The sequence below is a fragment of the Silene latifolia genome, chromosome 6, assembly GCF_048544455.1.
Source record: "Silene latifolia isolate original U9 population chromosome 6, ASM4854445v1, whole genome shotgun sequence".
Taxonomy (NCBI): domain Eukaryota; kingdom Viridiplantae; phylum Streptophyta; class Magnoliopsida; order Caryophyllales; family Caryophyllaceae; genus Silene; species Silene latifolia.
Window position 1 is genome coordinate 119348028 of NC_133531.1, and position 72089 is coordinate 119420116.

General features: G+C 38.9%; 4 protein-coding genes across 4 annotated transcripts; 2 read left to right on the forward strand and 2 right to left on the reverse strand.

Annotated features, from left to right (window-relative positions):
• Positions 1–37913: 37913 nt before the first annotated feature.
• Positions 37914–38819, reverse strand: LOC141588568 (uncharacterized). The gene has a single exon (XM_074410001.1). The coding sequence runs from the start codon at positions 38817–38819 to the stop codon at positions 37914–37916; it is 906 nt and encodes a 301-aa protein (XP_074266102.1).
• Positions 38820–40738: 1919 nt separating this feature from the next.
• Positions 40739–44872, forward strand: LOC141588569 (monothiol glutaredoxin-S15, mitochondrial-like). Its single transcript, XM_074410003.1, has 7 exons — positions 40739–40780; positions 41102–41197; positions 42507–42641; positions 42781–42880; positions 44294–44360; positions 44535–44613; positions 44693–44872. Exons 1-7 carry the CDS (start codon positions 40739–40741, stop codon positions 44747–44749), a joined length of 576 nt encoding a protein of 191 aa, XP_074266104.1. The 3' UTR covers positions 44750–44872.
• Positions 44873–44961: 89 nt separating this feature from the next.
• Positions 44962–46074, reverse strand: LOC141658937 (jasmonate-induced protein homolog). Its single transcript, XM_074465660.1, has 3 exons — positions 45934–46074; positions 45402–45718; positions 44962–45319 (listed from the first exon to the last, which is right to left on the reverse strand). The coding sequence occupies exons 2-3, from the start codon at positions 45714–45716 to the stop codon at positions 45125–45127; spliced, it is 510 nt and encodes a 169-aa protein (XP_074321761.1). The 5' UTR covers positions 45717–45718; positions 45934–46074; the 3' UTR covers positions 44962–45124.
• Positions 46075–58927: 12853 nt separating this feature from the next.
• On the forward strand, positions 58928–60475 carry LOC141588570 (uncharacterized). Its single transcript, XM_074410004.1, has one exon. It carries the CDS (start codon positions 58928–58930, stop codon positions 60473–60475), a length of 1548 nt encoding a protein of 515 aa, XP_074266105.1.
• Positions 60476–72089: the final 11614 nt, after the last annotated feature.

Sequence of the window (72089 nt, forward strand, 5' to 3'; positions counted from 1 at the left end):
TTTAGCATAAAATTGAGCATGTTCTTACATATTATAATGCTGCATTTTCTTTATGATTGTCATAATTTCAATTTATGTAATTTTGAATTATGTAATTTTACTTAGTATGGCCTTAGATTTTAATTGGTATTTCCCGAAATGTATGGGAATATCGATTCGGTTGTAATTTTTATTGTGATCTCGTATCACCGTTTTGTAATTTAATAGATTTATTTTATTTTAGTTACAAATGTATAATAGGAAATTATGTAATTTATTATGTAATTTTATTCATTCGGAGTTCCAAAAGACGATTTCTTCAAGAATGGCGATCTGAGAAAGACGGTGTTACCTCGAGATGCGTGCCACAACCGAAGTTCAAGGGACCAATGGAGTTGGTTTCCGAATATGTAATAGTTAAATAGTTTTCTATTTTAGGAAGGCCATACTAGGATTTATTTATCTTTATGCTTGCATTTTATTTTATGTCACATGCATCGCTAAATCGCCATAACTAAACATGCATCCTTTTTATCGAGTTTATCGACCGTGTCAAATATAATTATCGTAGTTCACCGCTTTAGTTCACTTAAAACGTGATAGATAATAATTTGACATGACCTCTCGCTAAAACAATCAATTGAGACATAGCCTTACCAAATAGTAGAAACCATGAAAACCTATTTCGCGAGGGAGTGCACTCGGCCACACCGAGGTACAAACCTTGTTACGTAGGGGAAGTGGGTGATGAATGTTTATCCACCGAGTTCATGTTAATGAGGGGTATTTCGGCACACCGTGCCCTAAATTGATATGGGTTTGGATTATGGACACATTTATTCGAAATTTGGGTTGTACTCAACGAAAGTATTCACGGCGATTTCCGGATGTGTTTCGGGCTAGAGATGAATATTAATGTAAACATCATCGACCAAGAATTCTAAAAGTAGAATCGATTAAAAGGTTAATCCACCGAGTTATGTTAATAAAGGATAATTCGGCACACCGTGCCCTAAGTTAATATGAATTTGGGTCTTGGAATCATTTATTATAGTTGGGTAGAGGTCACTATATAAATGTTCATATCTTGTTTATTTGCAAGTATGATTTAAAAAGACAAATGTTAATATTTCCTTTCCTCCATATTTGTAGTTTTTACAATGAATCCAACAAATGCTACCGCACCAATAACTATTGAGTCATATCACCATGTTCTTGACGACGTATGCTCCAACAATAATTTCGATACAACTAGAGAACTTCATTTCGGGATAGGTTCGGATGGAAACCTTAATTTCATCACCACTTCTAAACCACCCACTACTACTAGACCTCGTGTGAGTCCGTCTCAGGAAGACTACCTCATACGATCTATAGGATCTTTGTCTCTGGAAGATAAAGATGCCAAAGCTAGTGGGAGCTCTAGCAATCAAGTTCTTGCATCAAAGGGTAAGAGGTTCAAGAAGAAAGGAAAGAAAGTCAAAAACATCAAGCAAGTTAATGATGAGTGCCATTATTGCTATGGCATGGGACATTGGCTTAGGAATTGCCCTATGTATTTGCGAAATATAAGGGAAGGACTCATTACTCCAAAAGGTACAATTCCTAAAGAAATTTATGTTATTGATATAAATTATACTTCCACTACGACATGGGTACTAGATACCGGTTGTGGTTCTCACCTTTGTAATCATTTACAGGGTTTAAGAGATGTGGAGAGGCTTAGCAAGGGAGATGTGGATCTACGCCTTGGAAATGGAGCTCGGGTAGCGGCTGAATCCAAGGGAACTTATGTTTTAGCTTTGCCGAACGGATTTGAGTTGTATTTGCATAATTGTTTTTATGTACCTACACTCTCTAAAAACATTATTTCAATCGCCATGCTAGACGTGAACGGTTTTTGTTTTGTCATTAAGAACAATCGTTGCTCTATTTCTAGGAATGATTTGGTTATTGGCCAAGCTACTTCCATCAATGGCATTTACATTTTAGAGACCTCAAATCCAATTAATGATATTTATAACATACAATCAAAGAAACTCAAAACAAGTGACCCAAGTGAAGCGTTCATTTGGCATTGTCGATTAGGTCACATAAACGAGAATCGCATCAAAAGATTAATTTCGACTAATGTGATTACACCATTTGATTATCAATCATATGGTACATGCGAATATTGCCTACTTGGCAAGATGACTCGTAATCCTTTTAGTGGTAAAGGGACACGAGCTAGTGAACTATTGGGACTCATACACACCGATGTATGTGGACCAATGAGTATCACCGCTCGTGGTAATTATGACTACTTTATAACCTTCACCGATGACTTAAGTAGATATGGGTATATCTATTTAATGAAACATAAGAGTGAAGCATTTGAGAAATTCAAGGAATTTCAAAACGAAGTAGAGAACCAATTGAACAAAAGGATTAAGGCACTACGATCCGATCGTGGTGGAGAATACCTTAGCCTTGAATTTGATTCACACTTGAAAGGTTGTGGGATTATATCACAACTTACTCCACCCGGAACACCACAACTCAATGGTGTTGCCGAAAGGAGGAATCGAACCTTACTTGATATGGTTCGATCCATGATGAGTCAAACCGAGTTACCGAACTCGTTTTGGGGATTTGCAATTCAAACCGCAATAAAATCTTTGAACGTGAGTCCAACCAAAGCAACTGAAAAGACTCCATATGAGATATGGAAAGAAAAGGTTCCAAATCTATCCCACATGAAGATTTGGGGATGTGATGCTTACGTCAAAACTAAGAACGACAACAAGCTTGCCCCAAGATCCGAAAAATGCATTTTTGTAGGATATCCCATGGCCTCACGAGGCTATTACTTCTATAAGCCTCAAGAGAACAAAGTATTTGTGTCTCGCGATGCTGTCTTCCTAGAAAGTGATTTTATTTCTAGGAGATAGAGTGGGAGAAATTTTGAACTTGATGAAGTTCAAGAGCCACAAACCGAAATAGAGGCGCAAGAAGAAGTTCCTTCGTCATCTAACATGAACTCATACTCCTCTTAGAAGAACGGGCCGAGTTATTCGCCATCCTGATCGATATGTGGGACTTATCGAAGAAGATGGAACGCTCGATGTGTTGCTTATGGAAAGTGACGAGCCCGCCACCTACAAGGCCGCAATCTCTAGTCCTAATTCCACCTTATGGCTTGAAGCCATGAAGTCCGAAATGGATTCTATGCTTGAAAACCAAGTTTGGGACTTGGTAGATTTGCCTAAAGGGGCAAGACCCCTCCAATGCAAATGGATATTCAAGGTCAAAAATGGCATAGAAGGACATGACGATGTCTACAAAGCTAGGCTAGTGGCAAAAGGATTTACCCAAGTCCAAGGTCTCCATTATGATGAGACCTTCGCCCCCGTAGCCATGCTAAGATCCATACGGATTTTGTTAGCGATCGCCGCATTTCATGATTATGAAATTTGGCAAATGGATGTCAAAACCGCTTTTCTAAATGGGCATTTAGAAGAGGAGGTGTACATGATACAACCCGAAGGTTTTGTTGATTCTAAAAATCCTAACAAAGTGTGCAAGCTTAAGAGATCCATTTATGGTCTTAAGCAAGCATCAAGAAGTTGGAATCATCGATTCAATGATGTGATAAAGGAAAATGGTTTCACTCGAAATGTTGAGGAACCATGTTTATACATGAAATTTAGTGGGAGCAATGTTGTGTTCCTAATCTTGTATGTCGATGACATACTACTCATTGGAAATGATATTCCAATGTTGTCTTCTGTTAAGAAGTGGTTAGGTAACCACTTCCAAATGAAGGATTTAGGGGAGGCACAACGCATATTAGGTATCCGGATCTATAGAGATAGATCCAAGAGGATATTGGCACTAAGTCAAGAGTCTTATGTTGATAAGATTCTTGACGATTCAAAGCATGGACAAATCCAAAAGGGGTTTGGTACCTATGGTAACCGGAACGATATTGAGCAAGACTCAATGTCCCTCCGAACCCCATGATGTTGAACGCATGAAGTTGATCCCTTACGCTTCATTTGTTGGATCAATCATGTATGCCATGATATGCACACGTCTCGATGTCTCGTATGCCTTGAGCATGACGAGTAGATATCAAGGAAATCCAGGTGAGAGTCACTGGATTCTTTGTCAAGAACATCCTTAAGTACTTGAGAAGAACTAAGGACTCTATCCTTGTGTTTGGAGGAGACACTGAGTTGCGTGTTACAGGATACACGGACTCAAGTTTTCAAACAGATAGAGATGACATGAAATCACAAGTTGGTTTTGTTTTCATGCTCAATGGTGGTGCCGAGTGGAGAAGCTTCAAGGAAGTCAGAATCATGATTCGACAACGGAGGTGAGTACATAGCAAAGATCGAAGGCGCCAAGGAAGCTATGTGGATCAAGCAATTCACGGAAGGACTAAAAGTAGTACCTACCGCTAATGATCCCATCACTCTCTATTGTGATAATAGTGGGACGATCTTCCAAGCTAAGGAGCCGAAGTCTAGTAATAGATCTAGACATGTACTTAGAAAATATCATGTAATAAGAGATTTCATTGAAAGAAAGGAAATTGCGATTTGTAAGGTTGGGACGGATGACAACATAGCCGATCCGCTCACCAAGCCTTTATCGCAGGCTAAGCATGATGGGCATGTTACGTCCATGGGACTTAAACGTGTACCAAATTTCTGTTAGATTTTGAAATGAAATAAAAGTGTTGTTTTTGTTCATGTTCATAATCACATTTGTCTTTTATCTTTAAAATTATACTTTGTTACATCCATACGGGTTGTAGAGACAATTGAACCCCGTTAAAGTGAACACGGATTAACATAGTATTTGCCCATACTCACTTGTATGAGGTGACGTCTCGAAGTGACTAGAGTGTGAGGCGATTGATGGCAAGTTCAAGTGCCATAGAGTCATGTGAGATGACTAGTCGATCACATAGGCAGACTGTTAGGAACATTTTGTCGGGCCTAATGACCGCTTATAGAGTTCTGGCAAATTTTATAGCCTGGTCGTGGCGAGAGCTACTATAGTATTCGAATGAGTCGATTCTTTTGACTAAAGACTATTCTCCTAAGATGGCACGATTTGGATTAACTTTGATTTGTGTTACTACGACCTTCGTAAATGGGGTCAAATGGGCATATTTTGGGTTATGATGGCTGTGGCTAGTCGAAGGGAATGAGTGCAATAGGAATTGTCCACCCCTAGTCAGGGTTATAACAATATCTCAGGGCCACTCGAGGAGTAATGAACTGGAAATGCGTGGCCACGCTCGGAAAGTATCTATGATAGATAAGTCCGGTCAATCAGTTATTCTCCAGATCGAGGAAACCACTCTCGATATGATCACTTGCAAGTACGACCTGAAAGACACCTTGCATTGAGTGGGAGATAGTAATAGGACAAGAGAATTGGTGACGCACACTTGTCGAGGACAAGTGGGAGATTGTTGGGAAATGTGTCCTCAACAATAGTGCGATCACATGATTTAAATATCATTATTAAATCTCATTTTAAAGAATACAATTGGGAAGTAATTTTGTTATCATCAACTGGTCAACATATATCGGTAATGATTGGTGACTAGAGTTTGACATTACTGTCGTGTGACGGTGGTGATCAGTTGACCCCTAGGTCATACCTATAGGGCGATACTCTTAATTGATCATTTAATTAATCGTATAATGTTACGAGTTAATTAAATTACTTGAAAAAAATTGACGGACGATTTTGGAAGTAAAATTTACGTATCAAATTGAAATATGATTAAATGAGATACGGTCTGAGTAATCAAATTATTACTCGGATGAAATTATTGTTTAAAGAAACAATTGGATTTGAATGAATTATTATAAATGCGATTTATAAACGGTAAAATATTTTGGTACGAGTAATTATGAATTACTAAGTCAATTTTGTATATGACGTATTTTTATTAATACGTTGATTTTTAATATGTTAAAAATACATAAACAATTTATGTTACATATGACATGTGACATATTGACATTTGACAAAAAATAATATGGAATCCATAATACAATGTGGACCGAAATATTGGGAATTATTAACATATTATGTTAATTTAGATTAGTGGGATTAATCATCATTTATCTAATGTAGGCATGCATACCTAGTGCCTTTTGTGTAAGAGCACAAAGGCCATGCATAGGCCAATTCCCTCACCCTACCCGGTTCTCCCTTGGAAAGAACAAGGGTTCTTTTTCATTTTTATTTTATCTTTCACTATATGCATAGTGTGGGTAAGATAATTATTCATTCACTCAACATAATTATTTTTAGAGAGATAAAAATAATTTCTCTTCTTCTCCTATTCTCTCAACCGGTTTTGAGAGCTAAAATACCAAATATTTTGGTTCAATTTTTCATAAGATTAATATTATACTAGATCAAATAATATTAATTAGATTAAGAGTTAGCCTTGGGTATAAAGCTTAGGGAGAGATCTTATACTTAGATCTTGTTCATCCATAAGGAAAAGCTCAAGATCAAAAGAGAAAGGTGATCTCTTTTGTGCCCTTAAATCCGAAATCAACAATGTAAGGACATTATTTCTCTTCCTTTATATTATTGTTTGCATGCATAAAATCCGTTTTAATTTTATGACAAATTATTTTAGACATATATGAGTATGTTAATATGTATATGAATCTACATTTCCTTCAGGTGGCACGTGACGTCCTTCACGGGGTTGTCCGCTTCGGTTGCTAGTCCTCGCTCTTTGATGGTGGTGGGTTTGAAGGTTGCTTCCTTCATTTATCCCGAAAGGCTCATGAGACAAATGGGGCGTCAACAAAAGGTGCCCGCTCAAGATACTCTCGTCCAAGAGAGTGTTTTTCGAAACTCCAAGCTTGTGGAGGTCTTCGAGAGATGGTGGGCCACTCGGCCGCTTTGGGAGGTACAAAACCCCGTTGCCACGACATGGGTGACTCCCGCTTATGTCAAGTGGTCAAGAGCTCAAACCTTGGAGGAGAGGTCCAAATCTCGTAAGGACGAGGTTGTTAATTTGAAGTATAGAGAGGTTGGCAAGGCCAGCCGTGCCTTCTTTGACGACTTTGTTGACGGAGCTAGCCCGGATGTGATGAGGCCACCAAAGAGGAGAAGCTCGGGTCCCAAAGATGTAGTGGGCCGTGTATGGGCTTGTCTTGGGCCGAGTATGGGGTCATGCAAGAGACCGGAGGCCGTCGCCGTTGTAGATTCGTTGCGGATCTGTTCCGAAGAAGAAGTTCATGCTAGGCGAGCCAACAAGAAGAACAAGGGGAAGATGTACCCCGAGGGGGCAGGCAAAGGTAGAATGGAAGAATGAAGATCTCCATTACCTACTTTATTATTATGTTGTATTAGTGTTATGATATTTATTATGTTGTACTAGCTATGTATTGTGTGTTTTGTGCTAGTTTTACTATGTGAGGTGTCTTAGTCGATACCTTAGCTTTGACTTGACAAGTTGTAGACTCGTCGAGCTTTATTTGTTGTTTAATTTGTAATCCTTCTCATTATTAATCAAATAAGAGGATTGCTTGTGTTTAAAAGAGTCATGAACGCTTGTTTCTTCCATCCATTTTGTAAAGGCAATTCGGCTTGAATTGTCCTAAACATTGCACTTGGGAAATGGGATTTTTGTGGGAAGGGAGAAAGGCTTCTTCTTTGTGTTTTGTGGGAAAGGGAATGTTTTTCCCTTTCTTTTTTGAAAGCTGATATGGGTGATGTTTTGTATGTGGGGATGTTTTTTTTTTATTATGGGGATGTTGTTTTTTTTTTATTATTATGGGGATGTTGTTTTTTTATTATGAGGATGGTTGTATCCTTCTTGTGTAAGAAAGAACTGCCTACGTATCCACCTGAAAAGGTGAAATCAAACCATGATCGTAGTTCGAAATGTTTTGTAGATTTATTTGGGTTTTGTGGTTATATCCCTCTTGTGTAAGAAAGGATTGCCTACGTATCCACCTGAAAAAGGTGAAATCAAACCATGCTCGTAGTTCAAGTGTTTTGTTTGAGTGCAAATGGATGTTGCCTTTGACAGATCAAAGGACATTTGAAACGGGCAAGGTGCCGCAACTTAGACTCGATAAAACATGCAATTTCAAATCAGAACGCGATGAGGAACTTGACTTGAAAGGGATATGGTGGTCGCTAGTTGTAAAACTAGGGTGAGGTTGTTGGTTGCTAAAGTTCAAGGGTAGTATTTCTTGAGTTGGTTTAGGTTGGTCGGGTTTGTAAAATCCTCCCCGTCTAGGTCACTCAGTCTCACTGTGCCCCCCCGAAAGTATTTTCTTGACCAGGTATGGCCCGGCCCAATTGGGTTTTAATTTCCCCCTCGGATCGACGGGTAATGGTGCTCGAACCGACTTGAGGACCAAGTCGCCTTCCTTGATGTTCCTGGGTTTAACCTTCTTGTTGAATGCCCGTTGTATACGTCGTTGGTATTGCTGGACGTTCCGCAAGGTGTCGAGTCTCCGCTCGTCTAGAAGCGTGAGTTGTTCGAACCTTTAACGGGTCCATTCCACCTCAGGAACTTGACTCTCGAGTAGAATGCGTAGAGATGGAACCTCCAACTCTACCTGCTGAACCGCCTCCATACCGTATGCTAGGTAGAAGGGTGTGGCTCCTGTCGGCGTTCGAATGGAGGTTCGGTATCCCCAAAGTGCGAATGGGAGTTTGCTCGGCCAATCGCGGTAATTATCTTTCATCTTCTTGATAATGATGACAAGAGTTTTGTTTGCTGCCTCCACTGCTCCGTTGGTTTGGGGATGGTAGGGGGAGGATCGATGTCGTTTGATCTTGTATTTGTCCATCAAGGCTTGTGTTTCCTCCCGGAAGTGAGAGACTTGATCGCTGATAATCACGTGGGGTACCCCATATCTGCAGATGTTGTTGTCTTGGATGAATCTGGCCACTTGTTTGGTGGTCAAGACTGCATAGGACTGTGCTTTCACCCATTTGGTGAAATAGTCGATGGCGACGAGGACAAAGCAATGCCTTTTGGTGCCTATCGGGTTGACTTTCCCGATGATGTCGATGCCCGAGGTCGAGAAAGGCCAGGGTGATGTCTTTGTGTATAAAAGGGATGGTGGTATGTGTTGTATGTTGGCGAAGATTTGGCAATTGTGGCAATGTTTGACGTAGTTGCGCAATCGGCTTCCATGGTGGTCCAGTAGTAGCCTAACCGCATGATTTTTCGGGTCAGCATCATTGCGCTCATGTGAGGGCCACATTCTCCGTCGTGGACCTCTCCCATGATCTTTTTGGCTTTGTGGTGGTCGATGCAAAGGAGGAGAATCCCCTGGGGTGTTCTTTTGTATAATTGTTCTTGGTTTATCACGAATTGTGACGGTAGTAAACGGATGGCTCTTTGTCCTCTTCTATCAGAGTTGGGAGGGAATTCGTTTTTGGTTTTGTAGTTGAGGATGGCTTGGTACCAGCGTTCGACATGGTTTTCCTCGTCGTTGTTGATGGCGCAAATGTGAGTTGTCTCACTCCTCCTCTCGACATATAGGGGCATCGATGTCATGTCGTCAGGTCTGTTGACGAGCGCAGCAAGTTTTGCCAGGGCATCCGCAAATTGATTTTCCTCTCGTGGTAAGTGGAAGTGGTCGACTTGGTCGAAGAACTCGGCCTCTTGATTGATTTTTGCTCGGTAGGGTGCCAAGCTATCGCTTCGGATTTTCCATGATCCGGACACCTCATTGATGATGAGTGAGGAATCGCCGTGGACCCTTAGTCTCTTGATGCCAAGTGTTATGGCTGCTTGTAGACCGATGAGGCATGCTTCATATTCGGCGACATTGTTGGTGACGACGAAGTCTAGTTTGACCGAGATCGGAACATGTTCTCCCTCTGGTGATATTAGATAGATTCCTTCCCTGAAACCTCTCAGATTAAACGCACCATCGAATTATAGGTTCCATGCGTCGGCGTCGGCACAACGGATGTCTTCGTCAGGAAGTGACCATGTGTCGGTCGTTGGATCCTCGTTGACGGGATTCTCTGCTAGGAAATCGGCGACTGCCCTTCCCTTGATAACCTTGAGGGCCAGGATCTTGAGATCAAATTCGGATAGCATGAGCGTCCATCTAGACAGCCTTTCGTTTAGTACGGCTTTTTCGAAGATGTATTTGACCGGGTCTATCTTGGAGTAGATGTAAACCGCGTAGCTGAGCATGTAGTGCCGCAGCTTCTTTGTTGACCATACTAGGGCAAGGCATGTCTTTTCCAGTTGGGTGTACCTTGTCTCATACTCGATGAACTTTTTGCTGATGTAGTAGATGGCTCATTCTTCGCCGTCGACTGTTTGTGCTAGCATTGCTCCCATGGCTGTTTTGGTGACACTCGGGTATAGGGATAAGGGAATTCCTTGTTGAGGTGGCATGAGGACAGGAGGTTTGGATAGGATTTCCTTTATCTTGTCAAAGGCCTTTTGACAGTCGTCGTCCCATTCGGTGTGATCGGAGGCGCAGAGCTTCTTGAAGATTGGTTCACAAATCATGGTGAGCTTGGCTATGAAGCGGCTGATGTATTGAACCTGACCGAGAAATCCCCGAATCTCCTTCTCGTTCTTAGGTCGAGGCATTTCTTGAAGGGCTTTGATTTTGGTTGGATCAATCTCAATGCCTCTCTTGCTGACGACGTGTCCCAGGAGTTTTCCGGAGGTGACCCCGAATGCACACTTCTGAGGATTCAGTCTCATGTTGTATTTCCGCAGACGAGCGAAGAATTTTTGAAGGGCGCCGATGTGGCCATCCCGTTCTTTTGATTTGACGATCATGTCATCGACATATACCTCTACCTCCTTGTGCATCATATCATGTAGGAGAGTGGTAGCGGTTCTTTGATAGGTTGCTCCGGCGTTGATGAGGCCAAAAAGCATGACCGTGTAGCAGTATGTAACCCACTGTGTAGTGAATGCAGTTTTGTGCATGTCTTCCTCAGCCATTTTGATCTGGTTGTACCCATCATATCCATCCATGAATGATAGGAGAGTGTGCCCGGCGGTATTGTCCACCAGGATGTCAACATGTGGCAAAGAGAAGTCGTGTTTTGGACTTGCTTTGTTCAGATCCCTGAAGTCAACGCAAACCCGATTTCGTCCGTCTTTCTTGGGCACGGGAACAATGTTGGCCACCCAGTCAGCGTATTCAAACAATTTGATGAACCCGGCCTTGAACTGTTTATCCACCTCTTCTTTTATTTTCAAGGCCCACTCAGGGCGCATTCGGCGCAACTTTTGCTTTACGGGTTTAGCTCCGGGTTTAATGGGTATCCTGTGCTCCGCAATCTCCCTGCCGATCCCAGGCATGTCTTTGATAGGACCAGGCGAATACGTCCTTGTATTCGTGTAGGAGGTCAAATTCCTCATAGTCGTTCAGAATTTCATTGCAGTTAAACTGACATGAGTCAGAAGCAAACTTAGCGTTCATTAAGTCGACTTGAGCGAAAAGCTCAGATAGGACAAACATATCATGGGCAGTAGGTGGCAACACAGCAGAGGAGGTGGCCCCTGGAACAAGCTCCAGGTTGCCACCTTCCATGGGAGTGTGGATGACCCTAGTTGACTCAGCCTTTAAAGCAGCCACAAGTTTGTGATAAAACAGTGGGAAGGGGACTCTGACTGGGACATTCGGAGTGTCAGAAGCTAAGACAGACTCTGACTCCGACTCAGACTCAGACTCTTCTTCGCTTCCCTCTTTGAACATAGGGCCTTCTCCATTTGTGATCTTGAGAATGCGGCCTTGACGATCAGTCCATTTTTTTTTCCACCTCGTGTAGCTTTCTCGGGTCGATCGAGATTAAGGCGGTGGGGTCAAACTGGTTGTCCTTTAGAGCGATGTTGATGATGTCCTCATAGCCAAGGTGCTTGATGTTGTCTTCTCCGAAGAGGAGAGTGACAGCTTGTCCGTCGAGGCATGGGGTCGACTCAGATTTGGTTGATGCAGCTTTGGTGTTGTCGGGGATGAAATAGCAGTCTTGAAAGACTTCTACACCCGGGTGTCTGACCTTGGCTACGGAATCATAGATCGGCTCAGGAAAGCCGTGGTAGAGCTCGAACTCTCCCTCGGGGACGAAGTATCCATTGAGGGTCAAATGATAGGGACGGAGAATAACTCCATGCTTCTTGCGCTTCCGTATTAGGAGGTTCATCACCTGGATGTCTTCATCGGTAGGCTCATAACCTAGCCCGAAGGGGATGTTAGGGGACCTTAGCCTGTTTCAAGGGAGGTAAGGTGTTCTTCAGCGGATTGAGGGGTAGACCCGGGAAATAACTCTGGCGCATCAGAATGAGGTTGACTGTGAGGTTGGCAAATGGGTCACAATCAAAAGGTGCTGATTCATCGGTTAGGGCATTCACAGCCTGGAATCCCCAAATTTTGCTGTCGTCCACTTCAATGGCTTGGGAGGCTATTCCCTTTTGTTGGGGTATGTGTCCTCAACAATAGTGCGATCACATTATTAAATCTCATAATAAGAATACATAAGGGATGATTCAATTATATAGTCAACTGATCAACATTAATCGGTAATGATTGGCTAACTAGAGTTTGACATTACTGTCGTTTGACGGTGGTAATCAGTTGATCCCTTAAGGTCACACCTATAGGACGATTCCCAAACAAGAAAGTTAATTAATTGTATATCGATACAAATTAATTAAATCCTTAAATTGAAAAAATTTATTTAAAAGTGAGAATTATATATCTTATTGTAATGTGATTAAATAAGATTCAATTTAGTAATTAATTTGTTATATTACTAAAATTGATTAATGTTTATGAAACATTTGATATAAGAATGATTAGTTAATTATAATTACAAGATGTTGTAGATTATATTAACTAGACTTAATATGACCCATTTTGTATACATGTAATTGTGAATTACTTGTTGAATGTAATTATTTGATTTAATATGATATTTAATTAGTTAAATATGCATTTAAATTTCTAATGACATGTTACTTGTCACATGTCACACATTACACTTGACAAAATACAAATTGTAAAATGGAAGTCCATATTAGCTTAAGGGAACCGGTTTTATGGGTGGTTTTAGGGTAATAATGGTTGTTCTTTTTCATGTAAAAAGACTACATAATTTATCTTACACACCTAAGCTAGTCTATTGTCTTTGATAAGACAAAAAGAAAAGCAATTACCCTTCCCCATGGAGTCCAAAAACCGGTGCCCCCCTCTTATACTCTAGTGTAGAGTTTCATTTATCATTCATTCATATTCTTATGAAAAATGCTCTTCATCTCTCTATCATCTCACATAAAAATAGTTTTTATGCATCATTTTGTTCATAGATCTAATATAGAATATTACTAAATGTGTAGTAATTTTATTAGATTAAAATTTAAGGTAACTAATATTATTATCTAGTTAGTAATAATATTAGTATTGTGGGAAAGTCTTGGGTGCAACTAAGAGGAGTGTCTCTATACTTGAGACTTGAAGATCTTGGAGGATCATTCCAAATGTATTGAGCTCAAGAACAAGTGAAGGTAGGAGAACTTACTTGTGCCCCAAAATTCGAACCACTAACAATGTAAGAAATGTGATTTTTTTCCTTCTTATTTATAAAATGATTAGATGAGTCTAATAATAGGGGTATATGAACCTAACAATTGGCATCAAGAGCTTTGGTGTTGCATGCATAATCGGTTTGGTTTTTCCGAGTTAAATGTAACTTAATTAAAACTAGATATTTTGTGATTTATGAGGATAAAGCCACGAAAATTTTTGCATGTTATACATCCTGGTTCTAAAATGTTTTTAGGTCATATTGATGATTTATGGATGATTATTGCTTATTTTAATGATTTTTAGTGAAATAATTACATTTTATTGAGTAAAATGAACTTTTATTTACTAAAAATAATTAAACTTCACTACTGGCCATGATTTTTTAGTATGACTTCACATGTATATTTTATGTATTATATGTAAAATTTCGTATTAATGTGATTAATATTGCATGATTTATGATTTTTATGAGATAAAAATGGATTAAATGGAGGTAAAATGACTAAAAATAGTTAAACTTTGAAATAGGCCATGAAATTTTAATATAATGTCACATGCATGTTTTACATATTGTATGTAAAATTTTAGATAAATGTGATTTATTATGCATGATTTATAATTTTAATGGTTAAAATGATATAAATAGTGACTATTTTTAGCAAAAATAGCTAAAATATATTTGATTTCATGAAAGTTTTTACTAATGTTGTATATATGATATGAACATCAGATCTAAAGTTGCATGTTAAATTTTGATTGATTTTATATGTTTATTGATTTTTATGTGATAAAATCGATAAAAGGGCAACTTTATTAGTTATAAAAATTAATTCAAAACTTTTGGTTGAAATTTTGCCGTTTCTAGGTTCTGGAAATTATTTAAGAATGTTCAAAATTTTGATTTTGATTTTTCCGTAATTTTTATGTTTAATTTGGAATTAAATGGTAAAAGTTATGTTTTATATGATTTATTAATGAAATAAATTATAAATATTTTTTGGGAAAATTTTATTGAGTTTTGGAATCTTGGTAATATTCCAGTATTTACAAAATATGATTTCGAATTTTTCCAAATTTTTATGATTTATTGGGAATTATTTCATAATTAGTAGGATTATAAGAAGTTTAAATAAGCAATAATACAAAACCAAGTTGAATTATTGTCAAATATTTAGTGAAGACTAATTTTTGAGTCCTAAAAAGGTTAGGATAATTAACTTGGGCTTAAATTTGATTTAAGTATTGATTTGTGATTTTAATAAGTTATTATCACGCATTTCCATAAAACCGGATTATATACGATATAAGGTTTACGTCAGGAAATTTGGCAATTAATTTGGCATGTTAATCACATATTATAATGCTGCATATTTCATTGTTGAATGTCATTTTTATTTATATAATTTTAAATTATGTAATTTTGTCTTAGTATGGCCTTAGTTTTTAATTGGTATTACCCGTAATGAAAGGGAATATCGATTTGGTTGAAATTTTAATGTGATTTCGCATCCTGTTTTATAATTTAATAGATTTAAATTTTATTACAAATGTATAATAGGAATAGTCATGTATTTTTATTATTATTTTGTAATTCCGAAGTTTCCTAAAGACGGAGCCATTCAGAAAGCAGTTTCGGTCAAGAGGGTATTTTCCTTGGGAGGCGTGTCACTGAAGTTCAAGGGACCAAAGGAGTTGGTTTCCGAATATGTAATAGATTATTTGATTTTCTATTTTAGGAAGGTCATACTAGGAAATTATTCTTTGCTTTGCATTTCTTTTAATATGTTGCATGCATTGCCAAATCGCCATAAACAACACATGCATATCATATCGAGTAATCGACCGTGTCAATTATAATTATCGATAATTCAACTTTTAGCTCACTTTAATTTGAAAGATAATAAATTAACAAGACCTTTACTTCTAAAAGATTGAGACTTAGCCTTACCAAATAGTAGGAGCCCATGAATCTAAATTTCATATAAGTACAATACCGTATTGAAATGTTATATCGGGGTGCTTGCTTTGACGTTGGGTGAGTGGGGTAATAAATAGTTATTACACTTCGAAAGTTTGGTTGATCTCAACGTAGGTATTTTGCGACCGTAGCCGCAAAAGGTTCGGGCTAACGATGGATTTAATGTAAAATCATCGACCGAGAGTTCTAATTGTAGAATCGGTTAAGAGGGTTAACCCACCAAGTTGTATTAGTAAAAGTTGTAGAGGGGCCGTTGTCCCACAATCGAGCTAATATGGATTTGGATCTCGGAATTATTTATATAATTGGGTGGAGGTCATTATATAAATGCTAGAACATGCTAAAATGTTTTAGATATAACGATGAATGTTTAATTTTCCCACTATTTCGTTGTTTTATAATGTTGTTCAATTTCATTACTCCTACTAATATGCAATATCATTCGATTGTAACACAAGTCTCCGCTAAACCACCATTGCTATCGACAAAGAATCTCTTTCTAAAAATGAACCGTATCATAGATTGTGGACTAGCTCCATAGGAATCGTTCTATTCCATAGAACTCCATAGAAGTTGTCCTATGTCATATAAGATTAGCATCTTAAAATTCCTAACATACCTATGTATGATTTCTTGTGAAGAAATATGACTAGAGGTAATGATTAGTCAAAATCTGTTTTGATTAAATCATCTATGCATCCATGTTTCATAAGTCTTATTGCTCAACCTAAACACTTGTCATCAAGCACATAAGTTGTTAAGAACATGACAATGTTAAATTGGTAAATTAATTTGTTAGAAATTTTGATTTACCAAATACCACAATGAAGTTCATCCTTGTGAAGGATTAACTAGGAATTTATATGAAAATAAGTCTTCATCAAGTAGAAATTCTTAAAGTGAGTGGGAACAATATGAATTAAAGTTCCTATCTTAATTGTTAAGGATAGAACTAGGATCAAAAAAGAAGGTGTTAGACACTAAAATAGAGACAACCCCCAATAAGTAAAGATCAAGGAAGTTCGTCGTGTGACTCCAACATATTCCTTCCTTAATATCTATGACATTGACATTGCATTATTGCCAAATATCATATCATGAGTATTTGATACAAACTTATGGATTTCATCATATTTGGCATTATCGTGTGACGACAAGCAAGAATAAGTTCTGAAATTTGCATGAATTGAACTAGGGTAGTTATCATTTCATCCATGAACATTTGAATGTTGTAGTGTACTCATTTTAATTTTGTATTTAGAAATGTGCCTCAATGATTATTATGATGTACAATATGTCTAAATAAGAATATAATTTGAGTTTTTGCACAAAGGGTAAAGGGTTTTACCATTATGCAATTAAAACAAGAGTTTTAATCTTACATACCACGATTAAGTTTATGGTGAGACCATACAAATCAAGGTAATTATATTCAAACTAGAAATAAATGTCATATATACAACACTCAAGTTGGTGACCCCTATCATTTCTCAATTCTCGATTGAAAATCGCATTAAGAAACTAGTTTTGACTAGTCTCCCAAACCATTTGATTGGGAATCTTTTGGTGTGTGCAAATCTTGTATTCAAAGCAAGATGTTTCATGACTTTTCTTGAAAAGTATAGCAAATAGAATAAGTTATTCACCAAATTACACTTCAATGTGTATGGTCAAAAATATTTTCAATCTGAGAATGTCTTTATTACTTCATCTCTTTTACCAACGAACTAGGTAGATACTTGGTATCCACTTAATGAGTTAAGAAGAGAAAATTCTTTGAATAAGTTCAATGAATGTTTAAAAGGTATCAAAACCTACAGTTTATAAAACCAAAGTATTAGTACTTTGTTAAAATGGGGAACAATAAAGTGATGACTTTTATCTGCACCATATAGAGTGTGATATAATATCACAAGATCACTTTCATAATCACACCCTATCAAGATAAGGTGTATTGATATGATTGAATCTTTACTATAAAGTTGGAGATAGTTCTGTTGCAAATTTGTCTAGCATTTTTTAATTTTTCCACTAAATCAAAATATAGTTAAAGCAATCAAGTACAATTCATATGAGATATGGTTAGGCATGGTACCTGAATTGTAGCTTGTCTCGATAGTAAACATGCGCTCTCTCTTCCTACATGATCACGAGAACAAAGGGCTTGCGGCTCGTGATGCTGTCTATTAAAAAAATGAGAATTATTTCTTAAAGACAGTGTAACACCCCCATACTCCAAGTGCCTTACCAGGACCACTCAGGTATAAGGATGCTACCATCTCGGTTACCCGAGGCATGATATTCATAAGACAATAACGAAACAACTTTAAATAATATAACTTTAGTGAAAAGTACAACTGAAACCAAATCCCAAAATACGGGTACAAGTTCTCAAACCAACTGTCTACTGAATTAACTGAAATGTTATAAAACTAAAAAGACTACAGCGGAAGACTTCTATCGTCAGACGGTGGCACATCCCAGCTATCCCAGTACTCAAAAAAAACATGCTCAATTACTGCTCACCATCCCCGAATGGATCACCGCAGGTTTACAAAACAACAACCGGGGCCAGTACTAATCACACAACTCAATATATCAACAACAAGATAAACAGACAGCTTAACTGTCACACACACACACACAACCACACTAATCCCAACAATCTCAATCACTGACTGTCCACTGGACCAGCCCTGCCAGTGGGGGACCGCAGCCGTTCCCACCAAATCCCCGCTCCTCATAATGAGTGATAAACCCAAATCCCTTAATGTGCACATCCCTTCTGTGGCGGGTTCCACAGAAGGCGAATCATGGGCGTGAAGCCACTCCCGCAAGTGACTCCACTCAGCCAGGGACGCGCCCCAAAGAACACAGACAGATACAATCAATCACAACTACGATACAGCAATCAACACCAACAACCGTCTCAATGCGAGTATGATAATATTCAACAATCACCAATCACAAACAACACATCATGTGACTAATACTGAGTAGGAAATCCTACCCGGAAAGCACAACTATCAGACGGTCTCTACAGCTGTATCAAAAAGCCTCTTCTACAAATCCTCCTCCTATCATACATACACATAATTACTACCAAATCACAAACTACTCAAAAACCCCCAAATCCCTAGATTAGGGTTTAACCAACTTAAAGGAAAGACAATAAAAAGGGTACATAGATCTTACCCTCGACGCAAGGATCTCAACGGTATAACAAACGATGAAAACCGACCTTCCAAACTCCGGGATTTGCTAACAATGCGATTAAGATGATGAACGTACTTGCTTTCTCTCTTTGACAGTAAATTAGGTTTTGTAAAAGTGTTTAGAATGATTACGAAAAAGGTTATATAGCTTAATCGCATAATTAACAAAACCCGAGAAAACAACCCCCGTAAACCGGCTACTCGATCGAGTAGCCAAGGTACTCGATCGAGTACCCAACAGGTCAGAAACTATTTTAAAACGCAACTCACCCTTACTCGACAGAGTAAGGCCTACTCGATAGAGTACCCCAAGACTCATAAATACGGAGTATTACAGTCTTCCCTCCTTAAAAAGAACTTCGTCCCCGAAGTTCAAACCATAACTAAACAAAGGTACTCCCACAACACTTCCGACTCAACAATCTAAACAAAACTCAACATAAAACATGTTACTAACCCAATTCCTCCCGACAAACATATCGACACAACATACAAAAAGGGTATAAAAACTCTTAAAAACTCTTCGCGATCATCTCCTACCCCCCTAAAAGAAACAAGGTTACGTCCCCGTAACCATACATACCTGATCAAAAAGAAAAGGGTAACGCTCTTTCATAGCTTCCTCTGGCTCCCATGTAGCTTCCTCAGTCTCGTGGTTAGACCAAAGGATCTTAAGCAAAACTGTCTCACCACTCCTAGTCTTCCTAACCTTTCGGTCAAGAATCTGCTTAGGCACCTCAAGATATGATAAGGACTCATCTAGCTCTAAGCTCTCTGCCTCTAACACATGTGACGGATCACTCACATACTTCCGCAGCTGCGATACATGAAACACATTATGCACTCTCTCTAACGCAGCAGGTAAAGCCAGACGATAAGCAACCTCCCCAACTCGCTCTAAGATCTCATAAGGACCGATGAACTTCTGACTCAGCTTGTCTTTCTTCCCAAATCTCATAACCCCACGCATAGGAGACACTTTCAGAAGAACCTTATCCCCAACCTGAAACTCTATATCCCGGCGATGTAGATCTGCATAACTCTTTTGCCTATCCGAATTTGCTCTCATCCGTTCCCCGATCATCTTAATCATTCAACCATCTGTACCATATCTTGTCCTAGAACCCTTTGCCAAAGACTTTGTCGTCCCAACAAATCGGACTCCTATATCTCCTCCCATATAAAGCTTCAAACGGTGCCATACCAATACTAGTGTGATAACTGTTGTTGTAAGAAAACTCTATCAAATCCAACCTCTGTTCCCAGCTACCACCAAAGTCCATCACACAAGCTCGTAACATATCCTCAAGAGTTTTGATTGTTCTCTCGTCGACTGTCATTGCGGGATGAAAAGTCGTACTCATCTTCAAAGTTGTTCCCAAAGATTCCTGCAACTCTTTCCAAAACCGTGATATAAACCTCGCATCTCTGTCAGACACTATGTCCTTAGGGACTCCATGTAACTTAAGCACGTTCTTTCGATAGGCCATAGCCAGTTGTGCTTTAGTCCATGTATCTTTCATTGGAACAAAGTGAGCTGACTTGGTCAGTCGATCCACTATCACCCATATCATATTGTTACCTTGTTGACTCTTTGGCAAACCCACAATAAAATCCATGGAAATGGATTCCCACTTCCACTCAGGTACCGTTAAAGACTGAATCTTACCTTGTGGTCGTCATTTGTTCCCCTTTAACTCTCGGCATGTCAAACAACGGGCCACAAACTCAGCTGTCTCTTTCTTCATTCCAGGCCACCAAAACGTATTCTTTAAATCCTTGTACAACTTATCTCCACCTGGATGAACAGAATATGGTGTGCAATGTGCCTCTGTCATGATAGTCTTTTTCAACTCCTCGTCATTAGGAACACACCACCTACCATCAAACCTCAAACTACCGTCTGTATGAATAGAAAATCGGGACACTGTCCCTTTCTCTACTCCAGCTCTCCACTCTACTATCTTAGGATCCAACTCCTGCTTACCCCGGATGTCATCATAAAACTCAAGCTGCACTGTCAGATCACCCATGGCATCCCCTGTCTGCATCATATGTATCCCAAACCTCGCTACCTCATCTCTCAGCCTCATCAAGGATAGAGCTGTACACAAAGAATGTACACTCTTCCTACTCAAAGCATCAGCAACTACATTGGCCTTCCCTTCATGGTAGATAATTTCCATGTCATAATCGCCAATTAACTCCATCCATCTTCTCTGTCTCATGTTCAACTCCTTTTGAGTGAAAATGTACTTGAGACTCTTGTGATCAGAAAATACCTTAAAGATTGCTCCATAAAGGTAATGTCTCCAAATCTTGAGAGCAAACACCACTGCACCCAACTCCAGATCATGAGTAGGGTAGTTCTCCTCATACGGCTTCAATTGCCTAGAAGCATAGGCAATCACCTTACCGTTCTGGATCAACACACAGCCCAACCCATTCTTTGAGGCATCTGTATAAACCTCAAAGTTCTCGATCCCTTCAGGCAATGCTAAGATGGGAGCGTGGTCAAAACTCCTTTAATGTTTGAACGCTTTCTCACAACTCTCATCCCAACGAAACCCTGTTCTCTTTCCTCATCATTTCTTTGTCATAGGTCTAGCTATCTTGGAGAAATCTTTCACGAACCGTCGTAGTACCCGGCTAAACCAGAAAACTCCCGATCTCAAGCAACATTCTTTGGTGCTTCCCACTTTGTCACCGCCTCAATCTTTAGGATCCACGACTACTCCCTCCTTAGAGATCACATGCCCCAGAAAAGCAACTTTCTCTAACCAGAACTCACACTTAGATAGTTTAGCATATAACTCATGCTCCCTCAAGGTCTGCAACACAACCCTCAGATGCTCCTCATGCTCCTCCTTAGTCTTGGAGTAGACTAAGATATCATCGATAAACACCACTACGAACTTGTCCAGAAACTGTCTAAAGATCCTATTCATCAAATCCATAAACACTGCCGGCGCATTAGATAACCCAAACGGCATCACCACATACTCATAATGGCCATACCTCGACGTGAAAGCTGTCTTTGGTATGTCCACCTCTCTAATCTTCACCTGATGGTACCCCGACCTCAAATCAATCTTGGAAAAGACTGATGCACCACTCAACTGATCAAACAGGTCATCTATCCTTGGCAAAGGATACTTGTTCTTCACCGTCACTCTGTTCAGCTCTCTATAGTCTATGCACAACCTCAAACTCCCATCTTTCTTCTTCACAAAAAGAACTGGTGCTCCCCACGGCGATACACTAGGTCTAATATATCCCTTTTCTATCAGATCATCCAACTGTTTCCTAAGCTCTTCCATCTCCTTAGGACCCATACGGTACGGTGCCTTAGAGATTGGCCTCGTCCCCGGTTTAAACTCTACTGTGAAATCTATCTCTCTTCTCGGCGGCAACCCCGGAATCTCCTCTGGAAACACATCCCGAAACTCTCCTACCACTGGTATCTGATCAACTGTCGGACCCTCGATCCGGTCATCTCTCACATGGCACAATATCAAAGGACATCCCTTCCTCAGATATGACTTCAAGGTAACAGCTGCAATCAACTTAACTTTGGGTTTGACTAGAAACCCACGATAAGACACACTAACACCCTTAGGACCTCTCAAGGACACTTTCTTTTGATGACAGTCTATCTTAGCTTTATACTTTCCCAGCCAATCCATCCCAACTATCATCTCAAAACCGTCAAAAGGAAACTCTAGCAAGTCTACAGAGAAAACAACTTGCCCAACTATCATAGGTACATCCCTATATAACCTCCCACAAGATACAGACTCACCCGAAGGTATAAAAACTTGCTCACTAACAGACTCATACACCCTGAAACCCAACCGTTTAACATGACTCGAAGATACAAACGACTGAGAAGCCCCCGAATCAAACAAAACAAAGGTATGAATACCATTAACAAGAAAAGTACCAGTGATAACGTGTGTATCCTCCTCAGCTGCTTTCTTCTCCATCATGAACAGCTTTCCACTGGTCTTCTGTCCACCTCCCTTGACAGTACTGGCTGACGTGGTCGGCTTAGCACCCGACCCTTGATTGTTGTTATTGTTCGTTGGTGGTTTCTGATAAGAATTACCGCCGTTGCGGTTACCTCCTCCCTGATAGCTCTGACTTCCCCGGGTTGCCCACGACCCAGCCGGTCTATTGCTCGCGTAGCTCTGCGCAGGTCTCTGGAAAGTCCCCGGTGCACTTGTGCACTCATGTCTCTTGTGGCCTACACCGCCACAACTATAGCAGGTCACTCCCCAACTACCACTAACACTTCCACGGCCACGCCCAAAGGAAGCCCCAGCACTGAGTCCTGATCCAGAAGAAAATCCTCTAGACTGATTGTGGTTGCCTTTCTTGTGATTGGATTGGCCACCACCCTCGCTCTCAGACTTCCTTTTCTCACCACCTAGCCTCTCCTGAGCCATGTCCACTAACCTCTCAGCTCTCCTAGCCCTCTCATACGCGTCCTTAACATCAGTAAGGACTCCTACGGGTAACTTGTCCATGATATTAGGGGTCAGCCCCCTCTCAAACCTCAGCGCCAGATTCTCTTCATTCAAACCCATATCCTCAGCATACCTAGACTTGTTATTGAACTGCCTGTAGTACTCGGCCACAGACATCTCAGCGGTCATCTTAAAACTGTCAAACTCCTCTCTCAACTTACTCCTCACATGCTCCGGTACAAACTCTTTCCTCACAGCCCTTCGAAACTCTTCCCAAGGTATAGCAGGTAAACCTTGGTTCGCATATATCTCCTTAGCACTCACTTTCATCGTATCCCACCACTTACCAGCTGCCTCCCTCAGATAGAATGCAGCTTGTTCCACTCTCATCTCATCCGGACAGTGAACCAAATCTAATATGTTCTCCATCTCTCTAAGCCAGCTATCAAGAAGGTTAGGTTCCCCAACTCCCTTATACTCTTTCGGGTTAAACCTCGCTATATAGAGGCTGATTTTAGAATGATCAACCTCCTTCTCCTTATCCTTATCCTTATCTTTCCCCACAGTCTTTAAGGCCTCAGTAAGAGCATCCTGATGCTCCAACATCTTAACGATGTCATCTATGTTCATAAGCTCAGCTCTCGCATATAACGCAGTCTTCTTGGGCGGCATCTTGAAACTATATCAGAAAAGGGGTGGATATAAACATATGCGCCAAAACCTCAAAACACGAAAATTAGCTGCCCAGACCTTACTCGATCGAGTTCCCAAACATACTCGATCGAGTAACAGGCTACTCGATCGAGTGCCCACCATACTCGATCGAGTGCCCCAACATCAGACCACAAACAGACCTTCTGATCTCTAACATACTCGACCGAGTAGCTAGGCTACTCAATCGAGTGACCCCCTACTCGATCGAGTACCCTAGATACTCGATCGAGTACCCAAAAACTCGATTCTGGACTCAAAATCGTCAAAAACCCACCCGATCAAGTCAGTCCCACTCGCTCGAGTCATGCTAACTCGAAAACACTACCCGCATGCTATATCATATTCTAACATGCTAAAAACTTTATAAAACCAACGTTATATCATAACTAAGCATACAATGCTACGCATCTTTTCATACGATCTACGAAATCATTACATCATGTTATTAAACGCCACATTGTAAACATCCATCATGCTTCTCATTCCAACAACAGTTCTACATATATCATCAACCTTTCTTTCACATGCTCAACTTTCTACTGCAAAAATCCAATACTTACACACACCTCATCACATTTACACACAAGCTATTCAAACAATGCATACGACCTTGACATACACCCCCCCATGTGACCGGTTCAAAATTGTAAGGCGAGTTCGCGACTTCAGGACGTCTCCCAAGCCTTTGCATTAGCTCCTACAACCTTTACCCCGGGTTCATTTTAATTGACTCCCTATGTTTATTAGATTCATTGGTTACAGGTTTCAGGATCGTCGCTCTGATACCATTTGTAACACCCCCATACTCCAAGTGCCTTACCAGGACCACTCAGGTATAAGGATGCTACCATCTCGGTTACCCGAGGCATGATATTCATAAGACAATAACGAAACAACTTTAAATAATATAACTTTAGTGAAAAGTACAACTGAAACCAAATCCCAAAATACGGGTACAAGTTCTCAAACCAACTGTCTACTGAATTAACTGAAATGTTATAAAACTAATAAGACTACAGCGGAAGACTTCTATCGTCAGACGGTGGCACATCCCACTATCCCAAGTACTCAAATCAAACTGCTCAATTATCGCTCACCATCCCCGAATGGATCACCGCAGGTTTACAAAACAACAACCGGGGTCAGTACTAATCACACAACTCAATATATCAACAACAAGATAAAGAGACAGCTTAACTGTCACACACACACACAACCACACTAATCCCAACAATCTCAATCACTGAGTGTCCACTGGACCAGCCCTGCCAGTGGGGGACCGCAGCCGTTCCCACCAAATCCCCGCTCCTCATAATGAGCGATAAACCCAACTCCCTTAATGTGCACATCCCTTCTGTGGCGGGTTCCACAGAAGGCGAATAATGGCCGTGAAGCCACTCCCGCAAGTGACTCCACTCAGCCAGGGACGCGCCCCAAAGAACACAGACAGATACAATCAATCACAACTACGATACAGCAATCAACACCAACAACCGTCTCAATGCGAGTATGATAATATTCAACAATCACCAATCACAAACAACACATCATGTGACTAATACTGAGTAGGAAATCCTACCTGGAAAGCACAACTATCAGACGGTCTCTACAGCTGTATCAAAAAGCCTCTTCTACAAATCCTCCTCCTATCATGCATACACATAATTACTACCAAATCACAAACTACTCAAAAACCCCCAAATCCCTAGATTAGGGTTTAACCAACTTAAAGGAAAGACAATAAAAAGGGTACATAGATCTTACCCTCGACGCAAGGATCTCAACGGTATAACAAACGATGAAAACCGACCTTCCAAACTCCGGGATTTGCTAACAATGCGATTAAGATGATGAACGTACTTGCTTTCTCTCTTTGACAGTAAATTAGGTTTTGTAAAAGTGTTTAGAATGATTACGAAAAAGGTTATATAGCTTAATCGCATAATTAACAAAACCCGAGAAAACAACCCCCGTAAATCGGCTACTCGATCGAGTAGCCAAGGTACTCGATCGAGTACCCCTTTACTCGATCGAGTATCCTAGTTACTCGATCGAGTACCCAACAGGTCAGAAACTATTTTAAAACGCAACTCACCCTTACTCGACAGAGTAAGGCCTACTCGAGAGAGTACCCCAAGACTCATAAATACGGAGTATTACAGACAGAGTGGGAGAAAATGTTCAAGAGCCACAAACTGAGAATAAGACGTAGGAAGATGTTCCTTCTTGGTCAAAATCAGTAATTATTTCTTCGAAATCTAAAGTCGACAGGAGTCATATTATTTTTTGAAAGTAACAAACCTGTAACTTATTAAGATGCTTTATCTAGTTTCAACTCTGCAAAAGTGCGAAATGAGCATAAACATGAAAATGTTTATTTAGCTTGGTTGATTTGTGACAAAGGGTTTTGCACGCAACAACAACGCCTCATTGAATTCGGATATAATATGACAGTTGGATTTTAAAAATTATCTTGCATGAGTTTTGTAAATAGCAACTATCCTAAGGTAGGATACGAACTTAAGAAGAAATCTTAAGTAAAAGTCAAGGAGTTGAATTGTATGTTTTCATCATGTGATAAACTTTTCTCGATTTGTCGAGTAGTTTATACATGGAGTTTAGTGGGAGTAATGTGGTGCTACTAGTCTTATATGTAAGGGACATATTGATCATTGTGAATGATGGAAGACTTAGGAGAAGAATAATACATCTCTAAGGTATCCAGACCTATAAAGATAGTTCTAAGAGGATATTAACGTTAAATGAATATTTTTATGTTAATAAGAGTCTAGACAAGTTCAAAGGTATTGAACATGTAGAAATTGAATCCACGTGCTTCCGCTGCGGGATTAATTCATTACGCTAAGATGTATCACCATTCTTAAACTTCGTATATTTGGAGTATTACGAGAAGTTATAAATCGAACCCTTGAGAGAAGTCTCTATATAGCCACATAGTTCATTAGTTAGTACTCAGGAAGTACTAAAGATATGAAGCTAAGCATTTAGAAATGAGATGGATTTATGTGCAAGGAGTTACACAAAGCCATATTCTAAACACATAAGGATGGTTAGAGAACCATCTTGGCTATATTATTTAAGAAAGATACCTGCTAGAAACATCCTAGGCAGCTGAACAATGAGATATACACAACGGAAATTGAGTACACTTGCAATAATGAGATATGCAAGTAAGAAGGGATGATATTAGGATTCGGTTTTATGAATTGGAGGAACTATGGTAGTTCGTTCCAATAACCGAAGGTCCTATCCCCACACACTGTGAGGACACTGGAAGTTATTCAAAGGCAAGAGAGCCTATGTCCAGATTGGATCTAGACACGTACTCAAGGAAGTTCTTATAATACAATATTATTCACAAGAATGAGAAATAGTATATAGTAAGGTTTGGGAAAGTGCAATGTATTGCTTAAACTTGCTAACCAAGGCCTTTTCATAGGCTAAGCATGATAAGTCATGCCATTTCAATTGAGTTGAGATGTATTGTTATATACAATATTAAGTATGGATTATAGATTATAGATTATGTCGTAATTGATATCGTATCAATTTTAAATATGTGATAATGCATTCATCGTTTGAGTTTTATTAAAAACTCTTTTATTACTTTATTATATCCAAATAGGTTGTATGGACAACGTTGAACCCTATTAAAGTGAACTGGATTAACATAGTACTGGCCCCTAGTTGCTTATATGAGGTGACGTCTCCAAGTGACTAGAGTGTGATGCGATTGATGGCAAGTTCAAGTGCCATAGAGTCATAAGAGATGACTAGTCGATCACATAGGCAGACTGTATGGGACACTCTGTAGGGCAGAGACCGTTTATAGAGTTCTGGTAATTTTTATAAAGCCTGGTCGTGGCGAGAGCTACTATAGTATTCTTTTGAGTCAATTCTTTGACTAAAGACTATTCGCCCAAGTCGGCACAGTTTCTAATTGACTTTGATTTTTGCCCCAAGCCATTCTGTAAAAAGGGGTGAGTGTGCATCTTTTGGGTCATGATGAACTGTGGGTGTACGAAGGGAATAGTGCGATAGGAATTGTCCAACCCCTTCTCATGGTTATCTAAAATCTCAGGGCCACTCGAGGAGTAGTGAACTGAAAATCCGTGGCCACGCTCGGAAGGTATCTACGGTAGATAATTCCGGTCAGACAGTTATTCTCCAGATCGAGGAAACCACTCAAGATATGATCAAATGCAATTACGATCTGCAATACACCTTGCATTGAGTGGGAGATTGTAATAGGACAAGAGAATTGGTGACGCACACTTGTCTCGGACAAGTGGGAGATTGTTGGAGTATGTGTCCTCAACAATAGTGAGATCACATTATTAAATCTCATAATAAGATTACATAAGGGATGATTCAATTATATAGTCAACTGATCAACATTAATCGATAATGATTGGCTAACTAGAGTTTGACATCACTGTCATTTGACGGTGGTGATCAGCTGATCCCTTAAGGTCACACCTATAGGATGATTCCCAAACAAGAAAGTTAATTAATTGTATATCGATACAAATGAATTAAATCCTTAAATGGAACAAATTTATTTAAAAGTGAGAATTATATATCTTATTGTAATGTAATTAAATAAGATTCAATTTAGTAATTAATTTGTTATATTACTAAAATTGATTAATGTTTATGAAACATTTGAAATAAGAATGATTTGTTAATTATAATTACAAGATGTTGTAGATTATATTAACTAGACTTAATATGACCCATTTTGTATACATGTAATTGTGAATTACTTGTTGAATGTAATTATTTGATTTAATATGATATTTAATTAGTTAAATATGCATTTAAATTTCTAATGACATGTTACTTGTCACATGTCACACATTACAATTGACAAAATATAAATTGTAAAATGGAAGTCCATATTAGCTTAATGAAACCAGTTTTATGGGTGGTTTTAGGGTAATAATGGTTGTTCTTTTTTATGTAAAAAGACTACATAATTTATCTTACACACCTAAGCTAGTCTATTGTCTTTGGTAAGACAAAAAGAAAAGCAATTACCCTTCCCTATGGAGTCCCAAAACCGATGTCCCCCTCTTATACTCTAGTGTAGAGTTTCCTTTATCATTCATTCATATTCTTATGAAAAATGCTCTTCATCTCTCTATCATCTCACATAAAAATAGTTTTTATGCATCATTTTGTTCATAGATCTAATATAGAATATTACTAAATGTGTAGTAATTTTATTAGATTAAAATTTAAGGTAACTAATATTATTATCTAGTTAGTAATAATATTAGTATTGTGAGAAAGTCTTGGGTGCAACTAAGATGACTGTCTCTATACTTGAGACTTGAAGATCTTGGAGGATCATTCCAAATGTATTGAGCTCAAGAACAAGTGAAGGTAGGAGACCTTACTTATGCCCCAAAATTCGAACCACTAACAATGTAAGAAATGTGATTTTTTCCTTCTTATTGTGTTTATGTTGTTGTGCATGCAACTAGATCCACATAAATATAAATTATAAGTAATTTATAAAATGATTAGGTGAGTCTAATAGGGGCATATGAACCTAACACCTTTTTCATGACGGCTTTGATTGGGGAAGCGGAAATTGTGATCGTCTTCCCGTTGAAAAGGACCCTGATTTTCTGATGAAGGGTTGAGGTAACTGCCTTGACGCTGTGAATCCAGGGGCGTCCCAGAAGCATGTTGAAGGAGGGGTCAATGTCAACCACCTGGAAACTGGTATGCCTTTACAAGGGTCCGGTTGTAACGGTTAGTGTGATAAGCCCCAGAACCTTATGACGACTGCCGTTATAGGCGCGTACCCCTTGATTGGTTGGGACCAAATCAGTTTCTTTGATACCTAGTTTATGAGCCGTTTTGAGGGGAATGACATTAACCGTAGATCCGTCATCCACTAGAACCATAGGCAGATTCTTTTTGAGGCACTGTACGGTGATGTATAGGGCGAGGTTATGGTTGGCTCCGAATGGAGGGATATCTTCATCAAAGAAGATGACCGGTTTGTTCAAGTCGGGGACATCCCTTGTCATGTGTGCTACCACTTCTACAGGAGATGAGGTAGAGGGAACAGTCAGTTTTCCCAAGGCTTGTAGTAGAGCTTGTCGATGTTCGAAGGATGTAGCAATCAGTTGCCAAATTGAAATTTCGGCTTTGGCTTTTTGCAGTTGTTTGAGAATTGAATTTTCGGGAGCCTTGGGTTGGGTGTCCCTGTCCGGGACAACCTGGTCATTCGTTGTTGGAACGACCGTTGAATTGTTTGGGTTTTGATAGGGGCGTCCGGACCGGGTAAGATGACCGATCTCTTTTGCCTGTTTCCCCTTTCCCGGGACCATATAAACATCCTCAGCGTCATCTCTCCAGATACCATTGATATCGGGGATCTCGAGGGTACCTCGGAGGGGTATTCCTTGGTGGGTAGTTTTTGTGAGGGAAGTTTTTGTGAGGGTAATTTTTGTGAGGTTGATTATTGTAGGGTTGATTATTGTGGGGTTGATTGTTGTGGGGTTGATTGTTGTGGGGTGCGTGCCAGAATGGTCGCGGGAGCAATCCTTCCTGGTGAGGGTAGTTTCGAGTATTTGGAGGACCCTCCCTCGAGCGTGGTGTTCGTGTTGGTGGGTTGAAAATCAACCGGCGGTAAGCGTCGTCAAGTCGAGTAATCCTTTCGGAGAGACTGGCTATAGCCTCCTCAACGTGTTGGACACGTCAAGCATGGTTGCAGCGCTGAATACGAATACCCCGTCCGAGGCATGCTTCTCCAAGGCATTCACCTCATCGTGAATTGGTAAGATGAGGTGTGAGCAGTCTAAGGTTGGCTCATCGTCGGAGATAGCATGGATTCCCAAAGGGTTTATCTTGTTGTTTGGTTTTGTTGGTGGAGGAAAAGGTAATTCCACTTTCTCGATCATGTCTTGAATGACGTGTTTGAGCTTAAAACAGTTTTCTGTGTCATGACCTTTCCCTTGGTGGTATTGGCAGTAGGCATTGGGATTCCATAAATGGGTCTTCTTAGCCTCAGCTGGGTCCGGAGTGGGTCCGATCGGTTGTAGTTTCCCTTGGTCCATAAGCCTTTTTAGGGCGCTTGCATAGGTTGACCCTAGGTTGGTGAATACCCTTTGGGGGCATTCAGCTCTTTTCGCGGTTGGCTCGAGGAGGTTGACCTCATCAATTTTGTTTGTTTGACCATAGGGGCGAGATCCGGTGGATGTGGATCCCTGGTAGCCTCTACCGGTGGTTTTAGCTAGGACACCCTTTCGGAGGTCGTCTTCGATGAGGGTTCCAAGGATTTGTAGATCTTGGAATGTCTTTATGTTTTGGTATCTCAATAAGTTGGCATACACCGGGCGGAGATTGTTGACAAATTTTTCTACCAAAGTTGATTCACTTGGCTTACTGACCAATTGGGTGCTTACCCTCCTCCAACGGGTTAGGAATTCTGTGAATCCCTCCTTATCATTTTGAGTGAGGACCTCAAGAGTACGGGTGTTGGCCTGGATTTCGACATTTTCGGCATATTGCTTAGCAAACTCAACTGCGACCTCGTCCCAAGTAGTGAGGTTCTTCGGGTCGAGGGAGTAATACCATTGGCGAGGGACCGGTTCCAGGTATGATGGGAAGATCCGGGTGAAGAGTTCCTGTTTGACCCCCTTTATGGCCATGTAGTCTTTGAAGGCTCAGATGTGATTGAGTGGATCCTCTACTCCCTTGAATTTGGGTACATCAGTCAAGGTAAAGTTGTCGGGTAGTTGATCCCCAACGGGTTCAAACCTTCGGTTGTTTTCGAGGTGGATGTTGTTACCCCGGGCTAGGAGTTGTTCTTCCAAGAGTTTGAGCCTTTTCTCAGTCTCAGTCAAAGGCGGAGTGTTGTGTTCTCCAGTTTCCTTGTTTTCCAGGGTGTCGATACGGGTCTCGACACGGTCCAGGGTGACCTTGAGATCAGTGAGCAGGCTGGCTAACTGAGCAGTTGTAACATCTCTGTTGTCATTGTTGTTGTTGGACGAAGCTGAAGACGAGGCCATGGTTCTGAGGCAGAAAAACGGCTCACATTACATCTCAATCCGACACGGTCCAAAGACTGAACGCAGACAACACAAAGGACGGAACAAAGATTAGACTCAACAAGACGAGGACGACCGTGTGTGGTACCTCAGTGCTGACTCGATTTATAACGTGACGGTGTTGACCGGACTTTGACTTGTGTCCAACGTAGTGGCGTGGCGCCGTTGGACGAGTCTCGCGGTGAGACGACTCATAAGTAAAGACCCATAAGTACGCTTGCTTTAACTCGATAGACACGAGGCGGATTTGGAATGGTGGACTGAAGTTTTCGAAAATAGAGATTTTCAAAAAGATTCGTTTGTCGCTTTATGGACGGCTTCCGAAGAATAGGGATCTCTGAAGGTCGGTCAGTTGAAGAGTTGTCTTAAGTTTGTTTTCAAAAGACGGTTTGAGTTAGAGTCGGCTCGGAAAACAATGTACTGTTTGCAGAGACGGTTTTTGAAATTCAAAATTGTATGTTTTGAAAATCGAGTTTTGAAATGTTTGACAAGGTCTCGGGGACGGTGTATGGTCCTCGGGATTTTGAAAATGTCTTGAAAAGGGGTGTGTGCCTTTCTCGGGTTTTGAAAGAGCCATTGTTGGAACGAGACGGATTAATATTTGTGTCTTGACGCGGCGATTATAACGGCGTAAAAAGGTGTTTTGAAATGGTTGTAGAAAACCAGGTTTAAAAATCGTCATTACGACGGCCTAGAAAGGCGTGTTGAAATGGTCGTAGAAAACCGAGTTTGAAAATCGTCATTACGACGGCCTAGAAAGACGTGTTGAAATGGTTGTAAAAAAACCGAGTTTGAAAATCGTCATTACGATGGCCTAGAAAGGCGTGTTTTTTGAAGTGCAACGGTCGGCGAAAGACCGAGGTTTTGAAATGGCCATTATAACGGCGCGAAAGGGTGTTTTTGAAAGTTGAAAATGACACGGAAGGACTTATGATCACATAACACATAAGTACTCGCAGTTTCATTAAATTATGCATAATGCTGACACGGGTTTTGGCTTAAAGGGTGGGTTACACACCAAGCAATCAAACCCCGATTTTCGAGAGGGATACCAATCCAGGCAAAATGTGTAAGGAGGGTGCCCTAGCCTCGTGCTCAAAGGTGATGAAAGCTCTTTGACGAAACAAAAATGTGTAACGTCAACGGCATGCTTGACTCAATCGGGATTTGAAACGCGGGGATGAGAAAACTCACGCCGATGAGACGAGCCAATTGGTCGAAAAGGGTTAGGTTGTGGGCCCAGACAAGGAACCCGACTATGACCGTAATATCAATTAATGCATTTCAACCAAGACCTCGTTCGAGTCTCACCATCTAGGGATCACAAAGACACAAGTGTACTAGTTTTCCCCAGCGGAGTCGCCAATCTGTGGACATGGCCCACCTGCGGATGCCCAGCCGATTTGTGGACACGGCAGTGGTCTTTATTGAAAGCCACGCTCGGCGGCGTAAAAATGCTTTCGTCCGGATCGTTTTAGATCGGTCGGTTTCGTCTCGGCAAGGGTCTCGAAACGATGCAAGAGATGTTCGGAGTCGCCACCAAGCATTTTTGGGATGCTTTGAACCCGTTCGAATCCACTTTATACCTAGGTCAACCAAGGCAAAAAGCTATGTTTGACATAGGTACTAAAGATAAGGAATCGTCCCTCTTTAGCATCCTATCTCTAGAATGACTCTCGTACGCCCTGGATAAGGTCATCCACTATCCAAAGTTTCTGAGTAAGAGATGAAGGTACGTATTGGGAAGCCCTTTAATCGGACACCCAATCTCGCCCGCGGTAGCGGCCTCTACTGATCGATCTTGGTTGGTTAAATGCAAAAGTTGATAAAACGGGTAAATGCATGAATGCGCATCCATGCGTTTAAACCTAACATGTGAGCTTTCTATGTCAGTTGTTTTAATCCAAGTATCAAGTATTTGATGTCGAGTTGGATTTAATGTTGATTTGTATGCAAGACGGAAATTAAACATCCATTTACCGAGTTAGGTTTATGGTGCATAACGTGATCCATTCGTCTTAGTAAGGCGTTTTGCAAATATAGTGTAAAATGGGCAGATTTGTCATCCGATCCGTCCTGTATTCGGGTTAACCGAAGTCAGGATCGTCCTAGAAATCCTGGAAGGGAAACAGACCTTGCATCAGGCAGCCAGTATAGGCGCGAGCCTGTTGGCGATGCAAGTGGGTTTGCCCTGGTTTGAAAATGGAAAAATAAGTGGCCTGTTTAGGCGCGGGTCAACAGACGATGGAAGACGTCTTCTGACCATTGAAAAAGTTCGTAAAATGTATTGAAAAATGGGTGTTTAAACCCGTCTTGATTTGAAAAGGCCGTTTAGGCCGCTTTTGTGCTAATTTGAAGAACGAGACTTGAATAATCGTCATTGTTTTGAAAATATTTGATGTCGGGTTCGGTTTTGCAAAACTATTCATGTTTAAAAATGGAAAAATAAGTGGCTTGTTTAGGCGCGGGTCAACAGACGATGAAAGACGTCTTCTGACCATTGAAAGGGTTCGTAAAATGTATTAAAAATGGGTGTTTAAACCCGTCTTGATTTGAAAAGGCCGTTTAGGCTGCTTTTGTGCTAATTTGAAGAACGAGACTTGAATAATCGTCATTGTTTTGACAATATTTGACGTCGGGTTCGGTTTTGCAAGCTTGACATGAATAGTTTTTAAAATGATTATGAACTAATTGTTTTAAGTTCATTTGTTTGTAATTAGCCAACGTTCATCATCGTACTCGGGTTAAAATCCGACATGGTATGTAGAACCAAGGATGATTTTGTGTTGGTGAGTAATACATTTGTTTTGGAAATGTAGAGAAATGAGAAAGGTTTTAAAATACCCTTCAAAATGTAAAGAAATGAAATAAAAGGCTTTAAAATACCTTTTATAATGTAATTAACGAAATATTATCACCGAAACACGGATTAAACCGTCATGGTATTAGGAACAAGGGTGAAAAATGTTTCAAGGTTAAAAACTTGTCATAAAAAAATGGCTTGAAATATTTGAAATGGTAAAAACCGATTACAAATATGAAATGAAAATAAAGGGGAAGAAGAGACCAAACACGGTTGGATTTAAGGTTGAGGGGGCTTTAGGCGCGAGCCTTGCTGCTACATAAGCAGCCTCTGCCTCAACCGAAAATCCGGTTTTGGCGCATTTATCCCATATTTGGATTACGTTATGCATGTTTTAGCATGTTATAGTCATGAAACAAATGAAAAACATGATAGAAGAAGATTTTTACACCCTCATACTTACATGCTAGGCTTGAGACGAGAAATCAACGAAAGTGTATCAACTTGTTTTGTCGCAAAACTCGGTTTGAAAACCATTTTAGCAAAGTAAAAGAGTGTTTTAAGTTTAGTGATGGTGTAGTGGTCGAGATGGTCGATCAAGTGATTTAATGCACGATGATGGTACCAAACAATGTGTAAGGCTTGTGTTTACGATCGGTAGGTCGTAAACACGTGTCGCTTTGTGACTTGAGAAGTCGACTCTAGAATTTTAAGAGAGAGGAGAGGGGGCGGACGCTCGCGTAATTCTCAAATGGTGGCATTTGAGGGGTATTTATAGGAAAATGGGTGGTTATGTGCGTTTTGAGCGACGTGGCCGCATGGGCTGCTTGAAGAGGCGCGAGCCATTTCGCGCGTCTTCGAGGTGTCTCGTCACTATCACGCAAGTGTAATCATGATTTGTTCTATCCTTGGATTTGGATGAACTTGATTTGTACTTGACCACTAAGGATTCCGGGAAACCTTAACATGAAAGTATTTGAAAAGTTTGTTTTTTGTGTTTGACTCGGTTTGACTAGTTGTTAGAGTCGGGATTTGAATTTTGAGTCGGTTTTTGGTCCGGTGTCGGTTTTGACTCTAATTAGTGTCATTGTGACCTCGTCGTCATGCATTAAATACTCCAGGTACTTTTGAAAAGTTTTGAAATGTTTTATTTTCGAAATCGTTTTAAGTTTTCCGACGTATAGTTGTACAAAACTGTCGATCAAACACTGCGATTCCTAAGCATGTTGTAGTCCGATAATCATCGGGTGTTTGTTGGAGACTCGACAGATACTGGGTATCTACACCAAGACTAATGTTTGCCGAACTACGATGCAAATTTGATTCCGTCACAACGGATACGTAGGCGCCAAAGGATAAGGCTCAATCTGGAATATATGTAAGTATATGGGTTGACGACTAATGATGATGATTCAATGCAACAGAAGCAAGAAGCAATCTCCATGCAAAGTTTCAGGTATGATCTCTTCTTATGGCTGGCGAGCTTACATACGCAAGTCTAATGGACTCTAAACGACCCGCGGAATCCTCAAGTCGAGAGGGACCTGGGGTATACTTTGACTTTCGCCTTGTCCAAGCCTCAATCAAAGTGGGGGCTCTGTAGATACTTGTATTCGTCGATATTGGAATTTGCAGAAATCCTGACAAAACACCCGGTGATGATAGGACACATGTTTACTTACATTGCTCGTTAGCGGATTTCGTTTAGTGATGCGGGACAAGCATTATTTGACGGTTTTATAATTTAAATGAAATCTAAATTATTTTGAAATAAGTGAAATTTATTTCATTGGTTTATATATTTTGGGAAAATTGACAAGAACAATCCCACCTTTTACCTATCTTCCTAAAATAATCCCATCTTTTCTTATTCTCAAAATAATTTCACCTTTATACTCCATCTTCTTAAAATGAGCTGTATTTAAATGTAACCTATAATATTAGGTCAAGGGTGGGTTTTCACACCCTTTCAAACCAAAAAAGTGTGTTTCTCTCTTCCCCTCTAATAGTCCATCCTGCATTATTCATCCTATTTAATTCCTACACTACAAATAATCCACCATTTTCACACCTCCATCACCACCTTTAAACTTCCCTGCCCACCACCGATTGACGTCGGCGTTGAATCGAGCTCGTGAAGACCAAAAATAGACCTTGCACTAATCATTCTACCGTAAGTAGCCACAATTGAGCAGCCCAATCATAATAAACACCTGGTAATCTTAACTTAAATCTCCAATGTCAATTATATTTTTTTTTTTGTGGTATTGTTAAAGGAGAAATGTGGTAGTGTTAAAGGAGATGAAATGGAACTAACCAAATCCAATTCTAACTTCAACCGTAACATGAAATGGATTTAACTAAGGGACAAGTAGGCACAATTAGGTATGCAAAATCCTAGATGTTTTACAGTAGTAAATTGGGCTTCATATATTGCTGCATCCCCATTTTTTTACACAATACCCTTTTTTCCTATTTTATGGGAATTGGACTAATCAATTCAACCACTTATTATGACAAGACGCAAACAAAGAACAGTTTGTACTCCAAATTGGGCATTAGCGTGTTATTACAAAATGTCGAAGGAGAAATGTGGGAGAAGCAATAAAGGTAAGAATTAGCTGATGACGGTGGAAGAATTGAAATCAAAAGAAATAAATGTTCATGATTGGTAAATGTAAATAGTTTTTTTTTTTGGCAGCCATAAAGAAAGATATACCTAACTACGCATTGCCTCACAAGCGAGGCCATGAGCAACAGTATTATAGGCCCTAGGAATATAACTAAAAGCTAAGCAATGGAAAAACGCGAAAAGTTCCTGAATATCCTCAACGATGTCAACAACTTGATGGTGAGGTCTCTCAAGCCCAGCCAGAAGAGCCACCAGAGAAAGACAATCCGTAGAAACCTCCAAGTGGTGATAGTTGTGATCAATCGCCCATCGAAGTACCTCTCTAATCCCCAAACCTTCAGCTTGCAATGCTGACTCAGCTGACACCCGTTTCCTTCCGGTGAAAATAATCTCCCCAACAGACGAAAACCCAACCCAACCAAGTCCCCCCTTATCGACGTCCTTCCAACCGGCATCAACCATGATTCACACATGATCGCACCCCATTAAAGATCCCACAACACAAACAGGTTTACTCTCCCGCACCCATTGAAGCCATTCAGCCTTCATAGATGAGTAATTCCCATCTCCTGGCACCATATCCTCCTTTTCTCTACTACTCACCCTCAACGCCTTATCCGCCGTATCAACTACAGTTGACCATAACGTGAAGAACATTAGTGGGTGGAAAGACAACCCCTGAAAGAGAACCCTATTACGGGTACTCCATATGCATGACACCATAGCCAAGAACCTGATGAGTCTTGACTTAGCATCATCCAGGTTACCCAAAAAATAAATCCACTCAATAATCCATTTTTGAATACTTAAATGTATACCGTTCTCTACCCGAATTCCTAGCTCAGACGAGGCACATAGACGTCGCGACACAGGACAGTCGCGAAAAAGATGCTCCATAGTTTCTTGCCCCTCGAAATCACAGAAATGACAACCTGTACCATTACCTAGGTTACGCCTTGCAAAATTAACTCCAGTCGAAAGAGAATCAGTGATGATTCTCCACACCAGGATTTTCCATACTTTTGGTCCCGGGAGGTGCCACATCGTTTTTTTACAGAAGAGTCTTAATTCATCATCAATCCTCGTCTTATCTTTAGTTGTTGCCCGTCGTTCCATAAACTCATTGAAAAGTACCCCATACCCACTCTTGACGATATATTCCCCAAACCCAGTATGCAGCCAATAAAGCTTATCCTCAACCCATGAATTACATATAGGAATAGCAAGGATATGTTTCGCACTCTCTTCCGAAAAAAGTGTCCTAATTAAAACATCGTTCCATGAAGTACCTGCGGCATTATTAGCCTGTGTCTGCAAATTCCGTATTTGCAGATTACGAAGTCCAACGTGCTCTAAATCAAGAACGCCCATATTAGGCTCCGGACAATCACCATTAAGCCAACGTGTTGTCCAAACATTTAAATTCGAGGCCAAACCTGGTTTCCATCCTATATGTTGCCTAACAAATTCTAACCCTTGTAAAACACATCTGGCTCAACAAGAGAAATTAGTCCCACTCCTCTGAGAAGTAACATAGCCATCAAACCTACCACCCATTAATTTCTGCCGGAACACACGTGTGAAATGGGTGTCCGAACCAGAAATGATCCGCCATCCAAGCTTTCCTAACATTGCCATATTTACACATTCAATGTTTCTAATGCCTAGACCTCCTTCACTCTTTGGGAGACTCAAGAATTTCTGACTGCACCAATGAATAGGTTTCCCCAATTTATTTCCAGCCCACCAAAAATGTGACAATAAAGAATTAACCTTATTAGTCACACTTACCGGTATTTTAAATACCGATAAAAAGTAATTAGAAATGTTCGATAGGACAAAATTAATTAGAGTAAGCCTTCCAGCTGGAAAGGGAAAAATTCCGTTCCAAGAAGAGACTCGCTTCATAACCAGATCAATAATACTCTTAAAAATCTCCCTTTTCGATCCTAGGAATTCCGTGGGTAGACCAAGATAATTTCCAAGACCTTTATTACCGGCAATCTTGAGATTTCTAATACTACGCCGCACACTTCCAACAGTGGTACTTGGACTAAAAAGAATATCTGATTTATCTTCATTCATAATCTGTCCCGAAACTTGGCAATACACTTCTAGAATCTGCCGTAAAGTAGCTGATGAGTGTCCTTGATCCTGAAGAAAGAAGATTGCATCATCCGCAAAGAATAAATGAGTCAAAGCCCTTTCTTCACGACACAAACAAATTCCCTCAAGCGACCCATCAAGCGTAGCACGCTCCAATTTACACGATAACGCTTCCATACAAAGCACAAAAAGATAAGGAGATAAAGGATCTCCTTGCCTTAAACCACACATTGGATTAAAAAGCCTTAACGGTTGACCATTAAAAAGAATCTGATAAGAAACCGTCATAACACAATTCATAATTAACCGTACTAACCTCTCAGGGAACCCCACCTTAATCAAGACAGCTCTAAGGAAATCCCAATTCACCCGATCATATGCCTTACTCATATCAGCCTTAAAGGCAAAACGACCATATTTTCCTTTCTTATGAGTGTTAATTTTATGAACCGCTTCATGTGCCAGCAAAATATTATCCGAAATTTGTCTTCCCGGCACAAATGCATTTTGAAATTCACCAACCAAGTATCGCATCACCTTACCCAAACGGTTTGCAATACATTTCGATACGATTCTCATAAAGACGTTGCATAAGTTAATCGGACGATAGTCACCCACACCTTCCGGATTATCATTTTTTGGCACCAAAGTAATGAAAGTCCTATTAAGTTCCGTCAGCACCATACCCGAGTTAAGGACAGACAAGGCCGCCTTAGTGACATCTTTCTTAACAATGTACCAACATTTTTGATAGAAAATTGCAGGGATTCCATCCGGACCAGGTGACTTTAACGCACCCATTTGGAAAACAGCACTTCTAACTTCCTTAGATGTGAATGGTCGATTCAGCATATCACCATCATCACTAGAGACAGATTTATTGAAGCTATTTAGGAAATCATTTCTTACTCCAGTGCTAGTCTCATTATCAATCTGAGACACAGGATTATAAATGGCACAGAAGGAATCATGAAACATATTACCCACTGTCGCCGGATCATAAATCCATTGGCCATCACGAGCTTTAACCCCTAATATAAAATTCCTTCCCGCTCTGTCTTTAACCCAATTAAAGAAGTATTTAGTACACGTATTACCCGCCACCATCCACTTCAATTTAGCCCGTTGTATCCAAAAGACCGCTGCAGCTCTCAATTAGAATTCTAGGGTTCTTCTAATGCCCAATGAATTTCCCAGAAACAAAGCAGTTTTTAGATATTTGTGTGGTTAATTATTATTTTATTGTTGATGAACCTTAAGGAACCAGCTCTCAATTAGAGAGGAAAAGCTCTCTCTAGAAACAAGAGAGAGAAAGTTGTAAATAGTAGTATAGCACTATAATGAGGTTAAAGACTAAAGAAGAATGACTTGAAAGAAAAGTAAAAAAACAAAAGTAACTGGTCAAACAAGTAACAAGTCATTTGCTTTGTTTATAGAAGATAGGGTATAAAGGTGAGACTATTTTAAGATTAATAAAAGGTGGGATTATTTTAGAAAGAGAGGGGAAATGTGGGATTATTCTTGTCAATTTCTTCTAATTTTTATAGGTTTTGCGCGACTTGTGTATCCATCATGGCAAGATCTCTATCAGTATGATTTTACGAAACATTTTTAATTCATCTGCTCCTCGTTTCACCTCTCAGGTATGTCGATTTCTTTCTTTCTTTTTTATTAGCTCATTCGATTTTGATTTTTTCCCCTGGCATTCCGAGTTTTATGATGGTCTCAAATTAAATTGAGAATGATGTTTGTGTATCGAAAAGGGTTTTATAGTTACAAAGTTTTGTTGTACTAATAATTTGATGCGTCGCAATGTTACCAGATATCGAAATGTTGTGTCTTTAGGTTTTATACATGACCTGCCATTGGAGGATTGCATACTTGATGTGTGTTGCAGTTCTATGAATCCAGCTAATATTGTCTCAACTCATTAGATTAGTGATAGATACTCTTCACCTTTTATGTGCTTCAAAATTTACAACAGATGAGAGGGAGCACAATGTCAAAATGTTCAAATAAGGAACACGCTTATCATTACTGAGTACTAATTAGACTATCGGTGTGATGCATGGTTACCGAATTCGCTCGGTTCCCTACGAGTCGCGAATTGTTAAAAGCGAATTCAATCATGTTGCTTACTTGATTTTCCAATAGATCTGGGAAAATAATTATTTTCTAATGATCTGGGAAAATAATTTGATTTATTTGAAACCTTGAAGGATAGCGAAAGGGAAGGGAAGGGATGAGGTGAGGTGAGAGTTTAGAGGTTGAGAGGTTGGTTGGGAAGGGGGTGTGCTGGTGTCGAGAAACTGTTTGGTTGTGGGGTTGAAAAGGGGAGTAAGGTGTACTGGGGTTGTGCAATGGAGGATCATATGTGCATATATACATGTTTGGCATTGAATATGCTACGAAATGTTGCTGATTTTTAGTGATATTTTGTACTTTCATTGGATTGATAAACAAGAATGTTTATCTGACTGGTTATATATAACATAAGTAACGGACATGAAATAAAGATATGATAATCTGGCGTTTTTGGTTTCATAAAATGTAAAATATGCCTAGTTTAGTGTCAATATATGGTTATACTTGGGGTGGAGAAGTGTCATGGTACAACAACGCTTTAATTGTGTCGGTGTTTAGTGTTTTCTTAACTGGCCAGTGGCCACATGACGTTAAATTATACGCCTAAAATTGAATACCTAAAAGCTATTTATAAGACCGTTAATTTTGTGATACACTCACGTTTGACCCTTGAGTTTCTTCGTCATTACACTTGGGTAGTATTTACACCTGACTTTTGCTATTGGCATGAGAAGTATTAGACTATTAGCCATTCTCGTGTCTCTTTTTATTTTTGTAGAGGGCTAGTTTCTTTCTATTAGTTAAGGTGTTTGTCTTCATCTCTAATTTTCAAGTTATAAGCTTAATCCAAGTGTCGGTCTGTCACAGGTATCTGGGGCATTTTACCAGAATGGAGTGAAGTACTCAACTACTGTGTCCAATGACCCTGATACATATGAAGATTTCAGGCCGACCAGTAAGCATGAGAGTTCAGACCTTTCTGCCAAAGATGTTGTTGATAAGGTTGCTTTTGTTTAACAACTTTATCACTTTTGACCTCATGATTCTCACGTGTATTTTATTTGCTTACCATCAATTTTTTTTCTTTTCATTATGGTGATACCTTGCATGCCTTCTTACATATCATGAATTGCACTTCCAGGATGTCAAGGAAAATCCTGTTATGATTTATATGAAGGGGAACCCTGACGTGCCTAGGTGCGGTTTTAGCGCTCTTGCTGTAAGGGTACTGAAGGAGTACAGTAAGTTTTCTGCCATTTCATGGGACTTCTGTTCCTAGTGTTTCATTTACTTTCCTCTTACGGACATCTTGATCTTTATATGCTTAAATCGTAAAAGGTTATTCGAGAACAAATCTATCACCCGTTCACTCGGCTGTATTTGTTGCGATTGTTTTGGAAGGAGCATGGCCAAATAGGAGGTGGGGGAGGAAGTTAAATCGTTGGTTTACATTGCTGTCTTGTAGCACTTGGCTCAAAATGGTCTGCCATGAATAGTATAAACCGTTTCTAGTGAAAGAGCCATCAGCATTCTTTGTGAACAAGGATTAAAGTTTGGAGGTGCCGCATTGGAAAGTGGCAAGAAATTAAAGGTCTTTGAGTGATGCATTCTGCAAAATCGCAATTTCCCTGTGTTACTTAGACACTCCGACATGGTGTCGTGTCGGAGTCGGGTTGGAGTGTCGGACGCGTAATTCCTGAAATTTTAGGATATGTGGACACGACACGTAATTCCTAGAACTTCTTATATAATCGTTATCCACCGCATGTCCACCGTGCAGAAGCTACACTAGTATTAACGTGTCAGCGCCGTGTTGCAAGATGGCATGTCTAGGACGTGTCAAGTGTTGTGTCCACTCGCGACATGTCTGGAGACTGCCGTATCGACGTAACACAGCAATTTCCAATATGCATTTTGCTGCATGCCCACAAGTTAAATTAACTATCAACATTTATTGTTGCATTCATTTCAAAAATGCAGACGAGAATGTGGAGAAAATAGAAAACTTGGACAGTAGGTGACTAAAAATTCTCCCTTTGACACGTGTGCGTGTGTGTGTTACTCCCGCCTTCCCTAAATTTAGAGTATGATGCCATGTGCAACTTTCTCGTGTGCTACTAGGCTTCTTCAGTGCACTGCTGTGATTTTATGCTTCAGATTTGATATACTTTAATTTGTACAAGTACCAATTTAGCATGCTTCATTGGGTTAATATCGGTGAATATATACTGCATAAATTTGCATTTTGAGTTGTTACCATAGGGGAACCTATATCTGTGGCGAATAATTTTATGCTAACAGCCGTCCATGTTGGGGAGTACTTTTTGAATGTTTTCTTAGAAAAACGGTTTGGGGGATTGTCCGTAAGAGTAAGTATGGGTGCCTGCTTTTCTCGTAATTTGGCATTCATCTCTTTGTTGGATTTTGTAGCCTTGTATGGTTGATCCTTTTTTTTTGTCGGCAAAGCCAAAAAATATACACTCGTAGAGTCGTAGTTGGCTTCATTCTGCTCATTACAGTAATACTTTTCTCGAGCATTATAGCCTTTGCTGTTTCTTTACTTCTAGAATTTCTATTATATTTATTTATTTATTTGACATTTTGGAAATGAAATTCTATTGTTTCCATCCTTCACACTAAATTGCTATTTGTAGATGTTCCTTTTAGTTCAAGAAGTATACTGGAGGACATGGAGCTGAAGGAAGCTGTTAAATCCTACAGGTAATACACCAAGCACAGGCAGAAACTTTTTATTTCTACTTTTATTTTTAATTATTTTTTCTAAAGTGCGTAATTTCTGTTTGTTTGAGTTAACTTAGTTACGGAGTTGGGGCTCATATGCTTTTATTATCTATCAAATGTATATTGTAGTTGATCTTGTTCCTTTCTATGTAGCCACTGGCCCACATTTCCACAAATATTTATCAAGGGAGAATTCGTTGGAGGTTCAGACATTATTCTTAATATGCACCAGGTAGCCTTATCTTAACACATTTTGTTTTAGAATAGTCAATATAGATGAGATTATCTGCTTACATATCCACCTTGTTCAGACTCGCGAGTTAAAGGAAAAGCTCAAAGACGTTCCTGCCTCGGAGAAATCTGAATAAGCATGTTAGTGGTGCTCTGTCGAGTCCAATGTTATACTATCGTCAATTTTGACAATAGCAGAGAGCGTGTTTCTTTTCCAGTTCGTCGTTCAACTTGTGTTGCAAATATTAGTCACGTTGGAGTATACCCATCACCTGATGGTTCACCTAGATTAATCATAAGGCAAATGTTTGTCATTTGTTTTAGAACAGGGGTATAATTTGCTTGCGAATTGTTTGGAGAACACACAAAGGATCTACGATTTTATTTGTAATAAGGGATACAAGCATGCATCATACACGTGCATGGTAAGCACGAGACTTTATGGTAATAGTAGTAAGTGATCCTCAATTATTATATATTATCAATGCATCTTAAAACGAGAGTATGCCCATTTAGGAGATAATCCTAAAATGGGAGTTAAGAGTAGCAGCAGGGTTGTTGGCCATGCGATTGATGGTGGCGTTTGTCTTGATCTTTCCATCCTCTTCTATCACTTCGACAGTAGGGTTAGCTATATCTAGATTCCGTTGGATGGAGTACCAAGTTTGAGACTCAATGTAGTCCCTTGGGCCGCACTCAATGTAAACCTGCAGGGAAAAGTAATCAAAAGCTTTAATATCCATGATGCATTCATGTTGTATCATACAAATTGCAAGCTGAATTACGTACCCTGTTTGGAGAGTTTGGAGGGTTATGGTTGGCAGGTGCATCCCAGGCCAAGACAATTGCATACGGTTCTTCAGTCCGGCTGGGCATAGTATACACCACGGCTCCCTTGGTGCCTTGATCACCCTTTCGATGGACAAATTGTGTTGCGCCATTGTAGGGAATAGGATCAGGCAAGAAGGTAAAAGAGCCAGACCAGCTGTGGGAGGTGATAAGGTTCATGTTAGTCCAGGTGTGGTTAAATATGGTGCCGTAAGTTGCATCCTGTGGCTGATTCACTGTCTGCTCCCCAACCCTTTGCACTTGCACTGAAGCCATGCCTGAAATTTACGCAGCTTTGGTCATGTTTATGGTCAATCAATGTAAATTGAATGCGGATTCAAATTCATTGGATCTAAACTAGGATCCATTTTCGCAACGTTTACAATAATTTGGACATGACAACAACGCATCTGAAATAAACCGAGTGGAAGTCACTTCATTCAAACTCTACCTCAATTATATAGCATGAATAAACTAAATAAAACCATCTTACCTAGACCCCCTAGAGTGTAAAATATATTTACTGATGAAAATAAATGCTGGCTCCTTGACTTGTGTCTGTAGCTATGCACCAAGGGTTGCCTAATCGTTTGCGTTTTTATAGGGACGATGAGTATTTTCAGGCAGTGGTTCGTCTTTACAGAATTACAGGCTAATTACGAATCTTTCTTTTTTTCTTTTTCTTTTTTATTTTTTTTTTTTTATCACGAATCCATTATTTTATTTTTGGTTGGATGAAGAATATTTGTTTCGATATTGTTCTAAATGCACTTTTTTTTTTTTTTTAAATGAGCGCAATATGTCACGTTAAGAACCTCCAGCCTCACAGATAGTCAGAGTTGGAGTAAGATGCTTCTTACCACTTTAGCTAACTCTTGTTCTATATTGTTCTCTAACATCTAGGTAGCAGAGACACTCCTAATCGGCATACTCGTGCCGGACACGACCCTCGTCGGAAATGCGTTAAAACGTGTCGGACACCTTTAAAGCCGTGTCTAACTTTCTTCTTTTCTTTGGTTACGTGTCCGACATGTGTCCATGGTATTTGGATTTTGGACACATTTCAAAAGGAATCAAATTGAATTTAAGGTGAATGGTGTAGGTTGTTTTATGGTGGAATTTGGTGGGGAAATAAGTTGAATTTGGGGCAAATGATGTTCTTTACACCAATAATGAGAAGTCGAAAGAGATTGATTATAAGTTGGATTTTGGTTTTGGAAATAAGAATGGAGTTATAATCAATGTCAAATTTTCCCTTCAATTATTTAAATTTAATATACAAAATGCTTTTTCAAAAATAAAATAGTACATATATTATAAAGTATATATTTTATTAAATTTAACTAACATGTTTCGTGTCCTAAATTACATGGGATGTCGTGTTACGTGTCCGTGAGTCAGTGTCTGTTTCAGTACTACCCAGTTCTCTGTATAGTTTTCAGAATGACGCACATTTAAGGAAAAGAAGAACAATATACGTGAAGATGGTTTTTTTTTTTTTTTATTAATGTGAGTTGGCAGAACAAAGATTATAGGTAGGGATGTTAATGGGGCGGGGTAGATGCATAGGAAGGGTATCCCGCTCCCGTATTCGCGAACTATAATGCGTACTCACAACCGGCTCACGACTCGTGCGAGTGGAACTTTTCAAACCCGCACCTGTCCCGCGGGTACATATTGACCCGCCAAATTACCTTTTCCTCATAAAAAAATTTTTATAAATATAGTTCTTGAATCTAAAACGTACTAGTCTCACACAATTTATACAAATGCATCTCCACAAAGGGGTCTAAAATAGTTTAACATTCAATTAATTAGTATATAAGTTTTCAAACAATGAATAAAAAAATCATTCTCCAAGGTAAATGGTTTTCAATCAATCCTAGTTTGGTTAGTATAATTACTATATTTACTATATAATAGCGTATGAATAAGTGAGGCAGATGAAGTAAAAATAGATCTTCAATGAGGCGGAATAAACAAACTTTGTTACTTATTAGAAAATAAAGATCGAAATATTGCGACAAGTAAAAATCAATACCTTATGAAATAGGCTTAATAAATTGTATAAATACAATTGTTTTTGTGGCTCCGTAAGCATGTTTTGCCTAGTTTGCTTAAATGAGTTTCTATTTTTTAAGCTTAATTTTTAAAAGTAGTTTTCAAGAAACAGAAACATCAAATTGAAGCTTCTATTTTTATGGGCAAAAAAAATGTTATTTGAGCTTTTGAGAATCTACTATTAGCTTTTGAACTTTATGACATGTTTGGCCAAAAAGTGTTTTTAAGTCTAAAAACACTTAGAAAAAGAAGGCCAAACACACACGAAGATACCCCTTATTGCTTGTCCACGTAGAAATGACAAGAATTGGATCCCCTTTTTAAGTAAGAATACCACCACTGAATTTGATGTATGCGAAAGGCTTTTAGAGTAGAAAAGTAGTTAAGATAATGATTAACCTATTAATGAATCACTAGTTTTAAATTCGTGCAAAAAATATACGGGCCGTATTATTGGTAATAGTAGGCGCAATTTGTTGAGGTTCATTATCTCATCTTCTTATGAGCCGTAAATTTCAATTCTAGACTATATATGATGGTCTTAGTGTTACATCATCTCTTCTTTGTATCGCTTTCTTGATGTTAACCACATTAATTTATCCAGTGTATTCTTTTTTTTTTTTTTTTTTTGACAACAATAAACTATCATATTAAAATTGAAAACACAATACAGGAATTGTTAGCCTGTTGCAAGGCTTACAGACCACAAACTACGAAGGGCAAACAAAGTACGGATCCTGAAAACAGAGTTCCGTACAGTAATTGGTACTGGCAGTAAGTTTGCCAGAACGGAGGATAGTTTTCGACATGTAACTCGGAAGCTAACGTTGCTGTAATCCATGCGCTGAGCATAACGCATAGCCAGAAGGAGGGCTCTTGCAGACGCATCAGTTGAGTTTTCGGCACGTATTTCATGTGAAAATAAGCGGCCCAAAGCGGAATCCCAAAAGGAGCAAGTGAAGATTGTTGAAGCACTATGACGTTGTGTAGAGACGGTTATCCAACAGCTACCAGATTGATAGGAAGAGGTACCTGTGATAGCAGTAGGAGAGAAGCATAGAGCAGGAGTCGTGAATAATGATCTACCCATTTGCAACTGAGTACAAGAACTTACCAGTTCGTCGGTGAGTCGATAAACAAAGCCAGGATGAACAGGATGGTTTTGAAACACAACAAGATTATGCGAGGTCCATATCGCTCGGATTAAAGAGCAAAAGTAAATCAAGCTGTAGTCCTTGTTCTGCCGCAAAGAATGATGAGAAAGGTAAGATAATAAATCCGCAGCCCAAGTGCCAAAGGGTGTAAGGGGGTTCGCCATGGAGTTGATACCAAGCCAGCAAGACTTCCATAAATGTTGTGTTATCAAACAAGATCTAAATAAGTGATCCATCGATTCAACCGAATTATGACAGAAGTGACATTCCTGTGCCACATTCAAACCTCGTGAAAGTAAATTTGCATTAGTTGGCAAAATATTGTGAGCCATACGCCAGAGAAGCAAAGACAACTTTCGTGATAGCGTTTTCTTCCAGACAATATGCCAAGGAAATCGCGGAGCACTAGATCGAACAGAGGAACCAGACGAAGTTTGTGACCAGAGGAAACAATACCCGGACTTGGCTGAATAAGAGCCATCTTTCGTAAATTTCCAATAAATAAAATCATCAATCTCAGGTACGGGAGGTTCCATAGCAATGATTACCTTTGCCGTTTGTGTCGAAAAGTAGCGGAAGAGCATTGTTGAATTCCAATCCCCAGATGGCAAAATAAAGGATGATAAAGGTGGTAGTGGCTCTTGACATTGTGGATTAGGAGTAGGTAGCTCGCCATGAACCCATCTACTGGACCAAATGTTAATCAACTTACCACTTCCAATTTTCCAACAGATAGCCTCTTTAAATAAATGCACAGAACGGCAAATCCCTGACCAAGCGTAAGAAGCATTTAAAACCAAAGACTTGGACTTCGGAATAGGCAAATCCTTTTGATATTTAGCCGTCCAAAATTTTGCAAGTAAAGAAGTTGGTTGAGAAGTTATGTGCCAGAATTTTTTAAGGAGTAAGGCTTGGCCCAGCACGAAAGTATTTTTAATACCAAGACCGCCATATGACTTGGGAGTCTGTAAAATATCACGACGAAGCCAGTGAATCGAATTCTTGTTCCAGTCACTTCTCCACCAGAAAGCAGTGATCAGAGCGTCAATCTTTCTACAAACCCCATGCGGTATAGGAACGCAGGAGAGGATATGGTTGAAAGAAGCCAACAAGATAGAAGATATAATAACAAGTTTGCTTGCTTGACTCAAATGAAGCGCAGACCACGAAGCAATGCGAGTAGTCAACTTGTCAATTAAAGGGAGAAACGGTTCCAATTTCTTGCGAGGAATATCAATTGGAACTCCCAAGTAGTCACCAAAATGAGAGACCGTAGGCATCTTTAGAATTGACTTCATGTGTGTCTGAAAATCAGCTGGTGAATTCAGACTGAATTTGATGTAGGATTTATCCAAGTTAATCATTTGGCCCGATACAACTTCGAATTCCTTCAGCAAATCTCTTTTGACTTCAAAAGAGTTAGGCGTGGCTTTACAGCAAAGTAAAGCATCATCCGCAAAGAACAAGTGTGACAAAGTGGGTGCATATCGCGAAATTTTGATTCCCGTAAATTTTTTTGTCCTTTCGGCCATGGACAACTAACGAGATAAGACCTCCATGCAGAGAATAAACAAATACGGCGAAATAGGGTCACCTTGACGTAGACCAGAAGTAGGCCGTAAAATAGTTGAAGGAGTCCCATTTATAAGAACACTGTAAGAGACTGTGGAGATGCATTCCCAAATAATGTCGCGCCAGTGAGTAGGAAACCCCACATGGCGCAGGACCGCCATAAGGAAGTGCCAGGATACTCGGTCAAAAGCCTTGCTCATGTCTAGCTTCAGTACTGCATAACAATTAGTACCCTTCTTGGTTTTGTTAATATAATGCAGAACTTCATGAGCAACAAGGCATCCATCCGACATTAGACGACCCGGAATAAAAGCTTGCTGTGAATCCAAAATAATCGAAGGGATAACAAGCTTGAGTCTGTTTGCAAGGCACTTAGAAGCTATGCGGTAAATAACATTGCATAAGCTAATAGGACGATACTGAGAGACCAGCTCAGGATGATCGGTCTTTGGGATGAGGACAATGTGCGTGTTATTCCATTCCTTGAGCATAACCCCAGAATTCAGGAAATGAAGTACAGCCGCAGACACAAGAGAACCAATTTGAGGCCAAAAGAACTGGTAGAACCGGGGTGTGATCCCATCTGGACCAGGAGATTTCGAACCATTCATAGTGCGCAGTGCTCGAAGAACATCAATATCAGTGAATGGTGCAGATAAAATGGAGCTGTCTGCCGAGGAAAGCGACGGCAAGTCCAAAGGCAGAAGAAAGGATTCCAAAGAGGTAGAGGTTGATGCAGCCGACGAAATTGTAGGTGCACACAAAATATTCTTAAAGTAAGATAGAATTTCATGCTCAACTTGTTCCGGTTCATGTAGCCATATCCCAGCAGGTGTGCGAATTGAAATCAGCCGTTGTTTAACAGAACGCTGTCGGACTCGATTAAAAAGAAATCGAGTTGGCAACCCATCTAATACCTCATTGCGAAGCTTAACCCGCTGGGCCCAATATCCATGTTGTTTAGAAATGAGCTGAAGACGATTAGAACGTAGCAATTGGAAATCATCAGCAGAATCAAAATCCGAAATATCCGTGGCCGATAGTTCAAGGTCCTTCTCAATGCACGACCAATTTATGCCATATGTAAGACGATGTTGAAGAACCCATAGTAGGATAGCAAATCTCACGGTAGCTAGTTTACGGGAAAGAACAAAAGGTAAAGAGCCGTGGATTTGGGTTTGAAAGGCTAAAGTGACAAGGGAGACAACTTATGGAAGGTGTAAACACCAGTTATCAATACGGTAAGGGCGTTTGTAAGTTTTTTTTGCATGGAACGATCGTAAAATGATCGGGGAATGATCAGAAATGAGAATAGGTAAGTTTAGAAGAGAGGTTTGAGGAAAAACGTCAAACCATTCCTGCGTTGCATAAGCCCGATCAAGCCTTTCCATGATACAACTATCACCTAACTGTCCATTCATCCAAGTGAAGCGAGGCCCAAAGAAAGGAATGTCCACCAAACAGTTTAGAAGTTTCCATGTCGTAAAATCAACCTGACCGCGTATAGAGCTGGAGCCACCAAATTTGTCAGAGTGTAATTCAACCTGATTAAAATCCCCAATTACAAGAAAAGGGGTACAACCCAAAATAACATTAGATATCCGATCCCATAAATTCGAACGATACGGAAACATAGATTCCCCATATATGAACATAATGTACATATCATTATACACACCCTCAGGATGCACCAGTGTATTCTAGTACTTATGATTCCGCGATTAAGTCTTCCTACATTAAACACGTTAAACTAAATTAAACAATGTGAATCACATACAATTGATTGTTCTTTCCCCTTCTAAAAAGAAGTATAGAACTTAGATCAGGGGCGTCTAACACCCCGTGCAACCACGGGCAAAGGAACCGGGCCTCCGGTTCTGGACACTGAATTTATAAGCCTTATTGATTAAATTCAATACAAAAATCAAAGTATAGTACCGTTGTGCATTCATATTTGGGCCTCATTTTTTCTCGATGCACCAGGCCTCCATTTGTTTTAAGACGCCCCTGATTTAGATGTAAAACATTTTCATAGGAGTTCATAGTGCGGAAAATTTCTTGTGGTTTTTTTATACTCCCTCTTATTCGCTATAATGTTCGCTATAATGTTCCCTCTTTCCCGAAACGGATTATTCAAGTAATGTTACCGCGATTAAGTCTTCCTACATTAAACACGTTAAACTAAATTAAACAATGTGAATCACATACAATTGATTGTTCTTTCCCCTTCTAAAAAGAAGTATAGAATTTAGAATTTTAGATGTAAAACATTTTCATAGGAGTTCATAGTGCGGAAAATTTCTTGTGGTTTTTTTATACTCCCTCTTATTCGCTATAATGTTCCCTCTTTCTCGAAACGGATTATTCAAGTAATGTTCCCCTTTTTTTTTTTTGGTAACTTTTACTCTTATTTTATTCATCCATCTCTCCTATTACCAAACCCCACTTAACTCTTTTACTCCTATTTTATTACTTTTCTTAATGTTTTGGCCCCACAACTCCTTATTTAACTCCTATTAATTCATCTCTCTCCTAACACCAACCCCACCAATGTCCTTTATTCATTTTTAATAGTATTTCTTAAGTATCGTGCCAAAAGTAAAGGGGAACATTATAACGAATTGGAGGGAATATTTCTTAATAACTTAAATTTAATAATTTTATGTTTAGATGAGCGGCCAAATGTAAACCTATTAGTTGTTTACATGAGCGGCCAAATGTATTACGTTTATGTATGTCAAGTTATGGTACCATGTGCTTTATCATCCGTCTTCGTCACTCAAAAAAAAAAAGAAATTAAAAAAACAGAATATGACATTTTTTTATCATGTACGTAATATTGTAATATACCCCACACACAAAGAACAAAAATATAAACAAATGTAAAGTAAAGTACTCTTTTAAAAAATAATAATTAGAAAATAACTCTTTTTGAGATAAAGAGTATTAAAAATTAGAAAATCACTCTTTTTCTTCCTGATTATAAAATCATGAACAAATGTAAAGTAAAGTGTCTTAATTGACATTTTTATTTATTTTGCTCCATATAAAATGAAAAGCTCATTTTTAAAATATTTATATTTATTTGTTATACTTGCTTGAGAAAAGTAGAGGTATTAATTAAAAAAAACTAAATGAAATCATAACATTTAGATTCTCATAGCCCTTTTAACTAAGTTATGAGCACAAATATTAATGGGCCGTTTGGTTCAACAAAGGGAAAGAGAATGGAAACAAGAAAGAGAATAGAAGGGAAATGAATGAGATTACCCCAAATCTAATTACTTGTTTGGTTACAAAACAAAGAGAATGCCTTATGAATTGAACGACCACCTACTTACTCAATAACAACCTAACAACCACCACTAATACAGCTATGACCGACCACTACAACCACAAGTACCGTCGACCAGCACCAGGAGGAGACCCCGGCGCCGATAACCTACTGCCGACACCTTCTTCCCGTCCATCCATATTCGTTGTCCCTCTAACCACCACTAAAACCACCTATCTTTAAACCTTAAAAACTTGCCCCAATAGTTGAAATTCCTTCCCCCACCCACAAAACCACCGGATCTGGTGGTTTCGTGGCTAGGGGAGGGGATTTCGGCTATTAGGGCAAGTCTTTAAGGTTTAAAGATGAGTGGTTTTAGTGGTGGTTGGTGGATTTTCGAATGAGGAAAGGAAGACCGGTGGACCTTCGGTGGAGGCCGTCGATGGGAGGTGGTGTCGACGGCGTCAAGAGGTCGTCGGCGATCAGATTGCCGGAGGGTGGACGGCCGATGATGGTGGTGCTCGTGTTCGGGATGGACGGCCCCTGGGTAGCTGAAGATGGTGTTGGGTGGATTGGGGAAAGGGTATGGGATACCTTGGGGGGGTGAGGGGTAAGGATGTAGAGGGTCTTGAGGGTAAGAGAGGGGTAAAGGGTATCATTCTTTTGGTCAAACAAACATCAACAAAGGGTATCCCTCCTTTGGTTTCCCTTTCCCTTTCCTGAATACCCCTAACCAATTTTCCGAATATAGCTACAACAAAAATAATGAAAAAACGGAAATAGAGTAGTAATATCATCTAAAACATTAAGTCATGTCAACTGGAGCAGTAATTGGAGGCAATCCGAGGAGAGATCGACGTGAAGAAAACCCCGAGAAACAACCCATCTAAGAGCTTCGCACATGCCTCTTCTTGAAGTGCAGACTCCGCTTCCCCCCTCGAAATAAGGTTCCTCCATCATAGTTATAGACAATCCATCCCGCGGAAGCATCAAGATATTTCAGCCAACAAGCATCCACCTTAATTCGAATCATACCACATTGACCACTATTACCGACAAGGTAAAAAGGGTAGTTATTCCTCATTCTTCCCGTACTCCGACTAATCCAGGCAATACCCCAACCGCCCCACATCAGCCCCCATGCCAATCATACTAGCCTTGATGGCACTAGCGACATCCCCTAGTTGTTTATCAAAGAAGTCTGGTAAGTAGAAATCCATTCCCTTAAAGAGAACCAAATTCCTCCAAACCCAAATATTCCAAATGATAGACAAGAAGTAAATAAGTCTAAGTTCAGAATCATCCGGATTTTCAAGATAGTTAATCCAATTAATAATCCATACCTCCACACTTACTGTAACATTAGTCGAACTATTAATCCCAAGAGAAGAGCCTGCCCCAATCCTTGAGACCAAACAACAATCCCTAAACAAGTGGGAAGTAGATTCAAGAATCCTCAAATCCCTTCCACAATGATTGTAATACCCCGTATTTTATAATTATATATATAATATTGTATTCTACGAATTATGTATAAGATGGAAATAATAATAATAATAATAATAATAATAATAATAATAATAATAATAATAATAATAATAATAATAATAATAATAATAATAATAATAATAATAATAATAATAATCTGATTCTTTAGAGAGATGATTTTCTCTCTCTATAACTGATTTTCTCTGTTTTTTCTAGACGCCATTTTTGAAGCTCGAGCTCCATGGCCCGTGGAAGAGGTCGGCCACCAAAATCAAGCTCACCATCGCGTTCCTTAAGTTCTCCCGATCATCATGATGTTGCTTTGGTGTGCAATTCTGATCTTTCTTTGGCAACTTGCATGTCTCCGAATCATGCGAGTGTCAATGATCTCATTGTTACGCTTTTTCTTCGAATAGTAAAGGTAAATCATCTTCAAATACTGTTCGATTGGCTAAATCTGCGGCTATAGTCCAATCTAATCCTGTAATTCCTGATTCTTCGATTATAGTTCAACCTAATTCTGCTATTCCTACTAATTCTGTGATCATCCATGAGAATGCTCTGATTGTGTCTGATGTTCTTGTGAACGCAACTAACGTTTTTGATAGTATTGTTCCTAAATGTGCTACTGTAATTGTTGTTCCTAACTGTTCTTCTGAGACCCCTATCCCTACTGATGCTACTCCACATGTTACTAAGACACCCCTAGATCCTGGTGTTACACCTGAAACTGGTGTTTCTCCTGATTCTGGAGTTTCTCAGACTGGTAAAATGGGGGAAATGGGTGGAAAGAAGTGGTCTGAGGTTGTTAAACCTAAAAAACCCATGGGAATGAGTCTATTTCTTCATCAGGAATGTCAGAAATATGGTGATATTGATATAGTCTTAGAGGACATTCAATATGAACTCAAACTTTGGCATTCCATCCTTATTGGGCATGTGATTGGCATGAAACCTTCCTTGAAACAGCTGACTGATTTTGTGGATACGCATTGGGGAGGATTTGCAAAATCTATAGTTCAATACTTTAAGAAAGGGTGGTTCAGCTTCAGGTTTTCTTCTGAGACTGAAATGAATGATGTTTTGAAAGCTGGGCCATGGAAATTGAACTCCTGCTCTTTGATTCTCAAGCAATGGACACCTTCTTTTTCCACTATTATGGAGAAGGTATCTACCATTCCCATTTGGGTGCTATTCCCTGATCTTGATCCTTACCTTTGGTCTAGCACTGTTCTAAGCAAAATGGCTAGTAGAATTGGAAGACCTATGTTTGCTGATGTCCCTACTACTTGCAAAGGGAAGCTCTCCTTTGCTAGGGTCATGGTGGAAGCTGATATCTCATCATCACTGCCAGAAACCATGTATCTTAACACTCCCTATGGTCCTTCAGAATAAAGAATCATTTATGAGTGTCTTCCCCACTATTGTGTTGAATGTGGAAAAATGGGTCATTTGGAAAGATCATGCAAAAGGAATCAGCCAACAACTAAGGCAGCCCCTCCTAAAGTAATGGTTACTAAAAAAGTCTTCAAACCAATTACTGTCTCTACTCCTTGTCTGCTAGGTGATATTTCAGCAACATGAGGAGTCCAGGAGACTTCTAAAGATGTTCCAGAGGTCTCCTTAAAACTCTATGTGGCTGTAAGACACTCAGAATGCAACAAGAAGGATAAGATGGAAGCATCTCAAATAGCCTTGAAGAGAGATCTTCCTTCTGATTCAGGAATGCAACCTCAGGTAACCTTGGAGAATAGCTTTGGTCCTCTTCAAGAGGACAATGAGGAGCAGGTGAAATTACCTCTTAATACTAATGGAGAATCTGGAGTGAACCCTCTATTGCTAGGTGGTACTTCAGCAACTAATGGAGTGGCCTCTCCCTCTTTAAACAGCAAGGCTGTCCAACCAGCTTCAGATCTTGCTGTCTTAAATCCAGAGATTATGTCCACCCCTCAAGTTGTTGTAATGCATTCAGGATGCAATAGAGAGCCTGGGATGGAAGAGACTCAAATAGCCTTGATGAGAGTCTCCCCATCTGCTTTAGAGAATACTACTATAGGGGATACTTTGCCTCCTGATAGGGGTAAATGAAGATCTCCACTTGGAATGTTAGGGAGGGGGGGAGGGGTAATGACCCCCTAAAGCAGCAAGAGATCCTTGATTTTATGACTACTACTCATGTGGATGTTCTTGGTGTTCTTGAGACTAGAATTAAAGAAAACAAAGCTCCAACTATTATTGCTAGTAAGTTTCATGCTTATAGTGTCATCTGCAACTATACCCATCACTATAATGGCAGAATTTGGCTTATTTGGAAACATGGAACTGTTTCTATTACTCATGTGACCATTCATGCACAGTTCATACACTGTGTTGTTACTCATCATGCTACTTGCTCTAAGTTTTATCTCACTGTGGTTTATGCTAGCAATGATGCTAAGGAGAGGATTTTGTTATGGGATGCACTTTGTGCTATCAGTAAGACTGTGGACACTTGGAGTATATTAGGTCATTTTAATGTTGTAAGAAATTCTACTGAGAGGATTGGCAATAACCCCCCTTCTCTGGAGGACATGCTAGCTTTTAATGCCTGTCTCTTGACCTGTGGAGTTGACGACCTCTCTAGTACGGGGTGTGATTTTACTTGGACTAACAAGCAAGAAGTGGAGGATAGAATGTGGTCTAAACTTGATAGAGCTCTAGTCAATCATACTTGGCTTGGGCAATTCCCTGCTGCATCTGCTAACTTCCTGCCAGGTGGGGTTTCTGATCATTCTCCAGTGTTAGTCACCATTTTTGAGGATCAACATATTGGTAGAAGATTTAGCTTTCTGAACTGTTGGGTAGATCACCCCAATTACCACACCATTGTTCAGAATGCCTGGACTAAGCTTGTTAAGGGATCTAATTCTTTTAAATTTTTCTCCAAATTGAAAAATGTTAAACATGAGCTTAAACTAGTGCATCAGCATAACTATAGTGGCATTGCTAGAAGAGTGAAGGAAGGTAAGGGTCAGCTCTCTCACTGTCAGGAAGCTCTTCAACATGATGCTCTTTCTCCCACTCTTCTTCAGCAGGAGGAGGATTTATTGATGGCTTATATCACTCTTAAAAATGCTGAGAGAATTTCCCTCCAGCAGAAAGCTAAACTTCTTCATATCTCTCAAAATGATTCTTCTACCAAATACTTCTACTCCCAGATTCAGGAAAGAAAAAGTCAGCAAATTGTTGGCCAAATCAGGGATAGGCATGGACAGGTTCAGCAGGGCCTAGATAATGTTGTTAATGCCTCCATTGACTACTATCAACATCTCCTTGGCTCTGCTGCTGACATTGCTCCTCTAGATGTCCAATTTATTCAATCTGGGGCATGTCTGCAGGATGGGGATTTGGAATCTTTAATTAAGCCTATTGAGAATTATGAGATTAACCAAGCCTTATTTGAGATTGGCTCTGACAAAAGCCCAGGTACAGATGGGTTCTCCTCAGCTTTTTTTAAAGCTTCTTGGTCTCAAGTGGGAGATGATTTTTGCAAGACTGTCCATGCCTTCTTCAAAAGTGGGAAGCTGGGTAAGCAAGCCAATGCCACTTTGATTACCTTAATTCCAAAGAAAAAAGTTAATGATTCTGTCCTTGACAATAGGCCTATCTCTTGTTGCACCACACTCTATAAAACAATTACAAAAATACTTACTAAAAGACTGAGCCCCCTTCTCCCTTCTCTTATTGGATCTGAACAGGCTGCATTTGTTCAAAATAGAAACATTCATGAAAATATTATGCTTTCTCAGTCTCTTGTGAAAGGATATGATAGAAAATATCTCACACCTAGGTGCCTAATTAAGGTGGACATAAGGAAAGCCTTTGATTCCTTGCAATGAGGATTTATTGAAAATATGCTTGGTGCATTAAAGTTTCCCTCACAATTTATTTCCTGGATTATGGGTTGTATTTGTTCTTCCTGGTTCTCCATCAAGTTGAATAGCTCTATTCATGGTTTCTTTAAGGGGAAAAGTGGGCTCAGGCAGGGTGACCCCCTATCACCCTATCTTTTTGTGCTGAGTATGAAAGTTCTTTCTAGATATCTCAGATTGATCTGCACTAAGCCTAATGTTTCTTATCATCCTAAATGTTCAAGGTTGAAGCTCACCCACCTTGTCTTTGCTGATGATCTGATGATTTTTACTAGGGGGGATTTGCCATCTATCCAAACTGTTTTGGATACTCTTACTCATTTTTCTGATTTGTTTGGGCTGCATGCTAATAAAGATAAGACTGACATCTACTTTGGAGGGGTGGCTGAGACTGTCAAGCATCATATCCTTTATACTACTGGGTTCTCTGAAGGTACTTTCCCTTTCAGGCACCTGGGACTGACACTGAACACTACTAGGAATACTACTGACATGTATGGACTCTTGATTAGTAAATTGCAGAATAAAGTTCAGTATTGGGCTACTAAATTCCTCTCATATGCTGGGAAAGCTCAGTTAATTAACTCTGTGGTTTTTGGGCTGGAGGCTTTCTGGTGTGCTAATGTCCTTCTACCTTATAATATCCTTAAAAAGCTGAACAAAATGAGTAAGGACTTCTTCTGGGGAATTGGATCTGATCAAAGGAAGTGGGTGTGCAAAAGTTGGGACAGCATCTGCTCCCCTTGGCTTGAGGGGGGGTTTGATATTAAAGAACTGTTGTCCTGGAATAAAGCTTTATTAGCTAAATGGATTTGGATTTTAGAGACCCAGCAGCATTGGTTGTGGTTTTCTTGGCGTAAAGCTTATCATTTTCCAGATATCCCCTTCTGGGAGGTCACATGCAAAGCTCACTTTGCTGAAAGCTTCAGGAGTATCATAACTGTAAAAGATGAGATGCTTGTTAAAGCAGGCTCCCAGGGGAATGCTGCCAAACTGCTTCATGACTGGACTGTTAAGGGAAAGTTTTATCTATCTGCTGCTTATAATTGGTTCCGTATTGCAAGACCTCAGCTCACTTGGGCTAGAGCTCTCCACTCACAACACATCTCTCCATCCCATAGCTTTATTACTTCTCTTGTTGTCCAGAGGAAACTGGCTACTATTGAGTCCCTGATTAGCAAAGGTCTGTACATTCTTAATAGGTGTATCCTTTGTAAACAGGAGAATGAATCCCATCAGCATCTCTTTTTTTGCTGCTCATACTCAATTGAAGTCTGGCATGCTGTCTTGCAGTGGATTGGGATGGATGCAAGGAGTAATCATTATGAGCAGGAACTCCTTTGGATTGCTCACAAAAACCATAGAAGGCACTGGCAAGCGCAGTGGTACATCAGTTGTATAGCAGCTACTGTTTTTTACATCTGGCAGGAACGCAACAGTAGGATTTTTCGTGGGGTTGAGCATTCTCCTTCTCACATCCTGAACCAATTGCAACTGACAGTTAGTAGTCGTCTCCTGAGATATGTTAGGAAGAAGCAGTATGGACTTCTTCTTAGTAAACTAAATGGGGCTTAAGCTAAGCCCTATAGTGGATATTCTTTGTTTGATTTCATTTGTATCCTTTATTTTTCTACCCAATATGGAAGAATAAAAAGGATCGTGAATTTCTTGCAAAATAATAATAATAATAATAATAATAATAATAATAATAATAATAATAATAATAATAATAATAATAATAATAATAATAATAATAATACATAATACATAATACATAATACATAATACATGTATATATACACTCCACCTACCATACTACACTTATCTTATCCTCATCTCACCTTCACCTTATTCATAACCACAACATCATTTTGCACCACACAAAAGAGAAAAAAGAGATATTAGAAGAATGAAGAGAGATTTTGTCCCTCCGTTTCAAGACCTTGAGGTAAGACCGTCTTATACTAGTTTATATCTTAATTAATTTATACCGTTAACCCGCCTTGACCCCGACTCACCTCTGGCCGTAGTTGACCCGTCATTTGGCCACCGTTGACCACCCTATAATGGGTTTGACTGAGTAGATAAGGGCTTCTGTTGCTGTTTTTTTATACCATCTTAAGACGGGTTTTTTACCCTTGTTTTCATGGCTGACTTAGGGAGGCTTTGAGTGGTTATTGTCGCGGGGTGTTGCGGGACATGGTGGTGGTCGTGGGTGGCGGAAAATGGTATTAAATGGACTGTTTTGGGAGGGTGTCGGGTTTGTGTGTTATTGTTGTTGTTAGGTGTTGTGGTTGTGGTTGTCGTGTTTAGGCGTTTGGGCTGGTGTAGGTTGTGTCGGTGGTGGTTGGTGTCGGCTAGTGGTGGCTAGGGGTTGGTGAGGGCGAGTGTGGTTGTGTGTCATTGCGGTCAGTGTTTGTTGCCGTGTTGTTGCGGGTGGTGGGCCGCTGACCGTGTTCCTGTTAGGTTCATATACCTATTATTAGACTCTTCTAATAGTGAACTAATTAACTTCTTAATTTGTGTTCTTTAGATCTAGTGCATGCATAACAAAATAAGAGATTAATAAGAAAAACAATGTCCCTTACATTGTAAATTTCGGATTTATGGGCACAAGTAAGGTCTCCTACCTTTACTTGTTCTTGAGCTATAATGAGTATTAGGATGATCCTCCAAAATCCCAATGTAGAGATTCTCCTCTTGATTGCACCCAAGATTAGCCCTTATCTCTACTAAATAATATTAACTAGATATTTATTTAGTAGTCTACCTTAAAATTGATTACTAATACTCATATATTACACTTATAATATTAGTAATCTCATTGAACAATTTGAATCAAAATTTCTCAAGTTTTGATAGAAAAAGATGAACTAAGTAAGAGAGATATTGCATGTGAATGTATGAATGAATGAGATAAATGAATAAAGAACAAAAATCCCCTTAAAAGGAGAAGGGAGACCCGGTTTTGGGGAGTATAAGGACCAATATATGGTCCTTCCCCTTTTTCTTTTTGTTCTTATCAAAATGTGTAGGTATGTAAGCTTTGTAGTGTAGGCATGAATATAATATTCTATCACATAAAATAATTCACCCATAATCCACTACAAGCCCCTCCATTTCGGTCCATATAATAAAATGGACTACCATTTTATTTTGTCAATTTGTCAATTGTCACACAATATGTCACATGTAGTATGATATATGTTATTAATTAATTTAATGCATATTTATCAAATAAATATCATTTTATAAATTAATTAAATCACATACAACAAATTGACTAGTGATACTTGATCACATAAATAAAATGAGTCATATAATTATAATTCACAACATCTTGTAATTATAATTAACCATTCATTCTTTTCACAATTGTTTCACAAACAATAATCAATTTTAGTAATAAAGTATTTCAATTACTAAAATAAATCTTATTTAATCCCATTACAATAAGATATTAATATTCTCTCTCACAATTGGACTGTTCAATTTTAAGGAATTGATTAACTTGTATCGTCATACGATTAATCAATTTACTGATAAGGGCATCATCCTTTAGGTGTGAACTTAAGGGATCAACTGACCACCACCGTCCTACGACAGTAACGTCAAACTCTAGCAAGCCAATCGTTACCGATTAATATTGATCAGTTGACTATTTAGTTTATCATCCCTTTCGTATTCTTAATATGAGATTTGATTATGATATTTAAATCATGTGATCGCACTATTGTTGAGGACACATATTCCAACAATCTCCCACTTGTCCGAGACAAGTGTGCGTCACCAATTCTCTTGTCCTCTTACAATCTCCCACTCAATGCAAGGTGTCTCGTAGGTCGTACTTGCATTTGATCATATCTTAAGTGGTTTCCTCGATCTGGAGAGTAACTGTCTGACCGGAATTATCTACCATAGATACTTTCCGAGCGTGGCTACGCATTTCCAGTTCACTACTCCTCGAGTGGCCTTGAGATTTCAAACAACCCTGACAAGGGGGTGGAAAATTCCTATCGCACTATTCCCTTTGTTTAGCCACAATTCGTCATAACCTAAAATATACTCATTTGACCTCAGTTACGACAATCGTAGAGCATAAATCAAAGCCAATCATAAATTTGTGCCAACTTGGGCGAATAGTCTCTAGTCAAAAGAATTGACTCATAAGATTACTATAGCAGCTCTTGCCACGACCAGGCTTTATGAATTACCAGAACTCTATAAACGGCCACTGCCCAACAGAGTGTCCCATACAGTCTGCCTATGTGTACGACTAGTCATCCCAGATGACTCTATGGCACTTGAACTTGCCATCAATCGCATCACACTCTAGTTACTTCGAGACGTCACCTCATATAAGTAACTAGGGGCGAATACTATGTCAATCTAGTTCACTTTAATGGGGTTCAATTTGTCTCTACAACCCATTTGGATTTATCAAAGTAATGGGCGAGTTTAATAAAACTCAAACGATAAATGCGATTATCATATATGAATAGTCAATACACTATTACTACTTCATACCTTATAATCTATAGTGTATCTTTCACACTAATTGAAATGCAATAAAAGCTTGGCAAGTGGATATACCAGATATCCATGTATTTCAACTTTATTATTGCCATTTCCTTCTATCCAATGTCATCTCTAATGACATGAATTTATCTAAGTTCATGTATAGTCTTCTTACTAGACTTGGGCTCTTTAACTTGAAAGATGCTCCCACTGTTATCGCATAACTTGTGATAAAGTCAATTATAGAGGGATTCACTCTTAATCCTTATGTTGACAATTTTTATCACAAGTTACTTAGATTCCTTTTGTAGAATTTGTAATGTACAAAACTAAAACACTTTTCTAGTTTCTTACTCCCAAGTCAATAAAATTAGCCTAGGATTTCGACAAATCCTTTTCGGTTTGGAAACTAAAGTTTGTGCAACCCTTCAACACATAACTTAGTATATCATCCAAACATAAGAACGAATCCTCAATTCTTCTCAAGAATCTCAAAGGATGTTCTTTAAGGCTTTCACAAGACCATCTTATGAATTAACTTGTTATTGAATTATTATGCTCCTAGCATATGGTTCATCACAGCTTGTGCGTCTGTTGGCATACATGATCATTCTAATGGCGGAATAATTAGAAATCGATTTCGTGTGATCAACAACTTAATAGGTTTAGTGAACGACTATGACTCCATCATAGTAATTACACTTCCATCAACATGAATAACCCATTCAACCTTGTTGATGTTAAACAGATACGAAAGATCTTATTATCATAAGACTCACAATTCTATGCCAATATTCTCTCACATAGATTCAAAAATCTAGAATACTTTGCACCCTTTCCTAGTCTCCCAATCACTCTTTCACAGAAGAGAGCATTGGTACATTATTCTCAATAAGTAATATGTTATCAACATGTAAGACATGGAAAAATAATTCTTGCTCCCACTTAACTTCATGTATAATCATGATTCTTCAATCATGTGAATGATACCATTCACAATTATCATATGAACGAAAAGTATAATCCTTTAATGCTTGCTTAAGATCATTTTGGAATCACTTAAGATAGCTACGCACAATATGTTAGGATTCTTAGATCTTTATCTAAGGTTTTGTGTTCCAAACACCTCCTTCTCTAAATTCCCATTTTAGAAAAGCGAATTTTAATTTCATTTGCCATTCATCAAATGAAATGTGGCAATTCCTAACATAATTTATTTTGATCAACATCTTCATGTCGATCTATGCTCTTATTTACTCTAAAGCTCTATTCACTTTAAGGAGACCCTCGCCTTTAAGTGAATCTACTCTTTGAGTAACAGTCTTTGGATTGTAATGCTATGGCTCATATGTAACAAAGTCGATTTAGGACAATACCATTACTTCGCAAAGCAACATTTTAACAACAAGACATGTGTGCTATACTCCTACTCTATCTTTATAGATTATAGTTCCATTACTTTCACAAAGTAACACAATAACTATAACACATGTTTGTTAGTTACATTCTACTCCCACTCTATCTCTTAAAAATACACCTATCTTCTTAAGAGATAGCTTTGTGAGTAACAAACATATATGGTGAAGTAATTGGAAGTTCGTCTAGACTGACGAATTTGCACATAAAAGACCAGCTCTATCATGGCAGTTTGATTTATGTCATATGCCAGTCTGATCCATGTCATATGTTAAATAGACTCTCTATTTTAGGTATCTCTAAGTTGACCCTCCAGATTAATATAAAATCCCCAAAAGTGAGTTCAACAACTCAACTTGACTCATGTTAGTTTGATCTTATGGGTAGTGACACAAGGTCATAATCCATATATAATAAATCAAATTCATTACTTAGATCATTGCCACCACGATCGGATCGTAATGCTTTAATTCCTTTTGTACAATTGGTTCTCTACTTCATTTTAGAAATTCTTTAAATTTCTCAAAAGCATCACTTAATATTTGATCAAGTAAGTATACCCATATCTACTTAAATCATCGGTAAAAGTGACGAAGTAGTCATAATTTCCCCTTGCGGTGATGTTCATTGGACCACATACATCGGCATGTATTTGTCCTAACAAATCACTTGCTCGTGTTCCTTTACCAGTAAAGGGAGTACAAATCATTTTGCGAAGAGACAAGATTCGCATATTCCATATGATTGAAAAATCAAATGGTTTAATAAATCTAGTCGACACTAGCCTTTTAATGCGTTTCTCATTTTATGTAACCTAATCGAAAAAGGCCAAATGCACAAATCATTTGAATCATTTGTTATGAGTCTTTTGGATTGTATGTTATAGATATTTTTAGCTGAATTGGAGTTGTCTTAAAACATAAATACCATTAATAGAAATGGCTTGGCTCACAGCCAAGTCATATTAAACAAAATACAACGATTGTTTTGATGACAAAGGAAAAATCCTTCTATGTCCAACATAGAAATGGTAATGACGTTTTTAGACAAAGTGGGCACATAATAACAATTATGTAGATTACAACTCAAAGCTGTTAGCTAAAACAAGTACATAAGTCCCTTTTGAAGTGGCGGCTACCCTAGCTCCATTTCCTTGTCGAAGATCTACATCACCCTTGTTTTGCTTTTCCACATTTCCAAGTCCCGCTTGGAGTGATAAGTCCAACATTGATATCTTCCAAATACTTGGGGCAATTACGCTTCCAATGGCCCATGATATTACAATAATGACATTCATGGTAGGATTGGGCACCCTTCTTGGTTTTGGTTGTGGTAGTCTCACTATCAACTTCCAATTCACAATTGCATTTGGGTTTCTTACCCTTCTTTGCCTTTCCTTTATTAATACTATTACCCCTTTCGGTTGCAAGGACACTCTTGCTAGAACTCCCACTCAATGTGACATTTCTCCTTGTTTCTTCAAACAAGGATACCTTGGAATTTGTGAGATTCCCTCATATGATCCTCTTACCAAGGAGGTAGACATGAGTGTGGGAGTGGGAGGTGTAGAAGTGGTAATATAGCAAAGATTTCCATCCTTACCAATGCCAAAGCGTAGTTCTCTAATCGGGTCATCGTCATACGAGGAGCATTTTTCATTGAATAATTGGAGCCATGAATTAATGGTGATCGGTGTAGGATTATTAGATGAATCCATTGCAAATAAATAACTACAAAACGGAAATGAAGGAAATAATAAACATTTATCGTTTTAACAATACTTGTAAACATTTTAAACAAGTTTTAAGCATTTATATAGTGACCTCTACCCAACTATTATAAATGATCCCGAGATCCAAATTCATATTAATTCGGGCACGTTGAGCCGATTCATCCCTTATTAATATAACTCGGTGTATTAACCTTTTAATCGATTCTACTTCTAGAACTCTCGGTCGATAAAAATTACTATAATATTTATCTTTAGCCCGGAACACATGCGACTACGGTCACGAATACTTCCGTTGAGCTCAATCCAAATTTCGATGTAATAACATTTTATTACCCACTTACCCAACGTAACAAGTTTAGTACCCCGGTGAGCCGAGCCTACTTCCTCATGAAATTGGGACTCATGGTTTCTACTATTTGGTAAGGTTAATTCTCAATTATTATAAGTGAGAGGTCTTGTCAATTTATTATCTATCACGTTTTAAGTGAACTAAAGCGGTGAACTACAATAATTTTAATTGACACGGTCGATGACACGATATAATATGCATGTGTTGTTATGGCGATTTGGCAATGCATGCAACATATTAAAGAAATGCAAAGCAATAAAAATAAATTCCTAGTATGGCCTTCCTAAAATAGAAAATCAAATAATCTATTACAAATTCGAAAACCAACTCCTTTGGTCCCTTGAATCTTCAAGTGGCACGCCTCCCAAGAACACCGTCTTTGTCGGAACGCCTTCCGGAATGGCACTGTCTTGAAGAAGCTCCATAATTACAAATAATAATAAAAATACAAAGTTATTCCTATTATACATTTGTAAAATGGAAAAAATAGTAAAAATAAAAGTGATACGAGATCACATTAAATTACAACCGAATCAATATTCCCTTTCATTACGGGTAATATCGATTAAAACTAAGGCCATACTAAGATAAAATTACATAATTCAAAATTATATAAATAAAAACATTCAACAATTGAAATATGCAGCATTATAATATGTGTCTATCATGCCAAATTATGTGCCAAATCGCCCTATTTAACTTGTATCATTTATATAACCCGGTTTTATGGAAATGCGTGATCATAACTTCTTAAAATCACAAATTAACACTTAAATCACATTTAAGCTCAAGTTAATTATCCTAACACTCTTAGGACTCAAAAATTAGTCATCACTCAATTTTTGACAATAATTCAACTTGATTTAATTTTATGCTAATGTTTGACCTTAAAATCATAACATTTATGAAATAAATCCAAATTAAATTACAATAATTTCAAAATTTGAATTTTAAATTTTTGAACATTCTGGAATAATTCCATGACACTCATAATGTTAAAAATCATGGTTAAAATTTTCGAACTAATTTTGAGAAAATATAGTTGCAATTTATCGGTTTTATCTCATAAAACATCTAAAGTATCCAAAAATTAATCAAATCAATTTTACAACTTTAGATCTGATAAGTGGGATATTTATGCAACCTAAAATAATTTTCTCATGCCATGTAATTTGTTTTAGCTATTTATGCTAAAATAGTCACTATTTATGCCATTTTTACACTAAAAATTCATAAATCATGCAAAATGAAATAAATTCATCTCAAAATTTACATACATGGTGTAAATCATGCATGTGACAACATATTAAAGTTTCATGGCCTGGTTCGAAGTTTAACTATTTTTAACCATTTTACCTCTTTTAATCCATTTTTCACTCATAAAAATCATAAAACATGCAATATTAATCAAATTAATACGAGATTTTACACACAACATGTAAAATATACATGTAAGTTCATATACAATTTTCAAGGTTAGAGAGTAAGTTTAACCATTTTTAGTCATTTAACCTCCATTTATGCCATTTTTATCACATAAAAATCATAAATCATGAAATATTAATCACATTAATATAAAATTTTACATACAATACTTAAAATAATCATGTGAGGTCATACTAAAATATCACGGCCATTAGTGAAGGTTAACTTATTTTAGTGAATAAAAATTCGTTTTACTCATAAAAATATAATTATTTCACTAAAAATCATAAAAATGAGCAATAAATTACCATAAATCATAAAAATGACCTAAAAATATTTTAGGACCAGAATATATAATATGCATTATGATTTCGTGACTTACTCTTATAAATCACAAATTTTTTGTTTTATATGTTAACATTTTAACTCGGAAAAATAATAACCGATTATGCATGCAACATCCTATGCTCTGATACCACTTGTTAGTTTCATATCCCTATTATTAGACTCTTATAATAGTGAACTAATTAACTTCTTAATTTGTGTTCTTTAGATCTAGTGCATGCATAACAAAATAAGAGATTAATAAGAAAAACAATGTCCCTTACATTGTAAATTTCGGATTTATGGGCACAAGTAAGGTCTCATACCTTCACTTATTCTTGAGCTATAATGAGTATTAGGATGATCCTCCAAAATCCCAATGTAGAGATTCTCCTCTTGATTGCACCCGAGATTAGCCCTTATATCTACTAAATAATATTAACTAGATATTTATTTAGTAGTCTACCTTAAAATTGATTACTAATACTCATATATTACACTAATAATATTAGTAATCTCATTGAACAATTTGAATCAAAATTTATCAAGTTTTGATAGAAAAAGATGAACTAAGTAAGAGAGATATTGCATGCGAATGTATGAATGAATGAGATAAATGAATAAAGAACAAAAATCCCCTTAAAAGGAGAAGGGAGACCTGGTTTTGGGGAGTATAAGGACCAATATATGGTCCTTCTCCTTTTTCTTTTTGTTCTTATCAAAATGTGTAGGTATGTAAGCTTTGTAGTGTAGGCATGAATATAATATTCTATCACATAAAATAATTCACCCATAATCCACTACAAGCCCCTCCATTTCGGTCCATATAATAAAATGGACTACCATTTTATTTTGTCAATTGTCACACAATATGTCACATGTAGTATGATATATGTTATTAATTAATTTAATGCATATTTATCAAATAAATATCATTTTATAAATTAATTAAATCACATAAAACAAATTAACTAGTGATATTTGATCACATAAATAAAATGAGTCATATAATTATAATTCACAACATCTTGTAATTATAATTAACCATTCATTCTTTTCACAATTGTTTCACAAACAATAATTAATTTTAGTAATAAAGTATTTCAATTACTAAAATAAATCTTATTTAATCTCATTACAATAAGATATTAATATTCTCTCTCACAATTGAATTGTTCAATTTTAAGGAATTGATTAACTTGTATAGTAATACGATTAATCAACTTTGCTGATAAGGGCATCATCCTTTAGGTGCGACCTTAAGGGATCAGCTGGCCACCACCGTCCTACGACAATAACGTCAAACTCTAGCAAGCCAATCGTTACCGATTAATGTTGATCAGTTGACTATTTAATTTATCATCCCTTTCGTATTCTTAATATGAGATTTGATTATGATATTTAAATCATGTGATCGCACTATTGTTGAGGACACATATTCCAACAGTTCCACCACCGCTGGTGGTGGTCCACAGTGGCAATAGAGGTGGTGGTTGCCGTGGTGAAGGAGAGGGCACGGGTGTGAGTGAGTCGGGATTTAATTATAATGAGTACGAGTCGGGATTTGAATTTAATTATATTTAATTATATAATTGTAATTTAATTAGATTAGTTAGTAATTAAATATATTTAATTATTTTATTTAGGTGACGGTTTTGTGGAAGATTAATATTATTCGGATTGCTTACGGAGTATGCTTAAAGGTAGGTTTATCATACTCAGTTTCGATAATGTGTATCTTTGTAGTGGGTCATTTGTCATTACTTGCATTATAAGTGTAATACCCGCCCTTTTAGGGATCCCTTTGACCAGCGTTGACTGCCCTTGGGGGCGGAAGTAACCTTAGGGAAGTATACCAAACCATCTTGGGGTGCGTTTTAAGAGTGGTACTCGATAGAGTAGAGGCTACTCGATCGAGTAGCTAGGACACTCGATCGAGTAGGGGGTTACTCGATCGAGTATGTTGGGTACTCGATCGAGTGCCCAGTTTCCAGCGAGGGTTATATATCGCGATTTGTTAAATCCGCATACCACTTCCGCCACTTTCCTCCTATCCTTCAGTCGCCCCTTTTCTTTCCCTTTCACCTCAAAACCTCCATGGATGCCTCTTGAAGTTCCTCAAGCCTTAGGAGAGCGTCTCTTGAGTCGGGTAGCGGTCTTTTGTCTTGTCTCTCCCTAATAGGTATGTCATAATCATCATCCGTGCCTTTGTTTCCATAGTTAGGGTTTTGCTTGTAGTAATAGATATTTGCATGATGGTAATAGGCTTTGCTTGTGCGCCGGATCTTTGTGTTTGTCGGCATGGATTGGTTGCGGATGCGTAAAGGTAGGTTCGCCTACTCAGTTGCTGTAGATCGTCTAGTGTGTCGGTCGTTGTGATAGTATTGTGGTTGCTTGACATAGTGATTGTATTGCGTTGTGGTTGTGGGTGTGATCGTTGATGATGGCTCTCGAGATGCGTTCTCGGCTGAGTGGGGTCACTTGCGGGAGTGATCTCACGCCCTAGTTTCGCCCTTCGTGGAACCCGCCACGGAAGGGGATGTGCACATTAATGAGCAGGGTTATCGCTCGTACGATGAGCGGGGCTTAGGTGGGAACGGCTGCGGTCCCCCACTGGCAGAACTGGTCCAGTGGACAGTCGGTGATAGATTTGGTTGGATTGTTATGATTATGGTTGATCTGATGTCATGGTTTGTGTTGTTGTTGTAGTTGCCGTTGCCTTGTCCTATCTCAGTACTGACCTTGTGTGGTTGTTTGTTTGTTATGTGTCTGCCGTGATCCCTTATGGTGAGCAGTCGGTCTTAGCAGGTGCTGGTGTTGATGATAGCTGGAGTCCAGGCAGGGACGAGTCCTCACGAGATTGTTTATAGTGTAGAGTAGCTTCTGAGTTGTACCTTTTATATCGTCTTTTGGTTTAAATCACTTGTAACACAACTCAATAGTTCTTTTATTGACGTTTGATAATTACTTACCTCGGGCAACCGAGATGGTAACGCCCTTATATGCTAAGGAAGGCCTAGTTAAGGCTCCTCTGAATATCGGGGTGTTACAAAGTGGTATCGAGCGACGATTTTGGAACTGTAACAAATGAACATAATGAACATAGAAAGTCTAATAAAATGAACCTGGTGTATGTAAGATGGGAGCCCCTACCTGATGCTAGATTTTGGGTGAGTAGGCGCCCTCATTCCAAAATCTTGGCCCCATGATACTTAAGCCAGTCACATGGGATGGGAATGTGGAGTCCGTGTGTCTATGCGTGTTAAGTATGTTAACTGTACCGGAGCTACCTCCGGTTAAGTTTTGTTAGAATTAGTAGCGGTGTGATAGTAATGTTTGGATTGAATATGGTAATTGTCGATGAAGTTATGAGTTCTTGAATGATTAGTGAACTTATATGATAGCTATGTGATGCGCGACGAAAT

Coding starts and splice junctions, on each gene's coding strand:
- LOC141588569 (XM_074410003.1), top strand. CDS start 40,739: ATGAATTTCCCAGAAACAAAGCAGTTTTTAGATATTTGTGTG. Junction 41,198..42,506: donor CTCCTCGTTTCACCTCTCAG/GTATGTCGATTT, acceptor GGTCTGTCACAG/GTATCTGGGGCATTTTACCA. Junction 42,642..42,780: donor CCAAAGATGTTGTTGATAAG/GTTGCTTTTGTT, acceptor TTGCACTTCCAG/GATGTCAAGGAAAATCCTGT.
- LOC141588570 (XM_074410004.1), top strand. CDS start 58,928: ATGGGTTGTATTTGTTCTTCCTGGTTCTCCATCAAGTTGAATAGCTCT.
- LOC141658937 (XM_074465660.1), bottom strand. CDS start 45,716: ATGGCTTCAGTGCAAGTGCAAAGGGTTGGGGAGCAGACAGTGAATCAG. Junction 45,320..45,401: donor CTCCAAACTCTCCAAACAGG/GTACGTAATTCA, acceptor TTTTCCCTGCAG/GTTTACATTGAGTGCGGCCC.
- LOC141588568 (XM_074410001.1), bottom strand. CDS start 38,819: ATGGGCGTTCTTGATTTAGAGCACGTTGGACTTCGTAATCTGCAAATA.